The sequence below is a fragment of the Primulina tabacum genome, chromosome 17 (genome assembly GCF_025594145.1).
Source record: "Primulina tabacum isolate GXHZ01 chromosome 17, ASM2559414v2, whole genome shotgun sequence".
Lineage (NCBI taxonomy): Eukaryota > Viridiplantae > Streptophyta > Magnoliopsida > Lamiales > Gesneriaceae > Primulina > Primulina tabacum.
In genome coordinates this window covers 12,452,068-12,524,156 of record NC_134566.1, presented here as the reverse complement: position 1 = coordinate 12,524,156, position 72,089 = coordinate 12,452,068, and the positions used below count along the sequence as shown (strand labels likewise).

Here is a 72,089-nt window from a genome sequence, read left to right as displayed (position 1 = left end):
TGGAAACTTATCAAGTTTAAAATCTCTCTTGACAAATCATCCCCCTTGGCTTGCTTGACAGCAATTCCACTTTCGGAAGATCATAAACCAAATAGAAGTGATGAGAGGAAAAGAATTGAAAATGCTGGAGGTATCGTGATGTGGGCAGGTATTATCTTTCTGATAAATCACCGCTAAAGCTTATTCAATTTCTTTCCATATCCATAGAGGTGTCAAAATGGGGCTAGGTCGGTCAGATTGGGCCGTACCGCCATGTAAAATAGGTGGGTTGGGTCGGCAATTTCCTAACCCACCAAATGGCGTCCCGCCCCGGCCAACCCAATGATGGGTTGTGGCGGGTTGCGAGTTGGCCCGTCTCAACCCACCAAATTATACACAAGTCCGTCGGATTGGCCCGCTCCACTACCTAAAATAAGTGGGTTGGGTTGGTGTTTTCCCATCTTACCTAAAAGGTGGGCCGGCCCACCTCTTTCCGCCTAATGGTGGGTTGCGGTGGGTTGTCTCATCCCGCTTGCTCGTTTTGATATCTGTACATAAATAGCAAGAATCTGCCTCCAATATTTCGTATCATTCCCGAGACACAAGAGGTGGTGTGCTTGATCAAGAATATATCATCATTAACCCTTCTATACAATTCCAATAGACAAATGAGAATCCTTCAATGATAACACAGGGAGTTCCTTTCTCTTGATGAACAAATGGGCACAAATGCAGCATATTTTGTGGACTGATTGATCTTAGTCCCTTATGTTTAGTTATGTTTCCTTTTTCTTTCCACTGTTTGAGAGACTGGTTGCCACGGGTGAAAAATTTACAGGTGCTTGGAAAGATAGATTATTTTGGAGCAAGAATATGAACCCCATGAACAAAGATGTGGCCTGTTGCATTTTAAAATCGATCCTTAAAAAGGATTTCAAAAGTAGCTATCACCTTCAACTTTTGCTATTGTTTCAGGCACTTGGAGGGTTGGAGGTGTATTGGCCATGTCTCGTGCGTTCGGAAATCGCATGCTCAAGCAATTTGTAGTGGCTGAACCTGAAGTTCAGGTACTTCCTCGGATCATAATCATGGAATTTTTTGGTTTCCATATACTGATGAACTCAGTTGGTCTCGCATGATTGAGTAGCCTGATCTCGGTGTAGTAAGAAGGCAGATGGTTTACCTTTGAAAACATGTTTTTAGGATATCAGCTCGAGTCTGATGTTACTTGATACTTAAGGGAAATACACTTTGTAATGTACTAAGTTCAATGGGCATATGTTGTCATGTGAACTTTCAGGAACAAGAAGTTGATCAAGATCTTGAATTGCTCGTTCTTGCTAGTGACGGTCTTTGGGACGTTGTACCTAATGAGGTAATTGTATTTAATGAATGAAAGTGTTAATAATTTATCATATATTCGAATTTTCAAGTATTTGTTTTCACTTTTGGAGAACATTTTTTATGTTCAAAATTAAAACCACATCTCATTTCCATCTATTTATTTTTAATTCTATTCTAACAACTCCTGATAGTAATAATTATTTTAAATCTAACTTCTGTTCAATCACACAAAATACTCGTGCTACATTCTAAATAAATACATTATACTTTACCGACCTATATTCTTGTATTACATGTATATATTTTAGTAAGCCAACAGCAAATATGATATATGCGTCATTTAGTAAAAGTGATATATATATATATATATATATCACTTTTACTAAATGACGCATATATCATATATATATATATATATATATATATATATCACTTTTACTAAATGACGCATATATCATATATATATATATATATATATCACTTTTACTAAATGACGCATATATCATATTTGCTGTTGGCTTACTAAAATATACATTCCAAAATGCCGGCAACGAGACCAAATTTAGTCACAGTTTATTGGCTTTACATCATTGTGAACCCTTGTTTTCAGGATGCTGTGTTGATAGCACAAACAGAAGACGACCCCGAAGCAGGAGCTCGGAAGTTGACGGAAACTGCTTTCGCTCGTGGTAGTGCTGACAACATCACCTGCATCGTCGTGAAGTTTTGCCATGATAAACCCAGGCCAGAGGAAATTCTTCAACATCTTGAAGCCGAACTGAAGGAAACAAAGCAAGATTGCGAACCAAAACCCGAGGTATCCCAGTTAGATTCTGAACCAGAGTCAGAGGAGACCCAACAGAGTTGATGAGTTTGTCGATGAATTTGCAATTCTATTTCATACTCGCTTGTCGAGCCAAGGGTTATGGTTTGTTTATTCATTGGTTTGTTTCTTGCAATTTGTCTTGTAATTTAGAAATTCTGGTGATTGTGTAGAAGTTCGTTGACTCATAAATGTGTTCGTGGTTGATTCAAATGTGGTCTAATTTAATTTTAATTTAATAAAGACATGGTTGATATTTTGATTCTCTTGTTGTCAATTGATCCTAATCATACAAATGTATTTGAAATTCTTTAAGATGGATTCGAAGTAAGAGATTTCAAATTCATATTAAAACATACATTTGTGTCTAGATAAATTCACTCGATAATGGATCTCAAATCAAAAAAATTATTTTTTGAGTCATTGTGTAAAATTTTAAATCCATTTCGACATGGTGGCATTTAAAATCTCTGTCAAATATTTCTTTAAATCTAAATCATTTCATCTAAATGCGGCATATAATTATTATAACTCGTGAAAGATAAATTTAAAATTCATTTACTATTTAGTCAAACAATTATAATATATTGGAAATAACTAATCTGAAATTTATCTTTCGATACGCATGTACATTCAGTTAAGCAACTAGTTTGTATAGTGCAATTGAATCAATCGTGTACAAAAGAAGGGTCCTTTCCAAAGTACAAGGGGCTTTGAATGTGATCACAAAATGGTTTCTTGGAATGTTCTTGCTTTTTAACTAAAGTGCCATGTAATGAAGCCAAAGTTTCATTGAACTTATAATTGTAGATTTCCTAGCACCACTCCTCGAGGGTAATGTTGAATAGAATAAACCCCTTTGTGGCTTTTATCTGTGAGACGGGTCAACCATGCTCATATTTACAACAATAATTAAAATTTTTGGCATAAAAAGTAATTATTTTTAATAGATGACTCAAATAAGATATCTGTCTCACAAAATTAACTCGTGAGACCGTCTCACAATTTTTTTTTGTGATTAAGTAAATGCATACATGCTTAATGTTCTCTTTTTAGTAAAATACATTCATTCATCATATTATCTTGTGTATGTAACACACGAGAAACCAGTTCTTAAAAAAAACCTAGAATACAATTTACACAACTTTACAATCATTAGTATTACTCCGATCTTAAAAATCTCAATATGATTGTTTATTGGTTTTTTTTGTTTACATGATAGAATTGGAATCTATGTCACATTTTATATTCAAATAATATAGATGTTAAAATTTTATAAATAAAAAAAGTTGATCAAGGTTAAAAAGTATCCGGAGTTAAGAAAATACACGAGTTAAAAGGTAACCATGGTTACTCCAAATGTGTTAATTTAACCATGGTTAACTCCAACTCAAGTGAGGTAACTGAGGTAGGAACCAAAAAGTTTGTGTCCACCATGAAATGGAACCATCTCACAGCCATGGTTAAGCTATATGTGCAAATTTAACCATGGTTAACTCCAAGTCTAGTTAGATGGGAACTGAACCCAATAGTTTGTGTCACTAGGAAATGCAACCACCTCATAGCCCTATTGTTTCGATCACTTTCTCCATTATTCACTAGGGTTTTGTCCCAGTTAAGTTTGGCGGGGGAGTGGGAAAGATCAAGCAATCACTGTTCCAGCTTATTCAAATTCCGAATTTCGCGAGTAATTTTTACATTCCCTTTAATTTTTCATGTGAGCAGTTTTAAGTTGAAATTAAATTTTTATTTCTGGAATCTAGGGTTTTTGGGCAGTGTACTGAATTGAATTAGGCAGTTTGACAATCTTTGTATGATTATATTAGATCCACTGGAAATGCTCCTTTCCGTTGATTTAAGGGTTAATTTGGGATCTGTGAGTGTTAAGCTGTTTTCGTTTAATGCTGTTGAAATTAGTTTATGTTTTGTTAAGGTTTTTTGCCGGAGGATTTGAGCTACTTCATTGCCACTGTTGTTTCTCCTTAAATTTCATGTTAGATGTTAAATCTGACAAGAATACGCTAGAACAAAAAATAAGGCTAATCCTCAGCACTAGCTATCTCCAAGTGCAGGAAACACCTAAATGTCACGGTTCATGGACTCATGGTTGCGTCATGGTTGTTGGTTAATCATCATTGAGAAGTCGTGTCTTACTAGTGTCTCATGAAAATGAATAATTTTAAAATTGAATATAAGCAGTAATGTATTGGAAAGAAACTCACAGATCACTAATCATTGGAAAAGATCATATAATTGAAAGATGTACCGTTATAGTTTAGTTAGATTTAATTAGATTCTCCGAATTATGTTTGGATCTTAATTTGATGTGTTTCCATATAAATGTACATATGTAGTTTATATACATTTAATCAATAATAACATAATAAGCAAATATCAATTACTCAACGTTAATGTTGTTGTGTCATCAACTTTACGGCACTTGGTGGTAGAGGTGTGCCAGAAATTCCAGAAATCATGTGTATTGATTGGTATCCGACCCGAAAACACACTCAATCAGATATCCACTAAGACCTTTCCATGTGATATTACTGGATTAGATACGGAATTACAGATATCAAATTAAATATCCGATCAGATCCATACTTGTCAATAGCTCGTAGCGTCCCGTAGCGCAAATGTTGCCCGTGGCTGTAGCGCAAAGGTTGCCCGTGGTTATAGCGAATAGCGTAGCAAAGGTTATTTGAAAATAAAGCGCCACAAGTATATAAATATATAATATATAGCATATGCTAACATCAATTCAATTGTTCATGCTTAAATAATAAATATATAAGTTTAAAGCATCATAGTTGTCAATTGCGCATAGCGCCCCGTAGCGCAAAGGTTGCCCATGGCTATAGCGCGTAGCGAATAGCATAGCGAGGGTTATTTGAAAGTAAAGCGCCACGAGTATATAAATATATAATATAAAGCATATAGTAACATCACTTTTAAAACCTTAATTTCCAGCATAATATTCCATCAACTTTAATAGTAAAATACTAATTTCTGAAATTATTTTAAGTTTTTTCATTGAAATATCATAGAAGACACAAAAATAAAGCAAGAAATGCAGGAAAATATAATTTCCAGCAAAAACCTAACTAAGTATGCCGAAAAAACCAAAATTAAAAAGCAAAAAAAAGGACATAAAATAAGTATGTAGTTTCGCTTTGCAATAGCGCTGCTATTTCAGCTATTGCGATTGTCGCTATAGTGCGAATAGCGAGGATAGCGAGCGCTATTGCAAAGTCCATGGCGTGTAGCGGTCCGCAGCGATGTGGTGTCGCTTCGCCACGCTATTCGCTATAGCGAGGGCTACGGCTATTGACAACTATGTAAAGCATATAAAACCTCAATTCTAAAACTAGAAAAACATAATCTAAAATTCATCTTCTTCATCAAGACCGAGACCATCTCCTTCATTTGAAATTGCATAGCGCTCGACATCATTCTCTTATTCACTTCTTTCATCAAAGTCGAATTCATCCTTTTCATCTACAAGATTAAATGTAGTAGATGTTCCTATTGGCCTTTTCGGTCTAGACTTAGATGTGGCCGTCTTCGAGCTTCATGTAGGTGTAGATATGGCCTTCGAGCTTCCTGTAGGTTTAGATGTGTAGATGTTCCTATTTACCGACAACGACGTAAGGTAAGTTCCGGTGGCCGATAGCCCAATGTTCGGCGAGCCACGAGCAACAAAAGAGGAGAAACAGTGGAGAATGGTAGGGTTTATGTAAGGGTTGATTGAGAGAAGAAATGAAGAAGATTTAATTAGAAGAGGATAAGAAGCGTTGATTTCATATATTGTTGGGCCTAAAAATTGTGCAAAATGGCCCTTAAAAAATTCTGCGTTATTTAAAAAAAATGTCCTACAGCTTTTCTTTCCTATAGCGACGCTATTAACGCTATCGCCTCAAATGCTGTCGCGTTGATAGTGACGATAGTGCTCGCTATCTCTAAGTGTAGTGCGCGAAGCCCCGTGCCTGTAGCCACGGGGCTTCGCTTCGCCTCGATACGGGCAATAGCTCGCTATTGACAACTATGATCAGATCCAAAAGAATTAGTGACGTTTAGACGAGCATATTGGGCGAAATTATATTATATTCTCGTGTATTCGCAGAGTATTTCTATCCATTAATAATGTTGAAACTAATGGTATGAGAATTATGAGCACCCAATGGCTAAAGACTGGAAATTAAGTTTTTGAATTTTATATTTTAGCATATTTCCCTTGAATTTTGAATTTGTAAACTAAAAATTAATCAGATTGAATAACTTGAGGCGATGATCTGAAAGTGGATATTCATGTATGATTATGCAGATGTCTCCTTTTGGCGTATTAGAAAAGTTTCCATCCATCTAAGTTGAATCAGATAGCAAAAATATAGGTTCCATATATCATGATATATGATATATGGATACTCTAAAAATGACCATGTATTCCATCAGACACTCCCTGAATATGGTAGATGTGGGTACAGTTACTGTAAGCATCCGATGAGGAACTTTAAAAATTTGTTGGATACAGCATCCGATAAGGTCAATGGAGTATCCTGATCATGTCTGATTGGATAAGAATTATCTTAGATTTTAAAAGTAGTAGGGATCATTTTTGGCAATATTTTAAAAAATTAAGAATTTTTCATTATTAATTTTTTCAAAAAAAATCAAAATAATATTATCTGGAGTTATTGATAAAAACAAAGTGCACTTTTTATAATACGTGTGCATTATTATTTGTGATCATTAGATTGATTTTAAAATAAACTTGAAATTTAATGTGTTGCACAAAAAAATGTTTAATTTAATTGTTGACGTGTTCATGATATTTTTTGTTACTAATATACGTATGCATCATTTGTGCACGTTTATTGTTTATTTGTTTTTATCTTTATATAAATTAACCGTATCATTTTGGTTCATATTATAAATTTGAAAATTATCTAATCCAACGTCGATACTTGTTCATCATAGGTAATGATAGAGTGTCGCTGCTTCTTCTTCGTAAATTTACTGTCCGTGTTTATCCGCCTTTAGTTCTTGAGATTTATTTCAAATGTTGAGAAGATAGGGTGCTCAATAATGGGGGGCTGGTTTAAATTTTAATGTAATTGTTGTGGGCTTATCAATCTGTTGGCTGCACCGTTGCTGTTAGACATGGTGCATGCCGAGTTTTTTGCATCTTTATTTTAGTTGTGATTTCAATTATTGATTTCACATGTGGTTCCAAGCTTTTGAGGATATTACTTTGGAATTTGAAGTCATGAGCGTGTTAGTTGCCGATATGCTGTAATGACGGGGTTGCTAGGTTTATCATGATCCTTCACCCCTAGTAAATCTTGATAGTTGTCAAAAAATGACTCACATGATGTTGTTTACGAACTCAGACTGTTCTGTGAATGTTGCTTTTTAATCAGAATGGTTCTGTTCTGGGATTGTTGTATTTGTAATTTTTGTAAAACATATATTTTATCCTCTGTCAGGCTTCAGGTACTTGGAAATTATTATTTTGGAAGACCTTTGTTGCCAAACAATCCCTGTTATTCAATAGTTCTTGTTGCGACTTAAGAGTACATGCATTGATTATAAAATGAAAAACTAGAGGCATATCACTTTGAAGGATGGAGTGCAATAAAGATGAAGCCCTCCGGGCCAAATCAATTGCTAACGGCAAGTTAGAGAAAAAGGATTTTGGAGATGCGAGAAAATTTGCCTTGAAAGCTCAAACTCTGTATGCAGGGTTGGATGGCATATCCCAGTTGTTGGCGACACTGGATGTGTATGTGTCTGCAGAGAATAAGATAAGTGGGGAAGTAGATTGGTACGGAGTACTTGGTGTAAGCCCCTCGGCTGATGATGTAGCAATAAGAAAACAGTACCGGAAGTTTGCCCTCATGCTGCACCCTGATAAAAATAAATCTGTCGGTGCCGAAGGTGCATTTAAACTGGTTTCTGAAGCATGGACTTTGTTATCTGATAAGGCAAAGAGGTTGGCTTATAATCAAAGGAGGGTCTCCAAGGGGTTTCTCCAGAAGGTTCCTGTGCATAATGGTGGTCCATCAGCGGCACCCAGGGCGAATGGGTATTACAATTTTGCAAGCAGGACATCCGTTCCAGTGACCCAAAATAATTATGTGAAGGTGCCCCCTAAACCTGCTCCTACTCCTATTACTCCTACTCCTACTCCTACTCCTATTACTCCTACTACTCCTACTCCTACTCCATCCCATCAAAGAACTGATACTTTCTGGACGATATGTGATTTGTGCAAGATCCATTATGAGTATGTGAAGATATATCTAAACAATACTCTTCTTTGTCGCAATTGTAAAAAGGCCTTTAAGGCTACAGAGACTGCTTCGCCATACAATTGTTCCGATCCAACCAATCAGTTTCCTCGGCGGCAGCACCCTACTCATGGTAATCATGTTCCCAATCGAAATGCTCACGATCCTGGAAAAAATTGTGGAGCTGCTCAAAAGTCGATAACAGGCCAGTCAGGTCCAAATTCCAATAGGTATGTTAACCAACATCAGGATTCACTCTCTGGAACAGCTACTGTAGGTAGCAGAGATCCTTCCATTGCTGTAAAAGCTGCCAATGTTGTTCAACTGGCACGAGATAAGTTGAAGAGAGCACACACTGAATCACATGCCTCCTCTGGGTGGGAGGCGTATATAAAAAAGAGAAAATTAGATGAAGATGTCAGGAGATCTGGAACTAACAATAATTCAGCCCAGGGACATGGTGGATTTGGAACTTCCAGTGCGAGTGCTGGATCAAGCGTTTATGATTTTTCTGGAACATACCATAAGCCAAACATTACTAGAGAGTTGACAGCCATGGAAACCCGTAACATGCTTATGGTCAAGGCCCGACGGGAGACTCAAAAGAAGCTAAATGAATGGCAGCTGGAGATGATGTCCAAGCCTGTGACTAAAGAGAAAGACAAGATGAAAGCAAGCAAGAAAGAGATAATTCAAGGTGAGTCGTCTGCTGCCAGGATAGCTAAGGAAGCAGAAAAATATCAGGTTGACTGTGCTTCTGGTAATGCCATGAGAAATGATCCTGCAGTGGCATCCATAAATGTTCCAGATCCCGATTTTCATGATTTTGACCTGGATAGAACTGAAAGTTCTTTTGGAGATAATGAAGTTTGGGCTGCATATGACAATGATGATGGCATGCCACGTTTCTATGCTCTAATCAACAAGGTCATCTCTAGGAAGCCATTTAAGTTGAGGATCAGCTGGCTTAACTCAAAAACCAACAGTGAATTTAGTACTCTAGACTGGATAGGCTCAGGTTTCTATAAAACATGCGGAGAATTTAGGGTGGGCAAATATGAAACTTGTAAATTCATCAATGCTTTTTCTCACAAGGTTAGTTGTTCGAAAAGGCTGCGTGGAGGCATTTTATTACTCCCCAGGAAGGGTGATGTTTGGGCACTCTACAAAAACTGGTCGTCTGATTGGAGTGAGCAGACACCTGATGAAGTTATACACAAGTACGATATGGTGACGGTATTAGCTGACTATAGCGAGGATATGGGTGTCACTGTTGCTCCTCTTGTAAAGGTGGCCGGGTTCAAAACAGTATTTTTTTCAAATTTGGACCCTGAATTGATCAAGAGAATACCCAAGGAAGAAATGTTCCGATTTTCTCATCAGGTCCCAAATCATTTACTTTCTGGCCAAGAAGCTCAAAACGCCCCCAAAGATTGCCTGGAGCTGGATCCTGCAGCTACTCCGCTGGAACTTCTTCAGGTGATAACTGGGACCAATGAGGCATCTGAATAAGAAAATTCGGAAGTCGGAGAGCTCGACGTCTCTTTCCCCCAACTCCAAGAATGAAGACATCGCTTTCACTTCACAGCCATAGGAAATGATAAAGAGAGGTGCATAACATTGCTTCTGATTCTGTTGTCTTTAATATTGGAACGCTCCCCATTGAAGACCAGACAGATATTTTCAAGTTCAGTAGAATTTAATATAATGCAAACAGCACAGCTTATCTTTACATCCTTTTGGCTTAGTAAATACCGTTTTCCTTCTGTATAAACTTGTTTTGCTGCATCTTGGAGCCAACTCATTCTTTACCCTCGAAGGGGTGGTATTTTGCCAGCATCCAACACAATGATTGAATTTTTATGGTCCATATTTATTTTTCTAATATTTTTTAACGTATGTACATGAAGATTATATCATAGTTTTCAAATTTATAAAATAAATTGTAATTTAAAAAAAAACAAAAAAACCAAATTGTAATTTGTAAATTTTTTGACAATTTTAAAGAAAAAATGCTTTTTTTTGTCTGTCAAGAGATTCTTTATGTATAGTAGTAGATATTAATAATTGAATTTCTAATATTAATATAAATATAAGGTAATAATTTATTATTAGGTTGCTATTTTTTAAAAACAAAAACAAACTTGTATCAAATTATTCAATACAATCTCCCAAAAAAATTACAAGTACCTCATATACCATTAAAATCACGAGTACAAATAATATTTTTAAAATATTGATAATTCAATTTCTTTTAGTATCAAAGCATCGTCCAAGCAAGATTAGATTATCTATAAAAGTCTCGACAATGCAAGACAAGAAACAAGCATAATTCAGCCCCAGTTTTCATGAAAAACCAAATCAAAGCACAAGTTTCTCTCAGGTTTCCAAAGTGGAACACAAGATCCATGTACATTCTTATTGCTTTCACTTTTCATGCAAAAATGGAAGAAAATGTTTGATGCCCTAACCAACAAGAACATCCTTGTAAGGGGTTGTAGTCACGCCAGACTGCCCCTCCTCCACGGCAGCTGGTCTTTGCTGCCTCCACTGTTCTTCTCTAACTGGTGGCACCTGCCTCTCTCTCGGTTGCCCCTCATCCCTAGCTATTGGCCTATGTTGCCTCTGCTGTTCTTCTCCGATGAGTGGCACTTGCCCCTCTCTTATGCGAACCAAACGGTCTTGTGCACCACCCCGCAGCTTCTCTAGTCTTGGTTCACTACCATGTTGCATCTCAAAAACTTTTAGGACGTTTGCCACGCCCCCGAGAAAAAGCAATATGCTTCCGGATACACACAACCAAATCCATGATTCACCCTGCACCCATTTGTCTCATTTTAGAAGTCAATTAATCATTCAGTCCATACATTGAGCAGCCTCAACAACTAGTGTCTTAAAAGTGTAGAACATTTGATCAAGAAACTCGTGTACATTAATCAGCCTTCATTCTTTTCAGTAACCATTAATATAACTGAGACTCGTACAGAACACACAACAGTTTCTAGGTGGCTTTCACCGCCTCAGGAGCATGAAACAGGGTTTAATAGTTTATCTAAAATTACTTTCGACTCGGAAGTTCTAATCGCATTGCGTCACAACTCGACACAACATTCAAATTTAAAGTTCAAGCTACACAAATAGACATGGTTTCCACACAAAACTTGATGTAAAAATGCAATTTTTCACAAAGGTGGACATACGCGACGGGAGCAGGTCAGCATATATGAACAGAATATCACAAGCATATTCAATCGTTTTAACCAAGTGAATAAAATACCAGAAGATCCAAGCCACGGCGATCGTAACCAATCTGCTCTCGGCTGTTGATAATACCGCCGACTAGGAACAACAAGCTCGCCATCATGAATGGTATATGAACACTCTCCTGCAAGATCTGAACAGTCCCGTCCGCTCTCTCATAGATTTGACAGGAGTTGTGGATGGATCCAAGCAACCATAGAACTGGACCAGCAATAAGCATGTTTAAAGCATGTAGTTCCAACTTATTATAGTCGTATCGTTTTCCTGCCTGTCAAAAAATGCACAGGGAAAATTGCCACTATTATTAAATAAAACAGAGTCTTTTGTAGTTTGAAAGAAGTGTTTTTGGAACATAAGAAACTGATCTTGACACCAAAACTTCATGTACTCAAGGCCCCTCAACCTTGTATCAATATAGCATAGATGAGGGACAGTCAACATTATAAACTCCAAAAGTATCAAATGGAAATACCTTTGATTCACTCGACAATTTGGTAAAGAAGAAAAAAACAAATATTCATCAGTACATAAGATGCATAAATGGCCTTAATTCACAATATTTTACAATATTAGTATGAAAATGACTAAAATTACAAACCAAAGATACACGTGAAATTTGACTATACATATGACTAAAATCGCAAAGATACATCGTACCGATCAATCAAGAATGGTTTTCCCTGAATAATATATTATTTAAATCCTCGTATTTTCTATTTATTATCCAGTCATTCGTCATCCAATCCACGAGTTAATTACGAAATGGAAGATTGAATCAAAACCAGGAAATCAGATAACTGAAATTTTGCGTGAATCGGATGAATAAGCTGGAGGGTTTAACTCCAAATTCAACCGATCGAAATTAAAAGATACCCAGCAGGTAACACGTAATAAGCACGATACCTGAATGAATAGAAAAAGAGTGGCCAAGAAAAAAAGAATAGTGCCGATAGCAAAAACCAACGGTCCGGCGAATTCCACGAGCCCCAGCTGCAAATCGAGCTCCATCAACGGCAACCTGTAATCGATTCCGGCGAGATGCGCAACAAGATCATGCACGTTAACCAATAAAATTATCAACAAACCTATCATGGCCAAAACCAGCCCGTATCGAGCCTGGCTTGTCCACAGGCTCGCGAATCCACACACAAGCACGATCGTCGCGAAAACGTACAGGCCGGCGTTTATATATTCCGATCTGTTACGAGCCCATCTCGGGCCGTACATTCGGATTTCCCGGGCCGACGCAAGCTTCACCATTTTCAGCTCAGAAAACAATGGAAAAGGACTTACAATGGTGTGCGATTTCTAGATTCGACTGAGGATTTCGGCAGCACTTTTGAAGCAGCCATGTGTGGGGGTACGGGTGATGAGGTGTGAGACAGAGTTAATGGGGTTGGGCACGTGGCTACGTGCATGTCCTCCATGCAATCTCACTAGGGTAGAAAATGGGGGTAAATTATTTTCACTTTAGACTATTTTATTTAATATTAAAAAAGTCATTTAATCTAGCCCGTCACGTGTGTATGCACTGTCCGAACAAATGTTTCGTCATCCATCTAGATCATGCACAACGCATAAGACCTTCTAGCAAGTTATTGTTAATTGTTTCATGTTTGATTGTATAAAAAAAATTTAGTTATATATATATATATATATATATATATATATATGATATGCTTTTTCCAATTATTTTTTAGAGTTGAGTGACGTTCAAATTTCAATTTTAAAATAATATTAGATACTTTTAAATTATGTTATGTGTTGAGTTTTTTATAGTTAGGTCACTAATATGCAGGGGGTGGAAGGAGACTTGTGGACACTTGGGCTGTAGTTCGGGTGGTCCAATTTTTTTTTTAGTATATAACAGTTTTTGTCCAGCCCAAGTACAGTCCGGGTGGCCCAATTGTTTTTTTTTAGTATGTAATAGTTTTTGTCCAGCCCAAGTCCAAATTCTATAAGCCCATGTTCCAAAGTCCAATTGTGTTTGATATTGTGAAAAGAAAAAAAAATTGAAGACGCTTAAGAAGCTGAGAAGCGAACCCTCCTCCCAAGTCTCAACCCATCGTGTCGCTCATCTCCTCTCCTAGCGCAAGGTTTGTTTGGGCTTCAGTTGTGCATTTGATTTTTGGTGTTTATTTGTTCTTCTGGTTGTTGAATGAATCTAGGCAACTATGTTTCATGCTTCTGAATCTTTGTTGCTCTTTATTCTTTTTCACAATATCGGTTTTGATTTATGCGTGGGTGAGTGTGAACCCACCATAGTTTTAAAAAAACAATATATTGCAATGTAAAAGAAGTAAAACTTTCGATGGAAAGGGGGCACGATTTATCTCGAGCGCTGAGAGGCAAGTTAAATTTGGGTAAGAAATGTTTTTTTTTTTAAAAAAAATTAATTTGTGAGACAATGGCGTAGCAGAGACAATGGCGGAGGAAAAAGATATTCGAGATCGGAGAGTTCACCATGTTGCATTTCTGTAATGGTTTTGATTGGTAAATGCTTTGAAAATGAGAGTGTGGGAGATTTAAAGGGGGAGAAAAGTTGTTTATCGAGTATTGTCATGTTATTAACATTAAATTTATCTATGTACTCTATATTATTTGGTTCTAATCTAAATTTAATAATTTTGTTTATATTAGGTTATTTTAATGCCAAATCAAGAGAGAAAGAGGGAAAAAAATATTTTATCATTCTTTCAGCCAACAATTGATAATCCTTCATCATATGAGAGGATCGAGACTCATGCATCCATTCATATGGAGGAGCCCGGAACTCCTTCTAAATCTAAAAGAGTTGTGTTTGATGAAACTTCCCTTAAACGAGATCCTGGATTGCGTATTTCTATGTTGCAACATCCTGTTAATCATCGTGATGAAATTAGACAAACTTATATCAAAATAGGGCCATATCAACCTAAATTGTCGGAATACCCACGGTCTGAATCAGGAAAGCAGTGTCGTCAATTTCAATATACATGGTTTAAAAAGTTTCCATGGTTAGAGTACTCTCATTCGAAGGATGCAATATTTTGTTTTCCGTTCTATCTTTTTGAATTAGGTGAAGCACAAAAATCTACATTTACAATTGAAGGGTTTATAAGTTGAAAACGCGTTAATGATGGAGCAAAGTGTGCTTTTTTGTCTCACATGGGAAGTTCTAACTCGACACACAATAAATCTTCAAAATCTGTTGTTGATTTGATGAATGTCACTAGGCATATAGATGTAGTTATGAATCGAGAAACTTCTGAACATATTCAAAAAAATCGGTTAAGGCTTGCAGCAACAATTGAGTGTGTCCATTGGCTTAGTTTGCAATGATGTAGATTGAGAGGTCATGATGAATCTTCATATTCCCAAAATCGTGGTAATTTTATTGAGATGTTAAAACTATTGGGAAAATGGAATGCTAGTATTGAAGATGTTATCTTAGACAAGGCTCCGAGAAATGCAAGATATACATCACCAGAAGTTCAAAAAGAAATCTTGCATATTATTGGTAATAGAGTCAGAAATAAAATTCGTGATGAAACTGGAGATTCTAAGTTTTTTATTTTGGTGGATGAAGCGAAAGATGTATCTAACAAAGAACAGATGGCTATAATTTTGAGATTTGTTGATGCACATGGTTTTCTGCGGGAGCATTTTTTTTCAAATTGTTCATGTTCATGACACCACATCTGCAACACTCAAAAAAAAAATATGTGATGTCCTCATTAGATATAATCTAGAAATTCATAATATGCGAGGCCAAGGGTATGATGGTGCTAGTAACATGAGTGGTGATTTTAATGGATTGCAAGCTTTATTTCTTAAAGATTTCCCCTATGCATATTATGTACATTGTTTTGCCCATCAACTCCAATTAGAATTAGTTGCAGCAGCTGAAAAAGAGATCTCTATATGGCTTTTCTTTTCAAATCTGACGACTATTGTCAATCTTGTTACATCTTCTTCCAAGCGCAATGCTGAGTTACAATCTTATCAAGTTAATGAAATTGCACGTTCTGTTGTTGCCGGTGAACGCGGGACTGGGCGAGGAGCTAATAAGATTGGTACTTTGCATCGAGCGGGTACTACTCGTTGGAGATCCCATTTTGATTCTATTTGCAGCTTGATAGATATGTATGATACAACTATTAATGTGCTCGAAAACATTATCATTGATGGCACCTCTACTTCAATGCGCGGGGAAGCTGGTGGTTCATTAATAGTGATGTAATCTTTTGATTTCATTTTTATTTTTGCATTTGATGCATAAAATTATGGGGATCACAAATTTGCTTTCCCGTGCCTTGCAACAAAAATCTCTTGATATCATAAGTGCAATAGGTTTGGTCTCTACGATTAAAGAACTTTTCCTGAGATTGAGAAATGATGGTTTTGATATTCTTCTTTCATATGTAAAATCATTTTGCACAAGATTGGATGTCGATATACCGGAGATGAGTTCTCATTATAAGCATTCTGCTCGTTCATGCAAGAAAAAGGATATCATCACAGTTGAACATCACTTTCGTTATGATATATTTAATGTTGCAATAGATTTTCAGTTGGAAGAGTTAAACTCTAGATTCAGTGATGAGACAGTTGAACTTCTAATTCTCATCTCTGCTTTGGATCCAAAAGATAATTTTAAATGGTTCAACATTGACAAGATTTGTACTTTCGCTGAGAAGTATTATCCCGAGGACTTCACTGAACAGGAAATGCATCATTTGAGGTGTCAGCTGCAACATTTTGAGCTCGATGTAGTTTGTCATGAAGATTTTCAGAAAATGTACACTATCTCAGAATTGTGCCGAGGGTTATTTGAAACAAAAAAGTTGCAACATTAAGATTTGATTGACAAGTTGATCCGTCTAGTTTAACTTTGCCTGTTTCCATGGCAACTACGGAGCGTGCATTTTCGGCTGTGAAGCATGTTAAAACAGTTTTTCGTAGTAAAATGGGAGATTGTTTTCTGACAAATTCAATGATTATCTACATTGTGAGAGAGTTTGCTTCAAATATAGACTCAGATTCTATAATTGATGAATATTATACTTCGTAGAATCGTAGATCACAGCTTCAATAGTAAGATTATGTCTATACATATTATCTTTGTATATTTTAGTTTAAAAATATTTAATTTAATCATCTAAAATTAAATGAATGATTTTAGAGATATTCATTTTATTTGATCTTCATTAATTTTTCTTGCAGGATGATTGAGATATAATATTACATTGTCAATGTTTTGTCGGTTTCTGAATCTTACGAGTTCAATAACCAAAATATTGAAGATCTTGTTAATGAGGAACTGTTTGGGACTACGATGAACATGTATCATAGTTATTATTTTAATTGTTATGGATTATTTTGTTTTTTGTTAAAAAAATTTAGCTCGAGTATATTTCAAATCCTGACTCCGCCACTGCTAATATGTGTTAGATTGTATATATTTAAGCCACTAGTTCTGTTCATATTTGGACCACTTGTAAACTTCATACTCTATATGTTCATCTTTAGACGTAAAGATAGCGTATTTGTTGTCCAACATCAGTTCGATAAAATATATATATACTAACTTAAGACAATCATTCCTCTTTAAACTGACTTTTTAGTTTAATTTGACACCAAACATAAATTAAAATTCAGATTCGTACATAAGTCAAAATAATAATTTTTCAATTCTAATTAATAAATTTGTTTTTCATTGAATAAAAAAAAATAACATAAAAATATAGATGATTAAATTAATCATTTGTAATTTAATCGTAACCATCATATTTTATTCACTTTCCAAATGAAAAAAATTATCACATTATCTATATAAAATACATATATATTTAACACAATAGCATTATTGTTCCTAGTTTGTGATTACATTTAATTACAAATAAATAACAATCAAATTATTATAATCTACACAATCGCCTACACTGATAAATAATGTCTGTTTTGGAATAAAAAAAAAGAGAGTTGTTAATTAAGGATGTAATTTATGCAAGGAAAACTTTTGAATTGTCTCTATTTTACTAAAATTTAAAATTTCCTAACTGGAAATCGAAAAAAATACTTTAATTGTGTACCGTTCATTCTATAATAACTAATTTCGATTGTACCTCATCAGTTAATTAACTATCATACCAATATGGTATTCATGTGCTTCGAGCGCGAATTCGAATATTATAACAAATAAATCGACTCGAATTCAAATCTAAACCACCCGAATTTCCCATTACTATCATAGTAGAATAATTAAACGCGGTACTTTAGACTTGGGAAATACTTAATATTTGTTTAAGCTTGAATATTAATATTGCATAAATAATCTTCAAACATTATTTATTTATTCGATATTATAATATAATGCTTCAACATGTCTGAAGCGTAAACTGTACTCGTCAGTACTAAGACGACGCGTTGCGTGGTTTGAAGTGGAATTTCTTTTGTTAGTATAATTTATTGAACAATTAATATATATAATTTAGTTGGATCCCATATCTTATTTTATTTTATTTATTCATAAAATATACTAATTTAGTAAATTAGTATATTTTATTGAACAATTAATATATATAATTTCGTTGGATCCCATATCTTATTTTATTTATTCATAAAATATACTAATTTTATTTTATTTATTCATAAAATATACTAAATTAGTATATTTTACTTAATAATTAATATATATAATTTAGTTGGATCCCGTATCTTATTTTATTTATTCATAAAATATACTAATTAGTATATTTTATTGAATAATTAATATATATAATTTAGTTGGATCACATATCTTATTTTATTTTATTTATTCATAAATATACTTTTCCACTACAGTTCATTTGTCATCGGTCTTTCAACCAGTATATATCTAGTTATCTTTAAGTTTATAATTTAATTCACATTATTAATAATTAATATTATCGACGTCTATTTTTTTTCTTTCCAAAAGGCAGCTTTGTTCTTTTCTGAAATAGTAATCCTCTATTTTCCAACAAATATTTTTTTTTTAAAAAAAGCGTGGAAAGGTGAAACTTTATTATTTTTTTAAAAAAAAACTGCATAAAATTGTTATTTAATTTATTTTATATTTAAAAGAATAATTTATTCTTGATTGTTTATAGATTTTACATTGTACGAAGTGTGACTTAATTTAGATCGCGTTGGCATGTAGTGATGCGTTGAATGGTCACCACTACCGAGTAAATTGGTTCAAACCCAATTCTTATTGACCAAAAACTGGGAAAAGAAATGGTTTCATTTAATTAATAACTCAGTCAAATTTCATTGTCGTTCTTCTTCTCCTCGTGTCATCTCCTGTGTTTTCCCGTTCAAACCGAGCAAAGTTCTCATATATAATGACACCATTTTCTATTTTTTTCCCTTACCAGAATTCGAATTTGTTAGTCTGCACTTTGATTTTTTGTTCAAGAAATGGAGAAGTTTCCATCAGATTCGGTCTTGAAGAATCTCGAAAAAGAGCTGACACATGGGGGAGAGCTGGCTGGGCAGCTACAACTGCATATGAATGCGCAGTCTTCTTCACAGGAAACTCTCTTTTATCTGCTGAATGAAATATTAAATACCTACGATCGTGCCTTGTCCGTGATCGAACATGGTGGCCGTATCGCTGGCGGTGCTAGTGGCAGGGCACCGCCAGTATGCGGTGGTGTGATGGCGGCAACAATGTCTGATTCTCCCGGTACGCCACTCACCGCGAGCCCTCACAGCAGTCATTCAAATCAAGAAGATCAGGCTTGTAGGATAAGGTATAAAAAGTACTTTCTTGTATATTTCAATTCCTTCACATTTTATATACCAAAATTATACACCGTATCATATGGTCTAAAGTTGTATTTCTACCTCATATAAATCAAATTTTGGTTCCAAGTTTAGTAAACTTTTTAGATGCCCACCATAGGGTTTACCAGTAAAATGACGTATATATCAGTGTATTTTTAATTTTATATATTTATCTATTTGTGATTTTGATTTTCATGTTATGACTTGTGACGATAAATTTACTATGAGTCGCGTGATTGTTAAATAGTGATTTGAATGTTTTCTTGCCTACTTAACAAAGAGCGAGGATTAGAGTGAATTTTGTACTAAACGATGTGTGGATATCTGGTATAAATTTTCAGCGGATCAAAGGGAGTGCCAAAGTGGACACAAAAAATGGTATTATGTGGAGAGACAGCAAAAGAGAGACAGCTTGATGATGGCCACAGATGGAGAAAATACGGCCAAAAAGACATCCAACGATCCAAAAATCCTAGGTATGTATAACGTATGTGTCTGTATGTATATGTACATGTATATTTCCACTTGATATATATAACATGTTTGGACCTCAATCAAACCCATAAAATATACATGCAAAGTAGTACATATATGCAAGTGTCACAAGTTGATAAAACTAAAAAGTTCTTAGAATGCCGAGTCAACTAGTCACATTGGGTAAACCTCAATGAAAACACACAAGTTAGTTGTACATATCATATATATATATATATATATATATATAATGTTATTTTAAAGAATTAGGTTTGCTTGAGCACATCCAAGGACCTCTTTGTTGTCGTTTTGTTTTCTTTTGAGCTTTTGCCACCATATTTGTCCTTCCTCGACAGCTAAATTCTCCTTATTTATTTCAAAAGGTTACATTATTAACAGAATGTCAACTGTTTGTTTATTGATTTCACGTTCACCGATCGTCAAAATGTCAAGTAACATCGGCATATGGTTTATCTGGCACCAGGATTTCAAATTTTAAACGATTCACATCATTAAGTGCTGCTATAAGATTTTCACAAATATATATGATATCTATAAAAAGTGAATTAAAATTCGTGGTTGATTATTTTGAGACAAATGAAATAAATAATTATATATTTTGAAATATATATATACTCATAATCCCTTTTTTATATTTATATATTCTCAATTTGCAGGGGATATTATAGGTGCACTCAAGGGAAAGGTTGTTTGGCTAGAAAGCAAATACAAAGATCAGATGAAGATCCGACAACATTCGAAGTCACTTACAAAGGACTCCACACGTGCCGTAGTGATCCACCAATCCCATTCCCAATAATCCATCATCAAAATGAACCGAAAACACCTTCGATATCCCACGAAAATCGAATTAACGAATCCCAACAAGAACCATTTCTCAACATCCAAACAAGCCTTAAGATCATAGACAGTAGCTATGATAAACAATGCAATATTCCTTCAACATCAAACTTCAATCCCGAAAATGATCCCATTTTCCCTGATGACCATCTTTTGTGGGAGGATTATTTAAAGGATTTCATGTATCCCACGGCTCCCGAATTAAATTATTTCAATGATTATGAAGTGTTAATTAATAATTCACGAGATGTCGAGTCCGAGCCGAAGCCGCCTACTCAAGATGCGGATTCTTCGTTTGATAGCTCATCAGGACAACTCGGATCCAGTTTTGGCTTAGGAAATTGAAGTTACTTCCCTTCATTTTCATTATATGTTTGATTCTCATTTTTGGACTATGTTGTGATAAATTGTAGAAATATTGAAATAAGCTTCTTATTGATGTAAATATTAGTTAATATATGACATTGTTATTATTATTATTATTATTATTATTATTTTTGCCATTTTTTTTTTGCCATTTTTAATGTTATGGAGAAGTGTTTGATATCCCCATCTTTCCGACTTGACCCAGATGAGCTTTGGACCGACCCGATCAACATCAAGCCCATTAGCCGAAATGATGGGCTCATATGGAATACAATCAAGGCTAAACTAGAGGCCCAATAAATAACTCAGAGTTCGTTTCATTATCATGTGCTCTAGAACGATCCTACACGGTAGAACCCGAGCAGCTGAGCACATTATGGTCGATCAGCCGACCGAAGAATGCACCGACCCAAATTCAAACAAGTATGACAGTAAATAAAGTCTTAAAATTTTGAATAAATATTCTATAATAATAAAATAATCCCGAAAGAATATGGATATACCATTAAAAATACAAATTATTAAAGATGAGATAATATTAGATTAAATCTCCAGTTTAAGTTAACTTACAATACCAGAGTTCATACATGAACTATGACCCTTCCTACCTTTATAAATATCAGGATTCCTCGTTGTTACATTCATTCATTACTTGCTCACATAGCACTATATACTCGCACTTAAGTTTGCTATTCGGACTGACTTAAGTGTCGACGCGGGAACCATATTCGGCATCCCTTAATGTTTGTTTGTCTGTAAATGAATTCATCTCGGGAGATTATCGATCAGATTGACTTTCTGCTCGGATAATAGTGAATCAAGGGAAGCTCGGGCAGAACATTTACAACAAAGATTGCCATATTCTAGCTCATCACGAAGCCAAGGCAAGTAAAATTTTTGATATCGTCAATATTTGATTAGTATTATTTTCTATAATTTTTGTAGTATTATTATTTTTATATATTTTTTTGCAAAGAATCATCCGAATCCTATCATAAGTAGCTAGGTAAGAAATTATACATGGATTGTCTCCAAGGTAGGAGGCAATAAAGTGTATCAGCTGAGTATAGACTTTTATTGTTTGAGTTAGTTAGCATGAAATTTAGGAAAGTTGCCTTTTGTACACTGCACTTTTATGTTGAATAATTAACATTATTTCATATTTAAATACTAAAAACAACTGAAATCTTGTCTCTATATAACTAGACTAATATTCCAGCAGGCAGCCTTTCATAAATGTAAATATTTAAATTGTTTTGGTGTAGTTGATTTTTCTACTTTACTGCAAGTACATGTAAAAACATTACTGACATGATATCGAAAATTATTGATGTCTCGTCGATCGATTTTGACAAAGAGTTTGAAGGTGAATCAAAATAGGTTAACTTGTTTGAGTTATGGGATAGAGAATGTTGGGTTGACCCATCACTTATTTTTTCAAAAAATTGATTTCTATTAGCTTTTAACAAATTATATTTATATATAATGAGATATGTGTGTGTGAATAATATAAAAAACGTTTTGTTGTAGGAATGTTAAAAAAAATTAAGACAATATATTATTTGAAAAGAAAAATATATAATAAAAATTATATTTCGTTATAGGTATAGGAAAAAGATTTAAAAGGTAAGTCATTTTGTAAAAAAATTAAATTAGTAGCGGGCTAAGGTGGCTTAGGCCAATTGGGTCGAACTAATCTGTTTTGATATATCTAATCACATATTCAATTTTATCAAAACAACTATAAATTATAAGTTAAAAGACTATAATTAAAGTTTGACAAATTAAGATTAAAACAAAAAAATTGGAAAAATTAGTTGAAAAAATATCCTCTACATATGTCGTTTATGCATCCTATAAATGAGTAGGTATCTTTCGAGACGGTTTCACGAATCTTTATCGGTGAGACTGGTCAACCTTACCGATATTTACAATAAAAATTAATACTCTTAGCATAAAAAATAATATTTTTTCATGGATGACCAAAATAAGACATATGTCTCAAAAATTCCAACCGTGAGATCGTCTCTCACACAAGTTTTTGTCTATATAAATTTATCCATTTTGGTTGATTGTCTTTTTTACTCTCAAAAACGGTAATTGCCTCAAAACAATATAAATAAATAAATTAAAATTAAAGATTTACCCCAACAAAAAGGCTAACTTGCAACTGCCAAAATATTCCGCGGAAATTAAAATATTCTGACTATAATCATACGTACTAGTATTTAAAAAAAAAAAATAGAAAAAATAAGCTTTTCAATAAATTCATTGTAAATAGAAGATGTTGAATATAATTCAAATACAAATCATTACATCTTCTGACTAATTAAGGATTTAATTAACCTAGAACTGCATGAATACATGTCACTAATCACTAACCAGCAATTATGGTTTTAACTAATACATTTCCACATTGCTTTATTGAAAAAAACAAAACAAAAAACCCTTCCACCAATAAATATTCCGAGCTAAAATTTTACCACTCGACTATATTTCTAAATATCGTATTAATGAAGCATTTTCAGCTGAAAAATTAGCTCGGGCTCGAAAACTCGAAATTAGCAGAAAGTCTGTTGAATTTGATGAGCCAATTCTTCTGCACTAAGTTGGCACTCAATTCCAATCTATACATCAATAAGGTACAAATTATACGATCGTTAGTCGTAATCCCGCATGATCAATTAGGATAAAAAGAAATTTAACATTTAACCGAGTAAAAAATAATTAAATTCTCGATAGCGAAAATAACTATTTTGGTCTACTAATCTATCATAGTTTGAGTTTTAGTGTACTAAGTATTCAAATTTTGGTTTTGATGAATTAGCTTTTAATTTTTGACTGTTTTGGCTCGATTGATGACATGACAACGGATGCATCAACAATTCATAGTGTCAAGTCAGCATTTTTCGTTGCCACATAAATAAATTTTGTTGACACGTTAGCGCTTTGACGAAATAGGACAAATGCTTAAAAAAGAAAGTTACAATACCAAAACTCAAAATGGAACGAGTAGACAAAACTTTTTCTCATTCTCTATAACACACACACACACACACATATATATATAGCAAAAGACAGTAAATATTTTTTTTAAAAAAAGAATTACTTTAGAAGGCGACAAAGACTTGTGGAAGTGTAGATTATGTTCATTTAATTTTTGTGTCAGAATTTTGTTTACCGTTTCGAAATTGTCATGTCTATTTCTCAATTAATCTTGAGTCGTCCAGAAAAAATAAGATGCAATGTATATATTTGATTTAAAACCAAATATATAAGAATATATTTAATCAACTTCAGCTTTAAATAATTTTAGGTACCTTAATGGTGAAAGAATTAAGCATTGTTTCATCGACTGTGCTGATGCTCACTTTGAGGATTTCCAGCGCAAGTTCGTCCAGGGCCGATATGATCTTCACCACCTGGCCTGGAATACGAAGCGACATTGTACTGAGTAGCAGGTTCGGGCCCGAGAACTTCACCTCAACTTCAGCTACAGCTGATTTTGAACTTGCCACAAGTTCATTAACACTGTCGTTGATCGATGAAGTCGACGAATTGCATGGTGATCGGTCCACGGGGCTTGGAAGTGACGGTGAGTTGAGATAATATGTTTGATTACTGTGCAGCAAAGGCTTGTACGGGCTGCTTGATTGAGGGGTCCTCGGGCTTATAGGGAGGCCTAACCTCGGGCTCAATGGTGGTTTTCGTGGGCTTAAGGGTGAGGGTCCTCGGGCTCAACACTTCATTGTAGGCTTTTCTTTGCTTCTTGGCTTCAAGGGAACGAAGAACTTGTTGCAACTCGTTGATGTAATTCACTACTCCTCCAATTATTGAGGCTTGGTCACCCTAAAACAAAAATAATTCTTGTCAAAAATCGTAACTGAGTAACAACGCGATTTAAATAAATATTTTAAGCCATGTAACATACATCACAAAAAACTATTACCAGAAAAAAGATGTTTTTTTCGTAAAGCCGACATATAGGGACGACGAATTGAGACACTTGTGCAATATCTATTTTAATGTATCGATAGGACCGAGTTAAGACAGTAAACTTTAACGAGACTTGTGATAGTTGTCCTTATCAAAAAATATATGTCTCCGCTGGCTTATCCCTTCTTATAATTTCCGGAGTTTGGGGGAGGACAAATTATAACTAACTTTAAGTTTAAATAACTGGGAAACATGCATTATTTCAATTAGCAATAGTTCTTCAATTTGCTAGAAAAACATAGTTTTAGTCCAAGTATCCAAAAGGGAGAAATGTATTATATAATTCACGGTACATTAACAAAGATGTAACACTAAATATAACTTTATGATAAAACCGATGATTTGTAACTTATCTAACACTAAAATATTAAGTTTGGGGACAAATCCCACAATTGTGTAATACCCTTCCAACTCGCAAAAAAAGGGTAAAATAACATATATACGTACCCCTTTGACATAAAAGCAAGGCATCAAAGACCGAAGCACGGAGAGATTCCCATTCATTTGCTTCCTACGGTTCCTCTCCACAGTAATGTGTGATATTCTCTGCTGCCCTTCTCCAGAATTAGAAGATGCTGTCGCAGAATTCAACTTTTGTCTCTTTGGCTTCGGAGACGCAGCCACAGCTTCGGCCTCGGCTTCGGATTCCCAAAAACCACTTAAAGAAGGAGAATAACCTGCAGAAACTGTTTGAAACTCGAAGCTTTCTTTACTGTCTTCTCCACCATTGTTTAAGGCTGAAAATTCGGTTTGATGATCAGAACCACTGTCCAAAGCCTCGAGAATACTGAAAATATCGTCGGGGGAAGCGGCGTTGTAGACATTATTAGCTTCACAGAACGCAGATTCCCCGAAGAAATCGGATATATTACCCTCACGGTCCATCTTTTTGAAGCTTGAGTTTCAAGAAGACAAATTAAAGAAAGTTTGAAAACCAAGAACAGGTCGACGGGTTTAGTGGTTAGTATTGAAAAAAATGATGGGGTTTAATCTGCAGGTGGAGATATATATCAAGAAAATTAAACAAAACCCATGAAAGATTGTTTGGAGTAGTTGAAAAAAGTAATTTAAGGTGATCTGAAAAGGACCAAACTATCGACATCAATGGTGTTTCAGAAATAAGACAGTAATGGCCAATGGGTAGCTTTGTTTTATATGGATATGTTTTGTATGCAAACCGTTAAATTTTGGGGAAGTAGCGTTCGACACACAAGTGTGTGTGTATATATAGAAAGTAGAGTGAAGGTTAAATTATGTATTGCATGTTTGCTTTGTTTGTGTTTTTTCATATTATCAAGTTTCAGTATTAGTTTATTATATTTGTTTATTTTTCGCACAGTTAGTCATATGATGTTGATACGACACCGATGTGCAGGGCCGATCCTAACAATATTTGGGACCTGAGTCTAACTTTTAAAAACAAGCCTCCGGATCATAATGTGTGTTAATATTTTTTTTTGTTCCATATCAATTTTTCAAATTAAATCAATACGTCAAAGACAATATAAAAAACTAAATAAATAAAAATATCAAACATGTCCAAAATGATCACTAAAAAACAACCTGCCTAACAGTTTTAGAGCTAAAAATACTAATCAAGTCTGTATAATCAAGTTGTTCTGTAATTTCTTTCTCAATCGATAACATAGTCAATCCATTCAATCTTTCTTGTGATATGGTTGATCGGAGAAAAGTTTTGATGAGCTTTAATACAGAGACAGACAAATAGCTCGTACGAAGAAAGAGAACTTGTCATACGTGGGGCGAAACAAAATACATGAGCAAACAGAGACAACAGAGTCTGATAAAGACTCGTGACCAAAATTTCGAGAAAAAATGCTTTGAATTAAAACAGAAAATACACTACACATTGAAAGCCGGATAAGTATTACAACCACCAAAATTTCACTCAAAAGCGTAGATTATAGATACCACATAAAGCCCTGAAGAAAGTAAAAAACTACAATAAAAAATTAGAAGCTCGAACAAAGCAAATACGAGAAAATAGACTTACAGCTCCTCACAAGTCTTTCAATCAAACCTAGAGATGACGCAACGACTGGAGTCGATTAGGGCTTGTCTGCAGATGAATATTGGAGAAGATTGAGGAATAAATCGATAACATGCTAAGCAAGTTTCATTTAATAAATACTTGTTTTTGGGCTATCTAGTAACTAGTATTATATATAATAATTTTTAAAAAAAATTTGGGCCCAAAAAAAGAGATGGGCCTGAGTCATTGGACTCATTTGCCTCTTAATAAGCACGGCCCTGCCGATGTGGTGCAAAGCCGCAAACATATGCAATGCTTTATCGGCATTTTAGCAGAAAAAAATCTAAAATTGCAAAATATTGAAAGACAATAAACAAGACTATAATTTAGTACATCAAAAGACAAAAATAACAAAAAAAAAAAAAACAATTTCAAAATTGTAATTTTTTTATGTATACGTCGGTGAAATTATACGTTCGGTGAAATTTATTTCATTTATTTCATATATATTCGTTGTATATGTCATGTTAAAACTTAAACTGAAGTCTTTAAAAAATAGGTCAACTAATTAATTGAAGAGTGAATTTGCTTTATATCCTCAGAACCAAATTTAATTTTGCTTTCATTTCTTATATATATATATATATATATATATATATATATATAAGTGTTTGTACTCCCTGATCCACAAAAAATATTTCTACAGTCCTTGGGCCCACAATTTTTTCACGTATGAAAATCGCTACATAAAATTAAAAAAAATTATAATAATATATAATATTTGAGTATCAGTTGTTTTAAAATCTGCTAAAAAATATAAGATTTTGAGTATAAAATTGTAATAACTTTGTTAATATCAACATTTGCTAAACATGTTTGATAACCAAAAATCATATATTAGTATCAGATCTGAAACAACAATTGGTACTCAAATATTATATATTAGTATTATATTTTCAATGTTTTGTACCGATCTTCATCAGAAAATATAAGTTTGCCAATAATATTAATAGTTTTTATACACGTTTGAGTACTCAAAAATCATATATCAATATCAGATCTGAAACAACTGATACACAAATTGTTAGAGTAGAAGCTTGAAGATAGTTTCTACCATTGAAGAGCTAAGGTGTTTACACCTTAGTTGGAGCCATACATCAATCCTTATGATTGATAGGTAAAATTCTAAACACACTATGAATGTCATTTTTGTGTTTTATTGTATTTGCTAAAACATTATAAGGGGTGGCCGAAAATTTTGATGAAAAATTTGATTTTTTAAACTTCCGTTGCGTTTACGGTCACCGTAACCGATCCCCTAACAAGTGGCATCCGAGCTAAGGTTACGGTTTTTGTGTAATATTTACGTAATATTATGTTGAGATCGATTTCTAACCGCTTGAGAAATATTTTTGCAAGGTATACATGAAGGCCGAAATTTTTGAAACACAAAAAAAAAAATTTCGGGCAGCTTGTTGCTGCCCGTGAATCTCGGGTTGCCCGAGAATTTCGGGCAGCAAATGGGGCAGCCCGAACTTTCAGTTTTTAAATAAAAAAAAAATTTTTTGGGTGTTGCCGGAATCCGGCGACGGGGATGACGACTAGGGTTTCCAATAATGTTTTGGACAATCTTAGTGTCATGGGCCTTGAGTTGTTGGGACATTGGATGGCTAACATATTTTGTGAAATTTAAATGGGCCAAAGTATTTTAGGTGAAAAATGAGTTTTGGGCCCTTAAGTTTAAATTTACAATTGTTGCATATATTTTCTCATAAAATAAATAATTGAAGTAGGACTTTAATTATTTATAGTAAATTGTGATTTACAATAAATTCGATTATAAATAAATTAATTTGAAAGTAGACAAAAGTGTTTGTATACTTTGTTAATTTAATTTATAATTGTGGCGGTTAGTGATTGGATCAAGATATATAATATTGGATCAATTAATTATTGTGATAATTAATTGATGGTGTATGATATGTGATATTATGCATGAAGGATGATCAAAAGCCCAAGCCCAATTTGCTAGGTGTATGCTATGATATTTTGTGTTGAATGATTGTAATAATTATCAATTTATAAAGTGGGCTTGGTTTATGGCCCGTTCCCACCCCATGAGATGTATCCCTATGTGCCATGGATATTTATTTGTAAATATTAGAATAGTGGATGATCAAGATTGGAAGATGAAGATCGAAGACATGTAAATATTGGAAGCTAATGTAATAGTTGCATTTACATCCCGTGCATTTACCCTAGGATTGGATCTAGGCCCGTGTTTAGCTCACACGGGCCATTAGTTTTGGGGCGATTGATCATCCTTGTTTGTTTACTGTTTATAATATATGCATGATATGTTATAAATATTGAGTATGTGCGTTATTATTATGATAATAACAAAGTTGCATGAATCCGGCAAACATACGATCAAACATGGCGAGCTTTTAAAATAAAATTAATGATGAGACTTTTCAAAATTAAAAACCCTCATTTTGAATAAGATTCAAAATTAATATCAAGTCCGAAAAGGGGAATTATAAATTTGTTTATAATTTCCTTGTCTTCCATCGACAATGGGTGCATGATGAACGCTACCCGTACTCGAGGCTCGGCTCATATTATTGGGGGCCCTGGGTGCCGAAAAGCTGTGACATCCATTGACATGGTGATGTGAACTACGTGGAACTTCCATGATTTCGGCTCATATTATTGAGGGAACTCATGGCGACCGTCCATTAAGGTTCAATATCGATGGGTTAGGCTTGACACGTAAAGATGAACGACGTCATATTATTGGGTCCTAATCAAACATGAGACAAAAGTATACGTAGAGGGTTGCATGGCAATGCAATTGGAAACTACCTTTTAGGAATTGTGATTGGCTGATATTATTCGGGATCACAATTCGCTAATTAGGACCTTACGTACCTTCTGAGGAAAGTGTTTCCCTTTTTCACTAGAGGGTAGTGAAAATGTCAAAACAGTGGGAGCGATAATTTATAAAGTAAAAGTCCAAACTTTATATCTTATATTTTAAAATAGTCATTAACATTTATCTGTTTTACTTTTCAGTACAAATCTTTGACAATGTCATCAATTCGCAACCCGCTTTCCGCTATTCTCGAAAAACATGTCTTAACCGGACCTAACTATCTCACTTGGCTAAGAAATCTGAAAATAGTCCTAAACTCGGAAAAGATCGCATATACACTAACTGAGTCGCCCCCTGTTGAGGCTCCGACAAGCTGCACTCCCGAGGAATTGCAGACCTACAAGGAATGGTGTGACCATGACTTGAAGGCAAGGTGTTATATGCAGGCTTCGATGAACGATGAGCTGCAGAGGCGATTCGAGGATGCAAAGAATGCTGCTGACATTCATTTGCACCTCAAGGAGCTCTTTGGTGAGCAGACTCGGCCTCTAAGGCATGCCACAGTCAAGGAGCTCATCACTTTACGCATGCGAGATGGGGCTTCGGTCCATGAGCATGGCCTAAAGTTGATTGGGCTCGTGGACAAGCTCGTTAGCATGGATCTGATCTTGCCTTCGGAGTTGACCACGGATGTGCTGCTGCTGTCGTTGCCTAGCTCGTTTGATCCTTTTATCGTGAACTTTAATATGAACAAGCTTGAGCCAAGCCTTGAAGAGTTGGTGAACATGCTTGTGACTTTTGAGTCCACTATCAAAAAGGAGAAGCTGGCTCTTTATGTGGGTTCTTCATCTGGCGCAAAGAACGATCCACATGGGAAGGGAAAGAAGCGTTCTTTCCAACGTCCCAAGAAGAGCGTGCCCTTGAAGAGGCAAACTCCGGGTCCCGTTGTGGCAGCCGCGCCAGCCAAGGCTGAGAAGACATTTGACATCTGTCATCACTGCAAGAAGCCTGGACATTGGAGGCGTAACTGCAGGGAATATCTTGCCCAGAAGGGTTCTGGCAAAGGTATGTTCTACATTGAAGTAAATATCTCCATTAACTCTACTTCTTGGGTATTGGATACCGGCTGTGGCTCACATCTCTGTAATGATTTGCAGGTGATGAGAAGAAGTAGGAAGCTCAGGGAAGGTGAGACCTTCTTGAGGATGGGCAATGGAGCAAGGGTTGCTGCCAAGGCTGTGGGATATGTTTATTTACATTTGAACAATGATTTTAATTTTGTTTTGAGAGATGTTTTGTTCGTGCCAGACTTGATTAAAAACATTATTTCCATTCCTATGCTTGATATTGATGGATTTTCTTGTTTATTTAGCAAAGGTGTTTGCAATATTTACAAGAATGAATGTTTAGTTGGTACCGGAGAACTTGAAAACAATCTCTACACCTTAAAATTGAAAGATATTCCACTTAACAATGTCCAAGCAATAACAACAACAAATAAGCGCAAACAAGATACTCTTAATTCGGCACAATTATGGCATGCTCGATTAGAACATATTTCCTTAAGAAGGATGAACAAGCTAGTGGGAGTTGGCATGTTTGATATGTCCGATATTAATGCTCTCACGACTTGTGAATCCTGTCTAAAAGGAAAGATGACCAAAATTTTCTTTAAGGGCCATGCGGAGCGAGCCAAAGGGTTATTGGATTTGATCCATACCGATGTGTGCGGTCCGCTTAGCATCACCACTAAGCATGGACATGCCTACTTCATCACTTTTACCGATGACTTTTCGAGGTATGGGTATGTGTATTTGATGAAATACAAGTCTGAAACCTTTGAAAGGTTCAAAGAATTCAGAAGTGAAGTAGAAAAGCAATTGAGACGAAGTATCAAGGCACTTCGATCGGATCGAGGTGGTGAGTACTTGAGTGCCGAGTTCCAAGAATATCTTAGGGAGAATGGGATTCTCTCGCAGTGGACTCCGCCCGCTACACCGCAGTTGAATGGTGTTTCGGAGCGTCGTAACCGGACTTTGATGGACATGGTTCGGTCTATGATGGGGTTCACGGAGTTGCCGCCATCCTTTTAAGGATATGCGCTTGAAACAGCGGCACTGTTGTTGAACAATGTCCATACAAAGGCAGTTGACAAGACTTCATATGAGATATGGATGGGTAAGCCTCCCAAGTATTCTTATCTTAGAATATGGGGGTGTCCTGCTTATGTGAAGCATGCAGTGGGAGATAAATTGGATAGTCGATCCATTTTATGCTACTTTGTGGGATATCCAAGGAATTCCGTTGGATATTATTTCTATCATCCCCAAGAAACAAAGGTGTTTGTTTCTAGGAATGCAACCTTTTTGGAAAAGGAATTTCTATTGGATAGAAAAAGCGAGATGATAGAACTCGAAGAGGTTCGAGAGACACCCACAGTTGTAGAACCCACACCCAATGAGCTAAGTGAGGAGATACAAGCTCCTAGAAGATCCGAGAGAGTCTCGAAACCACCTATGAGGTATGGTCTGCTTCTTGAAGAGGGCCATGATGAGCCTAACCTTGGATGTGATCCAAGGACCTTCAAGGAAGCATTATCTGATGCCGATTCATCCAAATGGCTTGAAGCAATGGAATCTGAGATGAGTTCCATGCATTCGAACCAAGTGTGGAATCTTGTGGATCCACCTGAGGGAACTGTTCCCATAGGGTGTAAATGGATTTACAAGAGGAAACTTGGGGCGGATGGGAAGGTATTGACCTTCAAGGCGCGATTGGTAGCAAAAGGGTATACTCAAAGGCAAGGTGTTGACTATGAGGAAACCTTTTCTCCAGTTGCAATGTTCAAGTCCATTAGGATTTTGCTAGCCATAGCTGCATGGTATGACTATGAGATATGGCAGATGGATGTCAAGACTGCCTTCCTTAATGGGGATATTAAGGAAGAGATTTACATGTCTCAACCTGAAGTGTTTACATCTATCGGAAGTGAGCATATGGTATGCAAACTTCAAAGATCTATTTATGGTCTTAAGCAGGCATCTAGGAGTTGGAACCTCAGATTCGATAGTACAATCAAAGAGTTTGGTTTTACTAAGAATCCTGAGGAACCCTGTGTGTATAAGAAGGTCAGTGGGAGTGCTGTGACACTCCTTGTTCTTTATGTTGATGACATTCTACTCATTGGGAATGATGTAGGAATGTTGCAATCAACTAAGATATGGTTAGCAAGTAAGTTCTCGATGCAGGACTTGGGTGAACATCATTTGTATTGGGAATACAGATCTATAGAGATAGATCAAGAAGATTGCTTGGTCTCACCCATTCCACATACATTGATACCATCGTGAAGCGGTTCTCGATGGATGAGTCCAAGAGAGGACATCTACCAATGTGTCATGGCGTGTCCCTATCCAAGTCTATGTCTCCCAAGACTGATGCAGAGATAGCGGCGATGACACGAATTCCGTATGCTTCGGCTATTGGTAGTATCATGTATGGGATGATATCTACACGTCCTGACGTGGCATTTGCACTAAGTGTAGTGAGTAGATATCAATCCAACCCTGGTCTTCCACACTGGAAAGCTGTGAAAGACATCCTCAAGTATTTGAGAAGGACCAATAAGTTGTTCTTGGTCTATGGGATGGAGAACTGAAATTGGAAGGCTATACCGACTCTAGCTTTCAAAGCAATATCGATGACTCGAAGTCAACCTCCGGATTCATATTCATGCTCAATGGTGGTGCTGTCTCTTGGAAGAGTTTCAAGCAAGACAGTACTACGGATTCCACCATTGAGGCAGAATACATTGCTGCATCGGCTGCAGCAAAGGAGGCTGTTTGGATTAGGAATTTCGTCCAAGAGTTGGGCGTCATTCCTAATGGAGTTGCTCCTATCCCGGTGATGTGTGACAACACGGGAGCCATAGCTCAGGCGAAGGAGCCAAGGTCTCATCAGAAGTCCAAACATGTATTGAGAAAGTACCACATCCTCCGAGAGATTGTGGAACGAGGAGAAGTGTCGATCGACAAAGTCGGCTCCGCAGATAATGTTGCTGATCCACTAACTAAGCCTTTACCAGGACCATCATTCGAGAAGCATCGCGAATCAATGGGTTTGAAGTATATGGGTAGTTGGCTCTAGTGCAAGTGGGAGATTGTTAGAGTAGGTGCACGTCGAGCCAAGTGTTGGCCGAGTGTTCACGATGAAACTCTATGTATAAACGATCTTTATTTTAATAATATTTGAATTTATTATATTGGCGCATCTTTATCTGTATACCCATGCTAGTTGCATAGATAAAGTCCTTGAATATACAAATAGTAGAAAGAATATGAGATGCTCATATAATGAGTATCATGAAACTCATATTTGGAATACTGTATATTCTAAACGGTTCCTAGTCGATTCAGCCGCCAATAAGAAGGATATAGGCCGCTCGAGTTAGAGACTAGTATCTGCGATGTGAGTACCATGTTTCATTGGTAGGGGACATTGTGATGTCCGAGCATGCAGATAGGTGCTACTGGTAGAGTGCACTGAACAACCCTCCATAAAGGACTTTCCAAGTGGTTCTCACTTATCGAGTGGAAACGTCCTAGTTTATGGTTGTACATCATTAGTCCTTATGACCCGGGACAACATTGAGACTCTATGTGCTAGCGTTTCACTTTGACTTGTTTACCGAATCTTATGGGGTCATCAGGTGGCAAGGTTGAGTGTTACGGCGAAACATATAGGAGTCGATGCATTGTAGTCGGGGATTCACCGCTTACCTACGGGTATGGATATCCTATGTGTTTTCATGTGCGTGTAGTTTGAAATCTCTGATCAGAGTATGGTTGTAATTATGAAAGGGGTTTCATAGATTACACCATCGATGCAACTACGACATGACACATAGTATCGATTCATTGACAACTCTCGATAAACCAATAGTTGTCGAATCGGTCGGGATATATGAGTTGAAGGGACCGTACTGTACGCTGACCATAATTGAATGGTTCTTGCAGCCACTATCATTTGATACCTAGGGAATCATGTAAGCGATGCTGCTAGGCGTTTAACATGATTGGTTGGGTAATATCAGACTTGAGTTCTGACGTTCTTATTATCAAGGGGTTGATAAATAAGAATGGAGCAATTGTGGTATGCTCATATAAGGACATGTTTAGTCCTAATCACATGGAGATGTGAACCCACGGCTAGTCGTATCAATGAACCATTGAGGGCCACACAAGTACTAGCTTTGTAAATCCCGATGAGAAGTAAAATAGTTCAATGTTCAACCTTATAAATGTGTTTATAAGCGTAAAGAAAAAATAGAAGTATGACTTCTATGAGAGAAATGTAACTTTTAATTTACGAATGTGTTCCTAAAATTAAAAGTTGGCCAAGTAAATAATGTATTTGTAAATTGTGATTTTCATAAACATTATTATGGACTAAATTAAATTAATTCAAGTGTTGAATTAATTTAACACTAGTGGACCTAGTAGAGTCCAAATAATTAAATTAATTCAAGTGTTGAATTAATTAAATTACATTGGGCCTTGTAGAGCCCAATTAGAAATAATTATTAAACTAGTGGGCTTGGGTAAAATCAAGTAAACTTTAAATGAGCTTCAAATATGTTTGGGACATTTAAATAAAAGTCCATGGGCCTTGTAATTGTTACAAGCCCAAATGAGAATGCATGCTTGGGAGGTGAAAGATTGTGGATTACTTTTGATTAAAAAATTGCATGGCATGCAAAAGTTGGTCACTACTTTTTCACACACCAAGACAACTCATTCACTCCTTCACTCTCCCCTCACTTGGCCGAAAAATTGACACTCATTTTTCTCTTCATCTTGTTTGAGGAATTCTTGCACTTCTCTTTGAAAACTCCTCATATTTTTCTAGTGCAAAATATGAGGGGGTTTACCTAGTTAGTGGTGGGCCTTATTTTGAAGGAAAGGGAGGAGGAGCTTGTAGACTTGCCTACCTTGAAGAGCTTTGTTGTTTACAACAAAGTTGGAGCCATTCATCAATCTCAAGAGGTTGATAGGTAAAACTTTCTAACACCCTATGAATGTTTTATGGTGTTTGAATGTAAATGTTGCACACAAACTTGGTGGCCGAAAATTTGAGCTTAAAATTAAAAATTTTTGACTTCCGTTGCGCTTCCGGCCACCGTAACCGGTCCGCTAACACAAATATCATATATTAATACTATATTTTTAATATTTTTATTGATTTTCGTTTGAGAAAAAACACGAGTCCAAAGATACAAAAATATTTTTTAAATCGAAAAATACAAACACATATATTTTTTTTACAAAAATTGAAAATAAACTTACACTTGAATATGATTCAAAGCAAATTAACTCTTGCTTGAAATGACAAAAGCAAATTATTTGTCAACATGGATTGAAACCAAGGGCGAAACATAAGAGGGGCTAGCTTAGGCTCTAGCCCTGGCTAGCTCCTCTATTATTGTCCTAAACTAGCATGGAATTAGGAGAATGAATACATAGAACAATCGAACTAGGCAAAATATATATATTTTATTTTTTTTCTGTCCCGGACCCACAATTTCCTACTCATTTATACAATTTTTTTGATGACTTTCAAACTTTGTTTCTCCTAAAATTTCAAAAGTATTTTCGCCCAATTTTGTACATTGAGCAAATAAGACATTTTTTTTCCTTAAATTTGAAATTTCTTTAGAATTGTACGTATGTGTTAATCTTTTAATATGCACATCTGACTTCTATTTTAAATCACAAAAGTTTAAATAATAGTTTCAAAACCTACATAAATATTGTTCATAATGATCTTGCTAAGAAATTATTTGTGCTTTCCTGATAGAACATTGATGTTTATGCCGTTTCAATATATGATAAATTCATGTTCAAAAAATATTTATTTTACTTTCCATCAATATTTTTTTAGAAACTATGAAATCAACTTGGGCATATATTAGTAATTAAATGATACAATTAGCATGTATTTTAATGTTAATTAGCAGTGATATGTTAATCTTAAAATTATTTCATTTTTAAATGTATCATGCATTAAAATACTAATATTCTAAGTCCGAATAATAAATTAGGTAAGAGGATACATGTAAAAATACTAACATAAAGTACATGATATTTATTAAGTAGAGTACATGCATATAATAAAGAAATGTTCTGAAGGATTTGTCCATGCATGAGATGTTACATGTTTTTGTATAAAGAACATATAACGAGACCCTCATTTTCTCACATTTATTATTTATTTCATAAATATAGAGGTAACATACATATATTTCACGAAATTAAAACATATAATTTAACAAATGTTTAGGGGAAAATTATATTTTGTATTTTTAAAAGCATTAAAAAATAAAAAAAAATTCAAGCTCGAGTGATTCGAATAGCATCTGATTTTGCGACGACTCGACTTTCTAGGAACAAGAGCCACTACACTTGAACTCGACTAAAATTTAGCTACTCATGAGTTGGCTTGACTTTAACTGAAGGATAATACGCAGATCTTCGCCAGCAACTGAACTACGCAGACAACTGACTGATCAGTTCTACTACAACAGTTGTGAGCTTATTAACTACATTCAATCAGCTGATCCCTCAACTGAACACGTCATTAGTTAAGACATTCAACAGACAAAAGCTGACTGCAACAAGTAGAGGGATCGCCGCATTTCAGAAAAACTTGCAGTGTACGACTGTCAGAAGAATGTTGACGTGACATGCAACGGATAGAAAGTTTCAAATTGTATTTAATGTTACCGTTGGAGGGAAGTCTATAAATAGCAAAGAAGAACAACTGAAGAACAACTCTTGAACTTTTGAATCCTTGAACTTATAACAATTATCGATTTAGTTACACTGCTGAAATTCTTGCAAACATCGAAGCTCATCGAAGCTCACACTTATTGTATACATTCATAGCTTTCAGGCTATACTTCAAGCTTTCAACACAAACTCTATCACTCGATCTTGAGGAGATCAGTTGTGTTAGATTACTTTAAGTTCTATTGAGTACTGTGAACAAGTTTGTAATTAAGAGTTTCAGTTTGACATTGTTAAGTCCAAAACTAAAGTGGGTCTGTACAAACATTTGTATCGATCAAAGTCTTTTAGTGTATATCATATCCTTGATATAGAATGGGTGACGTAGCAGTAGTTTGAAATCTCCGAACATCCATAAAATCTTGTGTCTTCGTATTTCAGTTTATATTCTATCTATCAATCAGTTTGTTTCCGCACACTATTTGTTAACTGATTGATATTGACTTACAAGACTCTCGAGTATCAGTTTATCACTAAACTGACTCATTAGTCGAAAAAGTTTTGAAAATCGTAAGTGTTTATTGAACCCCCTTCTAAACACTTTTTCACCTTTAACCGATCTTATCAGAAGATCTATGAAAATTTAGTCGTATCCTGGAATAAAATGAACCAAGGAAATTTATATACACGAAGTAAGGAATTATCGAATTGAAACTACATGGTGTAGAGTTTTTTATTTAAGATTTCATTTTTTTTTTTTTGTATATTCGAATGATGTAATATTGAAGCAATAAAACTGTAAAAACTGGATAATTTTGTAACTGTAAATGAAAACGAGAAAATACTGTGTATATTTTAATTATTTGTAGGAAAAGTATTCATTTGTGCATCACATCATTAAATTTCAAATAATTTCAAAATCTAATAATGTGACATATATTATATGTATCGGAGAAATTAAAACTTCGAATCTTGATTGAAGGCAAACGACACGGGGGTCATGTGTCATACGTACCGACTCATCTATTTTTTCTAGAATCCTCATTTTATAAGAATTTTTCCATTTCCTTGATAGTCTTGGCTCCACTTATTTTTTGTCACATCTCCATAATAAATATAATTATTTTCTTAAAAATAATTATCCGTATATACATACATATATTTGTTTATTTATTTTCCTATGATTTTCTTAAAAATATTAGTTCTGTATCTTTCAATTTTCGACAAATTTTATTCTTTTTTTACGGAATATATCAGCACCATGTAAACGTAATGTCAACACCACATTACACAGTCGCGTCCGAAATACAAATATATACATGTGATAAAAAATGCAACTTCTCTTCTTTTTTCTGAAAAATAGTAGTCAATGATATGTGATGCTAGATCCATATATTAGTCAATCAAATTCATGATGAATATTATTTCCCATGATTAGATAAATTTTCAAAACTTGATTGGAATTCAAAACTTTGAATGTTCACTAGAACAAGATTTAAACAACAAACATCCCATTATCTATATTTATCAATTCTATTGTGAACATCATATAAAACAATATCAGAGCATCAATGGCGTCAGATATTGCTAACATAATGACAAAATCGTTAAAATGTCAAGTTTTGTGTCAGTACTCCGTCGAAAAATAACTAAAATCGCTTCAAAAACAAATAACTAGATTATTGCACCGATATCAAATCTTGACTATCTAAATTACCAGAATCCGAAATAGGTTATGTGTATATATATATAAGCGTATGTACATGTTATTTGCGTATATACCTATATGCATAATTTAAGGGGGAGAATAAATGAGGATGAAACCATATTTAAGTCGGGTAAGGGAGGGCGATCGGAGATGCTGATAGGGCACTGAACAGTGTCTGCAAGTTGTTTGCTAAGGGAGATTCATGAATTGCACAGATATTCAATGCGCACACACGCCATCTGCGTGCCTAACCCTTTATTAATTTTATCACTACCGTATGACCTCTTACCTAAGTATATATATATATATATATATATATGATATGCTGTAAACTCATCGTGTATATTTTTGTGAATATCGATGAGGTGACACTCACTTATTGAATGTATAATTTTCTATATTTCATCACATCAAATAGGTGAGTGTCACCTCATCGATGATCATTAAGTCTACACGGCGGTATTTATGTGTGTGTATATATACATATAATGTACAACCAAACATTTACTCTCGCGTGAACTGCATGTACAATCACATAAAGCAGTGTGTTCGTTGTGTTTAGCATGGACTAGCGCTAAGAGAGGACATGCTACAAATTCACGTACATATATAGAAAGCGGAACTGAAAACAACAAACATTGTGAATATAGATGTGAGCAAGGATTGTTTGTTTGTACGTGTGTGCGTGACATATACATACGCACACATACGTATGGTAACTTTTAGTCTAATAACTCGATTTTTTTATTTCTATTTTTTTTTATGTTAAAATGCTGAAATGACGTCGAATATATCTGTAATATATTTTATTGTTAGTGCTCATAAAAAAAGATTAAAATCATAAAAGAAGTCGCATTGTTGCTTTAAGATCTAAATTTAATCAATCGTTTATGATCTCCGTTTGAAAATGCTTCCACCAACTCCCATTACTTCAAGTGTCAGACAGCTTGATTGCCATTGAATAAAATTTTAAAATTCATATATTGTGAATTGACAAATCCAGATTTTGAAAATATGACATAAATATTTAATTTTTTTTTTGTGATTTGAGATGGGCGATAATCCAATTGACTAATTTGAACTTCGCTATATTATATTATATTATATTATACTATAATATACTATATATATATATAACTTAATGAGGAAAACGTCACGATAGTTGTATGGCCAGGATAAGATCTTAGGTTCAAAACTTGGAGAGACACGTACTTCACAGCTAGGTGTGAGGAGTTCTGTGAGTAAAATTCTATTAGATATAATTAGGATTGTGATTGCAGGATCCAAAAAGAATCTTTTAAGTCCTAAAAGATGTAAGCCCATGGACTTTACAATAAGAAGTATTTTAAACCATTTCTCTGTTGCAGATTTAAATAAATCATTTTTGTTGATAATTAAACGTAATCTAAGTTATCGGACCTCACAATATTTCTGTATATTTATCTATTTGATATTGTTATTTTTGGAACTCTTACCGTTTTAGTCATTTACTATCGTAGTGCTGATCTAGTTCTGATGAATCAATGACATGTCATCAATGACACACACACACATGTATATATATTGTGTATATATATGTGTGTGTATATATATATATATAGATATAGAGAGAGAGAGAGTGGGAAGAAATGTATCAGGGTTGGCGGAATATTGATAGAGAAAAGTACTGCATGAATGGATTTGATGATATATAATTAATTACCTGTCTTTATATTTACAGTCGATCAATCATCTTCACATTTATCTTCTTCTAACAACCCATCATTTACCTCTACTTTTCTCGTATTATTATGTTATCATTATCGTCAGCATTTATCTCACATACATACAATATATATATATATATATGTTTTGCAATTATTAGATATATATATATTATATAAACTTTCAACATTAATTCGGTATAAATTATAGATTTTATTTCTGAAATTATTTAACAATCATACAGAAAGTTGGTATATCAAATTTTTTCCAAATTCATTATGTATGTTTCTAAACGATGTTAAAAATGGATAGAAGTTGCAATAGATATCGATCCTTATTACGGGGAGAATAAGATTAACAAGGTATGTTTCATGTTTGACTTGATGAATAATTTGTCAAAAAAAAAAAAAATAGGATTAATATTTTCCTAATAATATATATCATATGATTTACCAAATATTAAAAATATTATTATTTTTTGACGTGGGAAAAGCATTTAATCCAAACCTCCCCCACAAATTCAGTATTCAAATATGACGCGATAATTAATTAGTGCTGTGATGTGCACATTACAGTATTAAATAACTCACCTAGGTGGGACAAAACTGTAAACTTCAAATTCTGCTGTAATTACAGCTGCCCTTTTTCTTACTTCATTCGTTAAACAGATGTCAGAATTTTTTATTTTTAAATAAAAACGAAACCACAAAAAAATATGATAATACTTAATTACTCAAAACATATTCATTACTGATGCTCAGAGGAAATTCAAGATCCGATTTCAACAAGTATCACTAGTCTAGATGCAGGTTTCAAAATCGACTCGAGCCTGAATCACGAATAAGACCGTTAGAAGGGGACCATGAGAGTGTTCTGGCGTAGCCCCTCCGACGCTCAAGTAGAGACTGATGATACAAGTGGAGAGCAGCTAAGGGTGCTGTTGAAAAACAATATCGTGAATTCCTGAGTTAGACACCCAAACCTGATATTTATAGGAGAATACCTGGGTCCGTGTAAAGCCTTCCACCTTGGTTGGAGATAGGCCAGGGTCCCAAATGTGGTTCGGGCCTAATATCCATGGGGTATCAATTACCAACCACACTTCAATGTTAGATTTTTACTCGGTATTCAGGTTTTGTTCGAAAAACTTGTCGTGTCACGTATTGATGTCACTAGAATCTTTTAAACAACAACAAAAGCTACAAAAGTTTTAATTAGTACTTTCCTCTTGTAGGGTTCATTCATACCTATCTTAAAATTTTCACATAAATTTATGTATTTTCTTACGAGTAGGTCTCTTATTAGACAGTCTCACGAATCTTTATCAGTAATTAAGATGGGTCAACCCTATCGATATTCACAATAAAAAGTAATAATCTTAACATAAAAAATAATATTTTTTCATGAATGAGTCAAATAAGAGAACTGTCTCACAAAATACGAATTGTGAGACCGTATTACATAAATTTTTATCTTTTCTTACTTTATATTTTGTTGCACACGTAATCTTTTATTATTCTTATATATACACAGTTAAAAAACCAAAGTACGAGGATGAAAACTTTTTATTTCTTATTGTGATTACGGGCCCCACCTCCTTCAGATTTGGCTTGTCCTATTTTTCTGTGGTTTCCGTATCTCACCCGTTAAGCAGCTTTCTATTTACTCCTCAGATTCCGACACCTACAAGCATATGTTATAATATACAATGGTAAATTGTATTTTACAACCATGAAATCAGACCTAGCTATCAAGAAACACACCGAATAATTATATTTTAATTTTTTTAATTATGAGAAACCCAAAAAAAAAAACGTTTTCAAAATCGGATTGGACCGATAGATTCGACTAAGAACCAATCACAGGTCTGATCATGACAACCAACGTCGTAACCAGAAAATTTTAATATGATGAACGAAATTTACTTCGAAGTATACTTGTGAACTGAGAAAAGTACATGTACTAATACTATTTTCTTTTGCAATCATGAAATACGTTAATATGATTAAATCAATAATTTACACATCGGATTAATTCACCCTGTTGAAGATTGATAAGTTAAAACATATTTTAGAGCACATACACCAAAAACACGTCGAACTTCGTTTTTTTAAACCGATTAATTACCTCGGTAAAATCAAGTATATAATAAGGCGATCTCAAAACAATTACTTTTTTTAAAAAAAAATAGGCCAAATCGAATTTTACATAATGCATGGCCCCTTGAAAATAACGTTAGACAAAACATACAACTGTGAATTTTGGCTATTATAGCACATACTCGACAAAATTTTCGTGGATATGCTTGAAATGAGTCTAAAGGTTGACGGGGGGTTCGAAATTATTGCAAGAATGTTCATAAAAATATGGTAAATACTTGGTAAAATTATAGATATGTGATATTTTTAAGTCGTCCGTGCGTGTTTGAAAACTTTGGTGTTATTGTACCGACGGTGTAGGGATCAACGAACGGGGATGGTCACCGGACACGGCGGCGGTTGCACACCTCTTATATATATGTGTGTGTATGTATGTAAATGGTAAAAACATATATTACTCATTTAATTTTTAATGAAATTAGATTTGTCACATAATATTTTATAGTACATTGAGTAGTCATGCATGGATAAATGTTTCAAGAATGTGTAGTTCCTTTAGGGGGTCCCCTAGAAATAGCCTATATCCTTAGCCTACTCCGATCCACGCATGTTTAAGATTTGCCTCCCTTCACACTCCGAGTAATTGGACCATTTGAAATCTTGTGATTTATTAAATGAATAAAGACAATTAGCAACACTTTCTATCCGTACGTTTAAATAATTTGTTTTTTACATCTTTTTTGCGATTTTGATTATCTATGAATCTTAATAATGTATATCTCAATTTTTGACAATTAAGTTCATTTTCATTTGAGTACTAATGTGACAATACACACGTCAGACTATGTCGGTGAAAGACTAAAATTACCAAAAAACAAATATGACAGGCTGAGACTGAAATTTTATAATATAAAGAATCAAAATCACCAAAAAGAAACAAATATAAACGACTAAAAATATAGTTTTCGTTACATATACAGAAACATAATCTCTGATAATGACTAGAAAATGGTCCTATCAAATCTGAAAGGATATTTTGACCTAAAACATAAATTTTATACAGTATTGTTCTTTTTTTAAAAAAAAAATTGAAATTATATAATTTTGTTTTGAGTGGTACAAGGAGAAGGTCCACCTGCCAAAGCATCTTCATGAATTGGGCCTCCAACCTACGACCAAAGCTAAACAGATTAAAAAACAAAAGACAATTGCTGATATCAAATTTTCTTTACAACTCAAGAATCCAATGCAAGACATGTGGGCTCCAACCCACTTACTTGTACATTTGACTCTTCTGATCCTGTCTTGTTTTTTTCCTTCTTCCAATTAAATTACATATTTATTTCAAATAAAAATTATATTGAAAATTAGTTTTACCAAATAGATTTTGTGATACAATATCTTTTAAAGTATACAGTTTTATGTTTTGGTAATTGTTTGCACAATATTTGAGATTTGATGGCGTGCCAGATGCAAAAATGCACCTATTTGTGTAAAAACAATGACAATCTAACTTCTAAAAATCACGACGATTATGGACACTAAATTTGACCGTTCGTTATAGTCTCTTAAATTAATACAATACCAAAACGAAAGAAAAGACAATAGAAATTGATGAAATAAACTCTCAACATGATTGTGTATCAACAAATCAATATGAAATCACAAAAACACGAAAAATATAATAAAATAATGAATATGTACGAATATGCTAAAATATGACTCGAAAAGCATAAAAAAGCTTGACTAAATTTATGAGAATTCTGCAGAGTTGTCTGGAGTTGTGCGAGAGATTGTTCTGTCTTCTTGCTGTAGCCAATGCCCCTTTTTTCCATCAACTGTGCGGTTCTTCTCCATTCCTCCATAATCCACGTTCTTCCACTTTTCACGCCACGATCTCTATCTCTCATCCCATGATCTTCTCCCTTTTCAGCGCCTTGTGATCAGATTGAATCGATAAAAATTAATCTGCTACACTTGATGGACCTGTATAATTTAATCGAGCTTGTAATTAAATTTAATTTGGGCTTGTCTAATTTTAATTTTTAGCCCAAACAGCAATTTTCTCAATTTTCTTAGCCTTTGCATGAAGGACTATATATATATATATATATATATATAGCAATTAATCAACTTTACACTATTTTCAAAGAACTTCATTGCAATTTTTTTTCTTAAAAAAAAGAACTCATATATAGAAAAATCGGAAATAAATCCAAACATAGCCTAAGATTACTCAATTTTGCCTCGTTTTCTATAAATTTACCGAGATTTGGAAATTTTAATGATGGTTGTTTTAAACATTTGAACAATAGTTTCACAAAACCCCACGTGCGAAGTTGCTGAATGGGCTGACCCATGTAATTTAGTCTAATATAGGGCCCGCCCACACTAGTTCAAATTCCAGCTTACCATACATGGGCCCAAACTCAATGAGAGGCAACGGACAATTTTTCGACAAAAGATCGATGATTTATAGCTCATCTCTTGACAAGATGTCAAGTTTGATACAAGATTTTAGTTTCGATAATCAATTATAACAAATCCTTCGACAAAGTTTTGATCATCTCATTTTAATTTAAAGTAGTACTTTTAAATTTTTTTATATAATTTAAAATATCTATATACAAATGGCTTTAAGGACATCATATTTTCGTAAATAATTTTAGGTATAAACTTATATGAGACGATCTCACGGGTCGTATTTTATGAGATAGATCTTTTATTTGAGTCATCCATGAAAAAATATTACTTTTTATGCTAAGAGTATTACTTTTTATTGTGAATATCTGTAGGGTTGACTCATATCACAGATAAGATTTGTGAGACCGTCTCACAAGAGACCCACTCATAATTTTATTAATAGTGAATTTACATAATTTCCCCTTTTAACTTTCCATCCTCTAGTGTATGAAATCATCGGCTGACCTTTTTCAAGAAAATATGTAAATTTCACAATCAAAATAAAATCAACAAGATTTCTAGGGCTTGGCGTGTAGACCTCATATTCATGCAAAACAACACAACTGGTCTGTATTAACGATCTAACTGTATTTCATGCATGTCCTAACAAGTTTGAATGAATTTCCTTCTTCTTCTCCACACCACTCTTTTACCAAATCCATTTACATAAAATCCCTCAAATCCATCAAAATCAAACCACCAAAGGGAAAAAATTTCACTATCATATAAACTTCGGAAAAAGAAAAGTGAAGCGAAATCGTGTTTTGGCTTATTCTCTCTCTGCGACTAGCTCGATCGCCGCCGAGACGTTGCAGAGGAGAATATATAAATAAAAGCGTGAGTCTATCTCCAGTACATTGATTAGGCAAGAAAAGAAGATGAAGGTGACATCCATCAGCAGATCTTTCCTGGCGGCGATCGTAATCGTGTTGTTGGCTGACGTTCTGCCTTCCGGCTGTGCTGCCCACTCCCAATCTTTTGCACTCGCACCTTCCCCAGCCAGCGATGGTATGCATGTTTAATCTCTCTCGCTCTTTATTTTTATTTATTTATTATTATTTATTTATTTATTTACCACATCATCAAAGATTGAATGATATTCTCGAATGATTTCCTCTTCAACCATTTTGAACATAAAAAGGATATTTTAGAAGTTGCGTGAGACATATATAAGGGATTACAATTGATGATATAAAGGTAATTGGCACAATATATATAGTATAAATTAAACATATAAAAAATTATAGTATATATAATATATTACAACTATATATAAGTGTGTGGGGAACATTACAAATTTTGGTCTTTCATGTCTGTATCTTTGCGATTTTGGTTCTCTATGTTATTGAGTTTCAGTTTACTCTTTTATCTTTGTTTTTTTTAATTTTTTTTCAACTTTAATCATTTTTTATGTCGCGTTGATTTGCTACTGACGTATCTAGTGAAACGCGAGTTCTTTCATTTAAAAAAGATTAAAATTGCAAAACAAACGAACAAAATGCAGCCCAAGAAAATGAAAATTTAGGATTCAAACTTAAATTTGTTATAAATGATCAAAATTGTAAAATATAAAATGATAACAGGAAAAAACAGTGTGTGTGTGTGTGTGTGTTTATATGTATGTATGTATGCTTTGATAATTCCATTAATTATTTTTAGTTTTCAATTTTTTGTTTGTTTTTACAGGGACGACTGTAGATCAGGGTATCGCATACGTTCTAATGCTGGTGGCTTTGGTGCTAACATACATTATTCATTAGATTTTTGAATTTCTAATCCAAACAAACTTAATTGATTCTTTAAGATATGAAATTGATAATCAAGAAAATATAGAAACCAAAGCAATTTATATTAATTTCTCATTTCGGTTGTTGTTTGTTGAAGATTTCTTTTTGATATAATAATAGAAGTGTTATTTTGTGATATAAATTTAAGAATAAATTCAAATTACTCGGCCTTTCTCACATACTTAAGTTTATTTTTTAATTTGATTGTAAATATATAATGACAAAAACTTGTGTGAGATGGTCTTATTGATCGTATTTTGTGAGACAGATATCTTATTTGGGTCATATATGAAAAATTATTACTTTTTATTGTGAATATCGGTAGGGTTGACCCGTCTCACATATAAAGATTCGTTAGACTGACAAGAGACCTACTCATATATAATTATGTCAATATTATTATAAATTTCATGTGTTAATTGTCGGGTTGATTTTTCAAAATTGCCACGAATTATAAACTTAGTGATGATTAAAATGATAAGTGTTTTGATTTTTTTTTATATCAAAAAATTTCAAAATTTGAATTTTAATTACCTAAAAACTCTGCCTTTGCACATAGACCATATTAAACGGATTGGACATAATTTTAAGCTCAATATTTTCTTCTTCTTTTTTTCTTTTTTTTTTTTATCGGACAAACTCGAAAACGAAAATATAATTCGAATCGAATTTATTTAATTATGAACCTTTAAAATGAATCGAAGGTGGAGGAGATCAGGGCAAACGGATTATCCTCTCTACTGTTACTGATCCTACAATTCCTTCAGTTCGTATTGAAAGCGCTCCATTGAATAAAATTTTCACGCACTCGTAAAACCCTAGAACATTCTGTTTTGATTTCCCTCCCCGTCCACTTCAGCTAGATACTTTCCCTCCAGCACTAGAAGCATTTACCTTTTCCTTCTTCAAATGAAATGGAAGATGGAGGTTGACGAGATCGAAGCCGTGCTTGAAAAAATCTGGGATTTGCACGATAGGTTCAGTGATGCGATCCACGCTGTTTCTCGAGCTCAATTCCTCAATTCCGTAAAAAATCCGCGGAAAATCGACGAATTTTGTCTCAATCGAAGGAAAACGTCCACCGGCGACTCTGACGAGAAAATGGGACCTGGGTTCGTGTTCGTGAAGGAATCACGGGGAGATGAAGGTGATTTCGCTGTTCATGAGGCGAAGAGCCTGTATGCTATTCGTACCGCCCTTGAAAATCTCGAAGACCAGCTCGAGTTTTTCCATGTGAGTGCCGGCATTTTTGTTTTAGTATGCTTATCCATTTATTTGTTTTTGTATTGTTGATTCTTTTGCTTTGGTACGTATCTTGATTAGAAGGAGGTATTGAGGCTTGGGGCTTGGGTTTGTTCCGTGATTTGTTTTGGCTGAGATTGTGAGATTGATTATGACATGTTGAATTCGTCTTCGCCCTCGAGCTCTGGCAACGCTGTATTGTGGTTTGTCCTTTTACATGATTTCTTTACTTAATGAAAGATCTTGGCAGTATTTTTTGTGGGTGTTGTGCATCAATGAATTGTTGAAGTTCTGTAATTTAAGTTCGTTGGTTGAAATTTTCTATCTTGTAACTATAAAATCTAGTAGCATTCCACATTTCGGGTCTAAGATCAAAATCCAGCTTGACGTTCTTGAAATTCATTATCTACAACTGTTGGATTCGTTTATCACGTGGAAGAGTAAAGGGAAAATAACATAGTTGAGCTGACTGTTTCGATGTTATGTGTGCACTTTATGAAAACGAGCTACGGAATGCAATCTTCAACTCATTTGCTAGTGGGATTTCCTTGTAAAAGTCAATTCTTGGTTTTATTTTTTAATTTTCCGTGGAGAAGAAGACCTGCAAGAGTAAGACTTTTATTAACTCTGAAGCTGCCATGCATAACCATGGTGTTGGATCTAAGCCCTGGCGAAATTTGTCAACAAGTTTACTAATATTAGGATATAGTTTCTGTAAAACGATTGTAATACAATTACTTTGATGTTACGATTCACAGATGGTACAGACACAGCAACGAGCTGAGAGAGATGCTGCAGTTGCTAGACTAGAGCAAAGTCGCATTGTTCTTGCGCTGAGATTAGCGGAACACCAGGGCAAGAAGTACAAAGTGATAAAAGAAGCTCAAGAATTGGTCGGTGATGTCAGGAATGCTGGCCAATTTGTTACACCCGAACATCTCTACGTCTCTACACAGTACCCTTCAGGCGAGAGCTTTATACAACAAAAAGGGACGAAACGAAATCCTCTTGTCAATTTCTTTATCTCTGCATTTACCATTGTTTCCAAGTCCATCAAATTAGATAACACGGCTGGTATTCTTGGGAATGCTGCTTTGCTAGCAGTCAGCATGCTCGCTTTTGTGCAAATGAATCAACATCGTTCTGCTTTCGATACAGAGACAAGGAAAGTATGTCACGCACGGGGGGCTTCAAGTGATCGTTTAACAGAATTAGACGTTTACTTGGCTAGGGGTTGAGTTGGAGAGATCTTACTAGGCCTTTTTTTTTTTTTCCTGTGCTCGAGCTGCGATTGAGTTTCAAGAAATGACCGAAAGGCTGATTTGTGTTGGTTTATCAATATTTGGTTTTTGTGCAGGCTCGTAACACAGAGCGATAATGTGTAGCGTAGTTTCTGGTTATCCATTTTTCTAATGTGTTCAAATTTGATCAACGAGCTATCTCGATTCTGGAGGTATGTATGTATATAAATGAGATTGTTTGTAATGCAGTCCCTGTTTTATATCCCGAATCCCAATTTCTGTTCAATATTAACAAAACTTTTTTTTTTTTCCTTTTAAATATCAGTTTCTCTGATTCAAGATAGCCTATTTTGGTCTCTTTCTTGAAACTCGTAGGTCCGGCAGGTAAATTTTAGCTCGATCGATTCACTACCTCAGTCTGTTTGACACAGAAAATATTTCGTTAGGAACTTATTCGAATCGGGTCGGTTAATTTTTAAGATAATAATAAAATCAATTTCATTTTATAAATTATAATTATATGTGATTTTGCATGCTTCGATGGAATTATGTAGAACAAGCCAAAGGGAACCCTAAATCCGATAATTTGAAATGTGGTACCATAAATCAAATCCGATTATCCGAATCAAGATTCTAAAATTTCTAAGGTTTAAATAAACTATTGGCACAAGTTGTACCATTTTGAATGTGAAAAACAGTGTGTGCAAGCATGGATCCATTAGGGGAAGACAAGCCCATTAGTACGATAAATAAAAGGTGACGATTCATGAACATTTTCATGTTCATTTTTATTTCTGATTTCGACCTTTAGACGAGTAATATTAATTGGACTGATATCAATTTAGCAACAAGGAACACCTTGCTTATACGAATCATGATTTATGGTTTTTGGCACTGAAAAATCATGAACTAAATGGTATGGAATACGTATCCCGACTGTTCTATTAGCTAATTTTTGCATGTATAAAAACCCGACACCAACCCTAATTCCCATGCAACGCATCTCCCACACCTTTTCCTTTAATTCCCTATAAATATAGGGATTCATCCTACCAAATTATCTTGAAACCGTGGCTCCAATGGGCATACAAGGCCGGACGTGGTGCCTTGTTTGGGCTATTTCAGAAGCCATCCTATTCACATCGGGTCACGTTCAAGCCCATAGACCGGTCGGAAACATGAATGTGATCGACAGTTGCTGGAGGACGGATCCCAATCGGTGTAAAAATTAATGGTCAAAAGTCAAATATATCTGCAGCAGTGATCCCCACGAATCGACTACCTATTCCACGTTACATAAAATCACCCAACAATCCAAATTTATATAATGATATGATTAGTGACCTCAAGTACTGTGGTTAACAATTAATTTCAATATGATCATTCTCAAGTATCAGTTGATTGTAGTTTAATCTCTCCAACTAAGCTTTATTTACACTATTAGTAATGCTACCATAACGTGGTTTTAGAAATATGGTCGATTTGATTAGTTGCCTTATGATGCTACTATTTTAATGATCAACCTTTCAATAATTGTACCGACTTGCAAGTAATCTTTTTTGAGCGTGAATAAGAGTTAATTAACCTAATATATTCAAGTATTCTGTCGTTAAGATATTCAAATATTCTGTCATTAGCTAAGAGTACGAAATATTCATTTCATTCTTTTTTCTTCTTCGCTTCTGCAATTTCTAAAAGGCTTGAGGCCACAACTCTTTCTTGCCGTAATCTCTTTTGAGCGTGAATAAATTCCATAACTCCTAGTTCGACATTGGATGTAGGCTCTTTTAGCCGAACCACTATATATCGCGTGTTCTTGATTGCATTCCGTAATTTTCTTAGTTTCTTTATATGCAATTGCGAATCCATTTGTTCCTACAAGTGACCTCGTGAAAAGTTCTCACGTACTGACTGCTGCTGAATGATCTAGTTGGCTGGTGAGTCATAAAAGAAGGACTCCAGATATTAACGGGTAAGATTGAGATATGGTAAAGAGAAAAGAAGAGATTGATTTATGCAAAGTGATAAAAGACAATACCAAGAGTATCGCTCGTGGATCTTCCTTCTAACCCAGACACTCAAGTAGGTGTAGCTCCTCGAATCCACTCATCCTTTAGTATGAAACTCCGTGCTGACTCAACGCTCATGCTAATATACATCGGATAATAGTCCGAGATATAATTTTAAGTTTGAAAAAAAGACATTGTATTGTCTTTTTAAACCTTTAGTTGTTCTTCATTTATTATTGTACATAATCTTACGTCAGCATATACTTTTTATTTAATTATTTTCTTGTATCTCAGCTCCTCACTTTGACACGATTATGATCAACAATTCAAGTAAGAATGATTCACATCACACATAAGTCATAACCACCTTATATTAATAAGTTCTACTGTTTGCCTCGAAATTGAGATTGTATATATTATTGATAAAATACTGTTAAGATATTACCGAAGGGCCAAATCTAATATTAATATTAATCGTAAGTCTCTGTCGGCCAAGTTATTCAAATGTGCACCTTAATTACTCACGTTGCATTTTTTCCCCTTAAATAAACACGAACACAATTTTGCAAGTTATAAATTAATAGTTGGAAGTTAAATTTCCTTTTCATCATTTTTTCAAACGAACTTTTCGCATAGATTTGTTCAGTACGATTTACCTTGGATAGCAGATATAGATTTCATCTCATAACAAAATAAAAACGAAAAATAAATAAATAAGTAGTTTTAAAGATATATAAAACCAAATGAAGTTATTTACTGTTAATATTAGGACTTGGATATAACTCAACCCAAAAGCTAGCTCAAGAAGGGAGGATTGTCCAAGTCTATATATGCAACTCTCAGAGATTTTATCCAACCAATGTGGTACAACTAACACGCTCCGTCACATCCAAAAATGAACATTTAAAGTCTAAAGTTTACAAATGATCCAACTATAGGTAGAATGGGTGGCCCAACTATGGGCAATCCAATACATAAGGATGAAATCCTGTTAATTGTCCCACATCGGTTAGATAAATAACCTTGGAGTTGAATATATGGGCTTGGACAATCCTCCCCTCTTGAGCTAGCTTTTGGGGTTGAGTTAGGTCCAAGTTCCATTCTTAACATGGTATCAGAGCCAGGTTCCACCGTTATGTGTTGGACTGCCTATATTAGACCACCCGTTCTGCCCATAATTGGGTCATTTGTAAATTTCACGCTCCAGATGTTCATTCCTGGGCGTGAGAGGGGTGTGTCGGTACCTTGGAGTTGTATATATGGGCTTGGACAATCCTCCCCTCTTGAGCTAGCTTTTGGGGTTGAGTTAGATCCAAGTTCCATTCTTAACAAATCCGAGCTCTGTTACCATGTTAAGATTGAGGCTTGGAACAAAACTCAACCCCAAAAGTCAGTTCAAGATGAGATGATTATCCAAGTCTATAATATGAACAAAATTTATTTGTACATAAATGGACTGATAGAAATTCATTAAAACTGAAAGTACCATACTGGGTATAGTTAATAACGTGGCCGAACTAATCAAGATTTAGAACTCATCGATTAAATATTTAATCAAGTTTATTTTTAATGATTTTTTACGTGTGCCGACATTAAGTATTCCGTGTATATGTCATGAAAATTAATTACTTCAAATTTAATTCGAGCTTTTGCATTGATTTGTATTTGTAAAACATAAGTTTTTCTAAATATTAATAGTTACAAACTTTATTAGGGGTAAAAGGTAGGTTTTCCCCATTTTTTGTCCACTAGAAAATTCTATTTAAAATTTTATTCATCTTATTCTAAAATCCTAATTACGAACTTGGTTCGAGTTAAGGGTCAACCTATATTGGTTTTTCGAGGTTTGCATTAGCCCGAGCCGGACCGAGCCATCAAGAGAACCGGAGGAGGAAAAAAAAAACAATGACTAGAAACCCTAAACCAAATAATAATGTCCTTGTTCCCCGGATATATTTTATTAAATTATAAATTAAATGGAACAGTAAATATTACATGACCCATGTCGTGTATAATTTAAAAAAATTAAATCAGAAAAATTCCACGTGTCGATTTTCTATCTAATGGAGAATCTTATAAATTGGATTAATTTAAATCCGGCAAAAAGATCGTGCCCACGAGTGGAAGCGGACCCTGAAAATCAGGTTCATTAATTTTTTAAACCTAACCCTATATTTCTTTATATATTTATTTTTCGTCATTATTTGTGTACATGTCGGGCCAACACATAAATACAAATTTATTTCCATATTTTGATTTCACTTTATATTTATTTTTCTACTAAATTCGACCACTGATAGAGTGTGTTTGGATCAAGTTATTATTCTACTTCATATTTACGATCTTGTATTTTAGGGACGTTTGTTAGTATTTTTGTGATGGCTTTCAGATTAGTCAAAATATGTGTCATTTGAAATATATCGTCAAATCAAATTCATTTTTTTTATTAATTCATCCATCTGAATACAACATAAAATCGTTAATGAACAGAAATCAAGAAATTCGATTTAAAATTACGAATAATTAGTTTTGAATCAAGAGTATGTCTCTTGTGAGACGATCTCATGAATATTTATCTGTGAGACGGGTCAATACTCTTAGCATAAAAAATAATATTTTTTCATGGATGACCCAAATAAGAGATCTGTCTCACAAAATACGACCACTGAGACTGTGTCATACAAGTTTTTGCATTGAATCAAATATACAGTATCAAAAGATAAATAAATAATTTTTTCTTATGAAAAACGACTATTTTCTCCACGTTCCAAAGAGTGAACATTAGCAAGTACGTTGGCCTACTTGTTAGTATTTGTCTTAAGTGAAGACATGAGAATTAATGACAAGTTGACGCCCACTAATAAAGTTGTGAGTGGAGGTTTACGTGGCGGTGGAGGCGGTGGTTGAGCTGCCACTGCGCCGCCGGAGGGAAGCGGCGATCAGGTGGGGATGTTAACTCAATAATTTTGTAATAATATTGTAAGAACATGATTTGTTGGGAAGCACATTTCATGGGGTGTGTGCTGTTGAAAAACCAACACGAATGAAATTTTGTAGTGGCTTTGGTCCATATTGCTCTTTATTTTAATTTTTTTAGCTTTATTTCCTACACTTTATGCTGTAAAATAGAATTTTTTTTATGAGAGAATAATTGTAATTGGATTTTAATATTATATACACCACCTGAAAGAAACCTTACGAATAAAAATACATAAATGTTATGTAACATGAATTTTTTTCCATTTTTCTCGTGTTATTGTTTAATTTACGGTCTTAGTTTACTAATTTTTAGTTTTTTCGAAAAAACGATAATGTGTCACCAAAAATTGCTAACATGACGACAATAATTACTGTTGCGTCTGATGTTACGTCAGCACTCCATTAAAAAACGACTTCAAATTGAAAAAATATATATATATATATATTTGAAAATTTGTAGACTAAAACCTGAATGGATCGATAACATAATTAAAATAAAAACACGCAAGTTACATGAACAAAAATATAATTTTTTATGTTAATTGAAGAAGATTTGGGCATTAAATTTTGATTGGCAAGCCATTTAATAAAGTTTAAAAATACGTTTTGCAATTGTGAAAATGTCTAAATTTGAAACTTGGAAGTAAAATGAAACTAGAATAAAGAACTTTCAACCATACGACTGAATGAATAAAATATTCGCATTACTTGACTCGAATTGAGAATATATAGAACTTAAAACAGACAACAATTTCAAAATTTCCAATATTTGAGGCTTTTGGACCAAAATTTAAGGTCTACTAACTACACACACGAAACCTATTAACCTTCACATGCCAAATAAATGAGGCAAGCCACCAAATACAAAAACACATATAAAAAAATCGATTATATTATATTATACTTATTTCAAGACATATAAATGGTAAATAAACTTTCTATTTAAAATTAATTTGACAAAATGTTGTGTGAAACGGTCTCACATGTCGTATTTTGTGAGACTGATATCTTATTTGGATCATCCATGAAAAAGCAATACTTTTTATGCTAAAAGTATTACTTTTTATTATGAATATCGATAGGGTTGACCCGTCTCACAGATAAAGATTCGTGAGACCTTCTCACAAGAGACCTACTCAATTAATTTTTAACATCTCATCTTCGGAATTCCACATATCTTTTGCAAGAAATTATTTTTTAAAAAAAAAAAAAATTGTTAATGTTACAATCTGTTAATTCGACATCAAGAACCATAACAACCATAAAAATATGTGGATCAGGAAAACTAATAATCTATCTATGAAATTTTTGTTGAACATCTTAATGAAAAGGAAAATACTAATTTTTGTCTAATAACTTTTCAAAGTTTTAGTTTTGGTACAATAACTTTAATTTTTTCGGCTTTCAATCATATTTAACTGAAGTGCTAATATGAAATCGAGAAATACCGAAATAACTGCATTTCATGTTAAACAGTACTAATCAAGTTAATTTTATAACATTAACATCAAATACAACTTTTGGACATTATATTTCTCTAAAATTATTAAAAAAGGCTAACTCTATTCAATAATTTTCGGTTGTTCAATTATTTTATATATATATATATATACAAACGGGTCAACCCTACATATATTCACAATAAAAAGTAATATTTTTAGCATAAAAAGTATTAATTTTTCATGAATGACCCAATTAAGAGATACATCTCATTAAATACGACCCGTAAGATCGTCTCTCACAAGTTTTTACTAAAATGTATATATTTCATGTGTATCTATATTTTGTTTTATAAATTGTCTTAATCCCGTATCGCATACTCAAATTTTTCTCTTTTGGATAAATTTTTCGAGAAACTCAGATGTTTTTTAAGGAGAATTAGAAAGCAATTTTTGTTTTAAAATGTGGCCTAAATTAGATATCATTCATATCATAACTAATTAAAACTATTAATTAGTACAATAATTTTTTTTTTTTTGGTTTTACTTGAATGCTAATATTACGTCGAGTCTTCGAGTATCAAAAAATTATTATTATTTTTTTTTAAAAAAAAAAACGAAGATTCACCAGCGACGTCAGTTCCAAGTGATGTAGACATGTGGCGTTAGGTGGTGAAACCGGTTCATTCGATGCTGGCTGTAAGGGCACTGCCCTGAATCAGCAGATAGATGACATGTGGCAATCCCAATTTCAACTCATGGTTTGGATTCAAACAACAAAAAAAAACTACTGACACATGGCAAAATGTGAACGGTTGCGGGCAATGCCCACAAAGGCAGCATCGAATATTCCGGTGAAACCGATGGAGCCATGGGTGTTGGCTCGCCATGGTAAAAATGTCGGGGGTGGTCGACAAAAACCTAAGACTGGCCTCCTCCAGACAAATATCCATTTTACCGTTGTCCATTTTTTTTTCCCAAAATCTTTTACCAAAATTTTATTTGAAATTTCACAAGTTTAAGGACTTTACTCAAAATTAATACACAAAAATTCATGTGAGACAATCTCATGAGTCAATTTTGTGAAACATATTTTCTATTTGGGTTACTCATGAAAAAATATTACTTTTATACTAAAAATATTACTTATTATTATAAATATGAAAATAGTTGACTCGTCACTCATAAAAAACCTACTAAAATTAATAACACTGTTGAAAAACTAATATTAACTTATCTCTTTAGTTTCTACTGAATTTTTGTAAAAAATATTGGACAAGAAAAAAATCAATCGGGTCATCTATATCCTATTTCCTAGATCATGAAATTTTTATTTTTGGACGCTTGATTTTGGGGTGACAAGATACATTATATCTGTAGTTGTAAAAAAATATTTGCAGTTATATATGTGAAAATTTGTAATTTTGGTCTAATATATTTGTCTTTTCACGATTTTGAATATTAAATTTCAGTCTTAATCTACAATTTTTTATTGTAATTTTGGTCATTTTTCTAATATAAAGTCGATGCATGACACTAAGTTGGTGCCGATGTGGCCATCATGTGTGTAATTACATATCAATATCCAGATGAAAAATTAACGAATTATCAAAAATTGACATTCGCAGTCGATGTGGCCATCATGTGTGTAATTACATATCAATATCCAGATGAAAAATTAACGAATTATCAAAAATTGACAAACACACCTGCGAATGTCAATTCTGACTATATAAATAATAAAATTGCAAATAGACAAATATAATTAACGAAAATCACACTATTTCCAACATATATAATGTATATGTATGCATGTAGGTGTGTGATGTGATTCCTAGTACCAGTAGTTTAGGAAACGAGCTCCATTTTGGAAATCAAATAAACAATTTACCTTATTATTATTGATGTCAAATTAACTTAATTCCAAATTATTAGTAATTCATATAATTTTTTGTTTATAGAATATATTAATGTTCCCGAGTCAAAATATATGTATAAGAATAAGTTCTCACGAAAAAGCAAGGTTCTAAAAAGCGTGATGCGTCCCAAAGCGCGGATGTCGAGCTCCAAGCTTTTCAAGCTCAAGCGAGATTATCATAGGCTTAAGCGTGAAAAAACGTTTTTTTATTTTTAGTGTAATTGTAATTATCTCAAACCAATAAATAGATAAAATAATACATAAATATGATAAATTTAAGTCTGATGCATTAATTCTCATATTTATAAAAGCATAAAAATCTAAAAATTGCAATATTTATTTGTTTTTGTAACTAGAACATATTAAAAATGCTAAATATTTGTCAAATCATTATTAGATATGCTTAATCATAATTAAAATTTAAAAATAAACATCGGAATTATAAACTTAATTTATTATTTTAAAATAAAAAAACATATCTTCGAAATATAAAAACAAATAGATGTGATTAATTGTGATTAAGTACACTTAATTAAACGTCTTAATTATGTTTAATTCGGTCAAACTACAGTTTAACTGTTTTTTGCGCTTTTCTCCGAAGCGGGACGTTTTTGTCGAGCTTCAAGCTTAAACACGCTTAAACGGAGCTTTTTAGAACACCTGCGAAAAAGAAGCCAAGAGCAGAGAAAAAGGGTTGAAATATAAAAGACGAGACCAGCATCTCTTGCTTTCATTGAACGTTTTCGTTACACGTTTCTTGTCGAAAACAATAATAAGCGTGTTTCTTAGATAATAATTGGTCATCGTGCCTATATATGTTTTAATTTTAATTAATTTTGTCCACGTGAAAATGCGAGCTTTGGCATTAATACCAAAGCCGCCACAACAACAATACTAATTATAATAAATGTGGCCCTTCTTTTCATAATACATCTCTTCGTATTTATTTTTTAAAATAATTTTAGAAACATTGGGATTAATTAATTCGTAACATGAAATAATTACTCGAACGTTAATCATTTCAAATTTCAAAATATGTCGCATGGGTTTCTGTTTATTTTCGTTTCCCATAAAAAAAAAGGTTTGTGAACATTCCTAGTTATTTGCTACTATTTTGTATTCTATATATAGAATAATAGCTCAATTTTTTTATTTTTTTTAAAAAATACTGATATATATATTGGTAAGCAACGATATTAAGCTTCAATATTTGGTAAAACTGTAATTTTGATTATTTATGTTGTTTAATTTCAATCTTAGTCTTATATATTTCTATCTTACTAATTTTTCATTGAACATACTGATATAACAATACTGCACACATCAACGTTGTGTTAAAACTCAAATCGAAAAAAATAAAATTACAAAAATAACGAAAAAAATAATAAAATTAAACAATATTGAAAACCAAAGCAATGGTTAATTTACAAAAGTAAATTATTCAATATTGCAGTTTCTCTCAATATTTTGTCCATTTAGATTTCACCAATGACCGCCTTCGACAATTGCATGACAACGAGGTGAAAGAATCGAGCATAGATCTTGTAACGAAAATCAAAATAAAAAATATAATTTTTTATTTATAAAATAAACATTTTATTTATGTATTTCAGTTAGCCGCCTATCATTATTTCTCTTGAATATTAATCTGGCTGGCCGATAAATAATTTGACAAGTGAACGTACGGAAGTATGATTGCATAAACATCCATCTTTTTTAAGGAAAACAAAAGGTTAAATTATTCGCTTACTTTGATCAAATCATAGGGTTAAATTTACTTCGTCTTATAGTTTAGCCTAAAATTTCAAAATAATAACTCGAAAAATCATATGATCCGAATTTTTCGAATCGTTTTGTTCGATATCCGTAATAACTATTGGATAATTCAATGTTGCGAGGGCTATCAATGAAAAATTATTGTTCATTAATATCGCGACATAAAATTTTTTAATTTTACAACATTCTAAGCATCAAATCTTGATCATCAATTTATATATGGATCAAATGGGACATTATAGTTAATGCTGGTCATATAGGCCTAACAAGAATTGTATGATACATACATACACATATATTGAGTTTAACAATTGTTGTGATCAATGCACGTTAGGAAAGCGATCGAAACATAAAACTTGAGCTATTTGAGTTGTTGCATTGTTACGATAAGTTATAACTTCTGGTAAAAAAACAAACGCTTGATCTCATGCACACAGCTAGAAACCAAACCAAACAGTATCAGGCTTGAGCTTGGTTTGTTTAAAATTATTTGAGGCTCGAGCTCGATTCGAGCTTCTATTATCAGGCTCGAGCTCGGTTTGTATTGAAATTACTGAGCTCGAGAAAAGCTCGAGCTCGGCTCGTTAAAAGCTCGTTTAGCATGTTAATCAAGCCAGGCTCGAGCTTGATTCATTAATAGCTCGTTTAGCATGTTTAACAAGCCTAGCTTGAGTTCGTCTCGTTTTCGAGCTCGATAAGCATAGAATTGAGCTCGAGTTCGAGTTTGAATCGAGCTTGTTAAAAATTAAATATATCTATAAATTAATTTTAAATCAGACATAAAAATGTAAATTCATTCATAAATAACCAAAACGACACAAATAAGAGTTAAAAAAACATAAATCAGTATATTATTGAACATTCCAAAATCATGTTTGCGAGCCACCTAAACGAGCCGAGCTCGAGCTCGAGCTCGAGCTCGCGAGCTTATTATCGAACATGTTTGCGAGCTCACGAGTCGAATATCCTTAGGCTTGAGCTTGTTTTGATTAAATTTTCGAGCTCAAAATCGAGCTTGGCACTACAAGAAAAGTGGGTTTCCGCAGCGTGCAATATGCGCCGCGGAAAGGTATCCGCAGCGTGCATTGCACACTGCGACGCACGCTGTAAAGTTGAAAGCCGTCTTAAGTTTGACACTATTGGCGGCGTGCGATTTACGCTGCGGTTTAATCTAATAACGGCGTGCAGAGTATGCTATTGATAGTTAAACTATTGGCAGCGTGCATATGTACGCTGTTAATACAATTTTCTCCAGCGTGCACAAGTACGTCGTTAATAGTCATAAAAAAAATATTAGCGACGGTTTCGACAAAACTATCGCAAACGGGCGACGGGGCCAAACCGTTGTTAATTTAGCGACGGTCTTAAAATTTAGCGACGGTGTTATAATTTCGCGACAGTTCCAAAACCGTCGCTAAAGTTTGCGTAAATTTAAAAAAAATTACTTTTATAATTTAATACATTTTTATAAAAATACAATACAACTATAATAATAATACTCATGATCTTAATTAACAATTAAAAAATACTCATGATCTTAATTAACAACTAAAAAATTATCCAAAATTGAAACAAAAACAGATATTTAAATCGAAACTAAAATCATGTAAGTAGAGAAAAATGTTAAGTGTTGTGAAAAAAAATGGAGCGGAGATCGGGAATAAATAGAGAATTTACGATTTTTTAGCGACGGTTAACCGTCGCTAAATGTGGCCTTAAATCGACGACAGTTTCTTGTAAACCGTCGCTAAATGTGGCCTTAAAATCGTCGCAACTTTAACTTTAGCGACGGTTTTACTAAAGCCGTTGCTACGTTAAAATTCGAACTCATTTTCCGCTAGCGTGCTTATAATATGCATGCCGTGAATAATACTATTGACGACGTACGATTAATGTGCACCGTTAATATCTGAACACGATTTTTTTTAAAAAAAAATTATTTACTTTTTGCAGCACTCATAAACTTGCACGCCGTTAATAATACTATTAACGGCGGCGTGCCTTTATTGTGCGCTGTCGTTTATATAATTTATTAACAGCACACATAAATGCAAGCTGCAGATATTACTATCCGCAGCGTGCTTTTAATGCACGCCGTTAATAGTATCAAGTTACTATCCGCAGCGTGCTTTTAATGCACGCCGTTAATAGTATCAAGTGCAACACTATTAACGGTGCACATATGGGTGCACGCCGTGAAAAGTAGTATTCGCAGCGTGCGTTTAATGCATGCTGTTGATGACGTGCTGCGAAAAATCATTTTTCTTGTAGTGTGGGCTTGGTTTGATATGATGAACAAACTCAAACGAGCTTTTTATCGAGCCGAGCTTCGAATAGCTCGCAAACGGTTTGGTTCATTTACATCCCTACACACAGCACACACATATACATATCAAGAATGAATATATAATTTATAATAGACTACGAATCAAACGATGAACGGGAAAGTGGTCCATGAAGATTGGTAATCATGACTAGTTGGTAGCTTTTTTATATATATATATGCACATAGTTTCTCGAGTTTCGTTGTATATAGAGACATGACGAGCATAAGTTGCTGAATTTTCCTTAGAACCAAGAACATCTAGGGTTTGACGACAATTAAGTAATTGATGATTAAAGGGGAAAGATTTGAGGGACAATTAAAATATTATTTAAGAACAATACAATCTTGGACTTGATGTTCATTGGCTTCTATCTACTTCAACTTTCAAACTAGCTGTGCAAAAATCCACACATGTATTAACAAATTAATACGAGGGCTAACACTTAATTTTATATTGGCTAGTTGTTTACGTACAATTTATTTATTTATTTTTTATATTTAAATATAAAATATTGTCATAAATTGAACTTAGACCAAAGTTTATTAATAATAATTTGTCGAGCTCGATGTGTTTATGTGTGATGATTTGATTCTTATTTATTTGGGAGATTATTTATAAATGTGATTGCCTTTGGAATTTGTGGAGCAAAAAATGGTCATTGCGAGCAATGCGCTGCCAAAGATGGGCGCTGACCTCATGCACTATGCATACATTTTTTTAAAATATATATATAATAATTTTAAAAATTTGTTAAATGGTAGAGATTTAGAGAAAATAAATCATTTGGTAATCGGAACTGTCATGTCGAGGTCTGGATCTGTGCAAGCACGACTGTATAATGGGTCCTTATAACAACTAATTTGCATCTGTTATCGCTTTACGAAAATAATCAACTCAAATTGTTCAAATTGTTAGAGGAATACATCGTAAGCTTTTGTGATTATAATAACTTTCCTAATCCGATGTGGGATGAGGTATTACATAAATATATTGATCCAAAACTACCACCCATCTTAATGTATACTACTGCTTGACTGCTATTATTGTGTGAGGAGGTGATGAAATAATTTCGATAACAAATTATATATATGTTTCATATATATAGTTAATATGTGTAACTATATTTTATATATTTAATGATCATATTTACGGTATATATCGAAAATATGTATAAAAGCATTTTCGAAATATTGATGTCTAATTTTTTTTAATGAAAATATACTTGATTTTTAAGCTCCGTGTGTTACAGGCGTGCATTATGTGCAGCTCCATAACTAGTAATACATACGATTATGGATGCATGTGAGTTGTATTTTCCTTGCATATATTTGTCTGTTGAGAACAAGTTACACAGACGCACGTATATTCTATAATTTTGATATGTTGTATATTTGTTGTATATACTTATGTGAACACCGATGATATATCACTAATCTATTAAATATGAAATTTTTCTACATTTCATCACATCCAAAAGGTAAGTGACTTTATCGATGCTCACATAAGTTTGTACGGTAGGTATACAACATATCAAAACCATGTTTCATAAAATATAGAGTAGGTATCTTGAAAGACGATCTCACGAATCTTTATCTGTGAGACGGGTTAACCCTACCGATATTCATAATAAAAAGTAATACTTTTAGAATAAAAAGTAATATTTTTTCATAGATCGGATGACCCAAATAAAAGATCTGTCTCACAAAATACGACCCATGAGACCATCTTATACAAGTTTTTGCCTAAAATAAATTAAGATAATAACGAATACAGATGAGAAAAATTAACATATAACGATTTCCATAATATCGATTAATTGATTCTAGGAATATAGTGATAAATAGATAATAAATAATTTGAAGAGTCTATTTTAGAAAACACGTTGATTCATGTATAATATAGATATGGATATAAATGTAAAATGTAACTCTTATTATTTTGTTTGATTTTTAAAATAAAGTTTTAATTGTTTAATACAATATTTAATTTTTATTTTTATTTTTGAAAAAAGGGGAATAAATTCAAAGATGATGCGCAAGTTCAAGTGGACGCTCTCACCGTAAAAAGCTAGCTTTTTTTTGCTTTGATTTTTACATGCAAGCATGCTAGGAGAGACAACATATGCTCTTTTTCACTTTTTACACAAATATGTAAGCTTTCGACTGTAGTTATCAAAAGCTTCAAACTCAAGATATTATGGGAGACCCACCCACCCCACTAGTAAAAAAAATTGAAGTGATCCGTGAAATCGTCTCGCACAATACTTAATTTTTAATTTTTATAAATGAAGTCAAATAAAAGCTCAAAAAATTATATTTGAAAAAACGTAAAAAATAGTTTCATTCTCGAGATATGGTGCCCCCGAAATTTTAGGGCTTGGTTCCTTTGCTTCAGATTTTATACTACAAGTCCGGGCATGGTGACATTATATGTAAACTCGATAATTTTGATCAAATCAATAATGAAATGTAAGTTGTTCATAAATACATTTCGTCGATAATTTCTGCTGATAAAAGTATCAATAGAAAATAAAAAAATTGTGAAACATGTTGAGAATTTCTTTTCCTAGTTACCATTGACCATTGGCAAAAACTTATAAGAGATGGTCTCACGGGTCATATTTTGTGAGACAGATCTCTTATTTGTGTCATCCATGAAAAAGTATCACTTTTTATACTAAAATTATTATTTTTTATTGTGAATATCAGTAGGTTGACCAATCTCACAGATAATTATTCGTGAGATTATCTCACAAGAGATCTACCCTTACTCTTTGTCGGAGAAAAATGAAAATAAAATCCCAAAAGGAAATAAATTAAAAATTGATGGAAATATTAAAAAGGGATAAAAATCAAATATAATTACGTAAATAAATAAATTCACAGCGTAGTGTGGAGTCCGTTACCATGTGCCAGCCTGTGGCCACCACACCCATATCGCCACACGCCTACACATAAAAAACGGAACCGCGAGATTTGCCATTGAAGGCTCGCGCGTGGGAGAGACACGTGGTAAATCGCGTGGGAAAACCTTGTCGAGTGTGGGAATTAGCAGAAAACAAGGTAAAACTCAGAGATCGTACGAAACAAAATTATAAATAACGGCGATTTCTAGGTTGCTCGACACGTTTATTTCTAAATATTAAAAAAATTTATTTTTTACAAATAAAATTAATTAATCGTTTTTTTCAAAATTCAACAGTTTTACCACAAATCTATCACAATCTCATATATTCAATAAAAAAAGATCAAATGATTTTTTTTTAAAATTAGCTATTAAAATTATTTACTGCTTTTGTAATATATTAGATGGTGTACATAATTCATTATGTATTTTGCATATTATTTGATAATAAAATAAATACAGAAATTGCATTTAAACCCGAAATCTCGTCCTAAGTTTGATACTAGGTGGAATATGATCTATAAAATAAAGATTCGACTTTCATTGAAGAAGCTTATTTTAGAGTTTAGACCCATATAAAGTTCCGTAATTCAATAATAATAAAAAATTTATTTCACCCTGTTTAGCCCAAATCAATTAAACAAGCAATTTAATTAGCCAAAATCCATGAAGCTCAAGCCACAACCCAATAGATGAAGGCCAAGGAAAGTTGCAGTTGGCCCAATAAAGGAACGTTGCTGCCAGTTACGGCCATTACCCAAGGTGGAAGATCGTGGGATGATCGTGGAAAGGAGCAACTGATGGGCAGAGTGTGTCAAAAGAGAAGGGAAGGAAATCAGAAAAAGCTCCGACAAAAACAACACAAACATCCAACAAAGCTACAACAAAAGCTTCTTCAATTCTCTCAATATTTTATCTGCATTTTTTCCAATTTCTAGCATCCTAGTTTCTTTAGATTTTGGCATATTCCTCCAACTTTCTTGTAAAAAATGTCGTTTATGTTCATAACAACGTAATTAAATTTGATGTTGTTCATGGATTTTCTCTTCAATTTCATTATATTCCTCAGTTTATATTTTTCGCTTTGAAGCCACACCGAGGGAATTAGAACTAACGGTCGAATCGGGACTCGCAACGCTTGACAAAGAAGTCAGATCATTTCACAACTTTGGCACAAACACGTGCCTGGCACGCCCCGCAATTTTCGTGAGAAACAAGTTGGCACGTCTAGTGGGACCAAATGCCTCCAAAGTGTACTGAGAAGAATGAAGGAATTCCTCCATCACAAGGGAAAGATCATCGTTCACAGGAGGAAGAGACCGATGTTGATGGAAGATCAGTGGAACGACTGGTACACAAGTTCGAAGAAGAGGATGTGAAGGAAGGAATTTCATTTTCCGGTGGTGAGGGACTTCCAGCAACTACTATGTTGTCCATGGAGAAAAATATTCGTGAGGATCTCAACGAAATGACCAAAGTCTTTATTGCTGTTATGATGGAAGTTATGGCAGAAATAAGGGAATGGAGGAAGTCTTTGAAGGAAGAGAATAAGTCACCAAAAGATGATAAACCTAAGGAAACTGGAACTAAATTGTCTGAATACCAACGCCAGGGATCGGGGAATTCTCAAGCAGGTGAAAATCATCGCTTGGAGGAATCACTGACTCTCGGGTTATGTTGGGAAAGGAAGGTATACTCCTCCACACAGGAGGGAATATGAGTTGGATCCTAAACGGCAAAGTTACAGTAACGGTAAACAAGTAGCAGGGAATATGTTCGCTGTCACTTCTCCTAGCAAGCATTCAGAGATGTATGGTGATGGGGGAATGCATGGGTGTTCAGTTCCAGGTTCGGGGAATAACACTCGGGGGGCAAATTATTCCCTGCACCCATTGCGAAAAACTCCAGTCTTGGACTCCGAGACTGTACATGATGTTATTCAAGAGTTGTATGGCCCGGGAGTGAGGCCATTCAACCGACCAGAGTTTCATAAGCCATACCCCGATATTGTTGATCGTGAAAATCCTTACCCACGAGGATATCACATTTCAGACTTTACTTTATACTCGGGGAAAGACCGTCAATCTAACGTGGAACATGTGGCGAGGTTTACAATACAGTGTGGGGAACTAGCAAATTTGGATAGTTTTTCCAACTACAAGTTAGTACTGCTTTTATTTGGTATGCCACACTGCCTCGGAAAATGATGTTTGAGGTAACGGAGAACAAGACAGAAACTTTTCATGGAAAAGGCCGCTGTCACAGTGGAGATAATATGTATTATAGTGGGAGGAATATGAGGTACAGTAGGGATCCATGGCCAAAAGGCTGGAGAACCAGCACCTCGGAAAGGTTTCATTTCATGGGTCAATGAATGGCGAGGGAAGGAGTGACCGACAGTCATTCCAGAAGCTAATACAGAGGCCACCACCTCTAGACACCGATAATAGATATGAAAGAAAATCTCGTTTGTTATTCCTCCCAGAGCAATCCCCAATGGTGTATGGAAACGGGTGGAGCATCCAAAGTTCTCAAAACCGCTTTCTCGGACCCAAAAACGACGTTTGTTGAGAGAAAAAGCTGTTGAGCGCAGATCTAAGGTGGAGGAATTATTCAAAGAAAAGAAAATATTTGAGGAGGAATATGGAGGTAGCAAGGAAGAAGAGTTACAAATGGAGGATTTAATCTTAGCTCCGGCTCAGATGAAAGATCGACAGCCGAAGACAGATGTTTTATAAAGATGGAATAGATGAGAAGTATTGTACAAAGTAGGCTGGATAGCCACTTTGGCTAATTTTGAGATATTGACTCGTAGAAAGTTTCTGTAATATGCGAGTAATGGCTTAAAAGTCATTCCCCGCTGAACTTGTTTGCAAATAGTGATGGACCATCTGTGAATAAATAAAAAGAAAATTTGCTCATGGAATCCTTTGCAGCTGATAGTGATTTTAATAGAATAATGTGTTGTCTTGATAGCCGAATTGATGACGTATAGAGCACGTTTATTACATATTTCGATACTTTGATGGTGTTTGGAAATTATGGTTGATAATGAGCAATTGTGATAACATGTTGTGATAATATTGAAGAAAACAAGCTATTTAGCCGTTGTTCTTAATTTATTTTACCGAAATCCGGGCAGAGTTTTCCCTGTAAACGTGAGATCCCAGAAATACAGATACATGAAAACAAATCCCAAGCAGCATGTATAAGGTAAACAACATGTTTCCAACAACAAAATTTGGCTTTCAAGCTACTTTTCCAACTCTACACATCATAAAAGACACTTGCCAAACAATGGTAAACAAGTGAAAAAAGATATTCATCAAAGCTTGGCAATTTTCTTTTGGATTGGCCGGCGGCACTACCATGAGGATTTTTCATCTCCATTGATCTTTAAGAAATCAAAAAAATGGGATCTCATCCTCAGTGAATTTGGTGGAGCATCACAATTCCTTGTGCTGGTGCATTTTTTGTAAGTACATGGAAGATTATATAAGTTGCACAAGCTATAGACCAAGCTCTGAATATGCACAACAAGGAAGTTGCTCTGTTGAGGTGCAAGCAGTGAGCTCGAGTGACATAATTAATGATGGTCCGGAGAAATTGTTGGAAGCTTCTGAAATAGTGGAAAAGTCCCAAGAGGAAGAATGTGCAAATTACAAAATGTCGATTTCAAGAAACATGTCGGAAAATATTGAAGACGTTGACGGTGGTGCTCTCTGAGATATTTTAGAAGGCAAGATGTCTCAAAATTGGAGGAATATGTGAGGAAGCACTACAAGGAGTTCAGACACATCTATGGGAATTCCTTGCCACAAGTGTTGCAAGGTGTTGCTCATCAAAAAACTCATTCAAACATAGACACAAACACCTTGAGAGCAGCATGAAATGTGGCAAATTCTACTGTATTTTTGTGATAGAGGATTGAGAAAAATGGTGAAATATACCTATCTTGAGAAGGTGTGGCTTGATGTAAAGAAGTTTGATGATGACAATTTCAGAAACTTGGATGCCATCACAAAGACGATGTATTCGGTAGTGATATGGGACATGGGATCTCCATGAGTGGTTGAGTAGTTGTCTCAAAGTGAAGGAAGATTGGTTGTGAAAGGCAGTGAAAATGAGAAGATTTTGGGGGAAGAAGGCAAGGAATAAGTTTATAAGGTGGAAAACCACACTGCTACATTTTCTTTTTTCTCCTCATCTGTCTCCCCATCATACATGTCGTGTTAGCATTTGAGCCCAACTTATAAATGAGCCAATACATTAGAATTATTACACACATAGCCAAATTGGCCCGTGGGCCAAATTGGCTACGGGGGGCAATTGTTTAGCCCAAATCAATTAAACAAGGACCTAACTTGGCTGGGAGCAATTTAATTAGCCAAAATCCATGAAGCCCAAGCCACAACCCAATAGATGAAGCCCAAGAAAAGTTGCAGTTGGCCCAGTAAAGGAACGTTGCTACCAGTTACGGCCATTACCCAAGGTGGAAGATCGTGGGATGATCGTGGAAAGGAGCAACTGATGGGCAGAGTGTGTCAAAAGAGAAGGGAAGGGAATCAGAAAAAGCTCCGACAAAAACAACACAAACATCCAACAAAGCTACAACAAAAGCTTCTTCAATTCTCTCAATATTTTATCTGCATATTTTTCAATTTCTAGCATCCTAGTTTCTTTAGATTTTGGCATATTCCTCCAACTTTCTTGTAAAAAATGTCGTTTATGTTCATAACAACGTAATTAAATTTGATGTTGTTCATGGATTTTCTCTTCAATTTCATTATATTTCTCAGTTTATATTTTTCGCTTTGAAGCCACACCGATGGAATTAGAACTAACGGTCGAATCGGGACTCGCAACGCTTGACAAAGAAGTCAGATCATTTCACAACTTTGGCACAAACAGGTGACTGGCACGCCCCGCAATTTTCGTGAGAAACACACCCATTTAGTATAATATAAAAATAAGATATTACACTTATTTTAGGAAGAATAAATCTCTTGTGATACGTAAAAAATAATACACTTAGCATAAAAAATAATAATTTTTCATGGATGACTCAAATAAGAATCTGTATCATAAAATACGATTCGTGAGACCGTCTCATAAAAATTTTTGCTTTTTAGGAATATGAGACATGCATATTGAACCCCTAAAGAATGTTACTAAGTTATAAATTTTAGTTAATTTTCAAATAAATTAATGGATATCATTAAATTAAAAATAAGTAATTTTCAGTCATTTATTTTTTTTAGTTTTAAATGGTCAAATAGTTGAATAAATTATTTATATTATTGTGTAGTAAAATGACTTTTTTTAAAAAAATTGACCGACATATTTTAACTGTAAGCCGGGCATCCTGGGCCTCACGTGACCGGCAGAAAAGGGAAATTATACGCTGTGAATAAGCACCGGTTCGTGATCACTCATTGGACCAACTCACCGGTGGGCCCATGGCGCCACGTGTCGGGATACAACGGACGCCAAATACGGAGAGCCGTGCCCGCGGCCAGACGTCGCCTGAATCGTTGCTCTCGGCGGTCGGTGTCCACCAACTAAGAGTCTAAAACTTCCCCACTTGTGACTGAGATATTTAAGTATCCCCCGAATTATTAATCATTTGATAAAAGAATAATCGTTTGGCTTTAAAAAATAAATGATAAAATGATAATGGCAAATGTTTTTTTAAAAATAATAATAACCAAAGGGCTGGGGGATCCTATAAGATAGCGATTTCAGTGAGTAGAGTTTCCTTGCAAAAAGCCTAAAAAAAACGACTGCCCCTCCAAATACTCGGAAAAAATCCTCTCTTTCTCCAACTAATATCGTCCATTTTTTGCACCATTTTTCAAAATCAAATATTACTGGGATTCTTGGATTGCTACAAAAGACTCCAGTTTTGAGTACTTATATGCTTACCTTTTTCCGTTTGATACAGATACACATTTACCTTCTTTATATCTCACCCAAATTTCCTTTTTAAATCCCACATTTATGCATACAATCTTTGAACAAATCTTCGTTTTAGCCATTGATTCACGTGAATAGTTGTTTTAACCATTTCTCTTGGAACCCATTTTCTTGTTTTTGTATGTTTAACTCAAGTTTTTGAAGATTTGCAGCCATGGATCAAAGCATGTTGTGGCCTGTGAAGTACACTGAGCATAAAATGACCACCAAAAAATTTATTAAACCTTCTAAACAGAGCCCCAGAAAACCGCAGGAACAGAGAAATCTGAATCCACCGAGTACGGTGAGAGTTTCTGTTACCGATCCTGATGCGACTGATTCCTCCAGTGATGAGGGGGACGAGCTTTTCACGAGGCGGCGCGTGAAGAAATACATAAGCGAGATCAAGATGGTGACCGGAGTTAATACTAACTGTACGATTGGGAGGAGCAGAAATGAGGAGATTCTACAGGCGAAACCCAAGCCCATGAAGGTTAAGGAGGCTCCCCCGGTTTCGAACGGCGGCGCGCGGAAGTTCCGCGGTGTCCGTCAGCGTCCGTGGGGGAAATGGGCGGCGGAGATAAGGGACCCTTCGAGAAGGGTTCGCCTCTGGTTGGGTACGTACGACACGGCGGAGGAGGCCGCGATGGTGTACGATAACGCGGCGATAAAGCTCAGGGGACCTGATGCTTTAACCAACT

General features: G+C 34.3%; 7 protein-coding genes and 1 pseudogene across 15 annotated transcripts in view; 6 read left to right on the top strand and 2 right to left on the bottom strand.

Moving 5' to 3' along the window:
• The window catches only part of LOC142530395 (putative protein phosphatase 2C 76), an 11,469-nt gene extending 9,058 nt beyond the window's left edge, over positions 1-2,411 (top strand). For all 8 annotated transcript variants that reach the window (XM_075636227.1, XM_075636226.1, XM_075636229.1 and 5 more), the window contains 4 exons: positions 62-148; positions 955-1,046; positions 1,280-1,354; positions 1,934-2,411. In XM_075636227.1, coding sequence (XP_075492342.1) covers positions 62-148; positions 955-1,046; positions 1,280-1,354; positions 1,934-2,191 — 512 coding nt within the window. In that variant the 3' untranslated portion in view covers positions 2,192-2,411. The remainder of the gene's footprint in view (positions 1-61; positions 149-954; positions 1,047-1,279; positions 1,355-1,933) is intronic.
• A 1,264-nt stretch (positions 2,412-3,675) lies between these two features.
• On the top strand, positions 3,676-10,313 carry LOC142530394 (uncharacterized). Of its 2 annotated transcripts, none has more exons than XM_075636219.1 (2): positions 3,676-3,833; positions 7,633-10,313. In XM_075636219.1, the coding sequence occupies exon 2, from the start codon at positions 7,771-7,773 to the stop codon at positions 9,946-9,948; it is 2,178 nt and encodes a 725-aa protein (XP_075492334.1). In that variant the 5' UTR covers positions 3,676-3,833; positions 7,633-7,770; the 3' UTR covers positions 9,949-10,313. The 2 variants fall into 2 exon arrangements, with proteins under 2 accessions (XP_075492334.1, XP_075492335.1); XM_075636220.1 differs by lacking the exon at positions 3,676-3,833 and adding an exon at positions 3,847-4,022.
• Positions 10,314-10,707: 394 nt separating this feature from the next.
• On the bottom strand, positions 10,708-13,038 carry LOC142531961 (uncharacterized). The gene is made up of 3 exons (XM_075638246.1): positions 12,601-13,038; positions 11,714-11,965; positions 10,708-11,253 (listed from the first exon to the last, which is right to left on the bottom strand). The coding sequence occupies exons 1-3, from the start codon at positions 12,955-12,957 to the stop codon at positions 10,903-10,905; spliced, it is 960 nt and encodes a 319-aa protein (XP_075494361.1). The 5' UTR covers positions 12,958-13,038; the 3' UTR covers positions 10,708-10,902.
• A 2,924-nt stretch (positions 13,039-15,962) lies between these two features.
• Positions 15,963-16,535, top strand: LOC142530497 (uncharacterized). Its single transcript, XM_075636330.1, has one exon. The coding sequence runs from the start codon at positions 15,963-15,965 to the stop codon at positions 16,533-16,535; it is 573 nt and encodes a 190-aa protein (XP_075492445.1).
• Positions 16,536-18,980: 2,445 nt separating this feature from the next.
• Positions 18,981-21,268, top strand: LOC142531205 (putative WRKY transcription factor 30). Its single transcript, XM_075637287.1, has 3 exons — positions 18,981-19,454; positions 19,830-19,964; positions 20,640-21,268. Exons 1-3 carry the CDS (start codon positions 19,120-19,122, stop codon positions 21,166-21,168), a joined length of 999 nt encoding a protein of 332 aa, XP_075493402.1. The 5' UTR covers positions 18,981-19,119; the 3' UTR covers positions 21,169-21,268.
• A 2,206-nt stretch (positions 21,269-23,474) lies between these two features.
• On the bottom strand, positions 23,475-26,311 carry LOC142532001 (transcription factor SPEECHLESS-like; annotated as a pseudogene).
• Positions 26,312-47,793: 21,482 nt separating this feature from the next.
• On the top strand, positions 47,794-50,378 carry LOC142531880 (plastid division protein PDV1-like). The gene is made up of 2 exons (XM_075638150.1): positions 47,794-48,831; positions 49,599-50,378. Exons 1-2 carry the CDS (start codon positions 48,508-48,510, stop codon positions 50,076-50,078), a joined length of 804 nt encoding a protein of 267 aa, XP_075494265.1. The 5' UTR covers positions 47,794-48,507; the 3' UTR covers positions 50,079-50,378.
• Positions 50,379-71,194: 20,816 nt separating this feature from the next.
• LOC142531148 (pathogenesis-related genes transcriptional activator PTI6-like) overlaps positions 71,195-72,089 on the top strand; it is a 1,660-nt gene continuing 765 nt past the window's right edge. Inside the window, exon 1 of the mRNA XM_075637207.1 lies at positions 71,195-72,089. This exon is cut by the window's right edge and continues 765 nt beyond it. Coding sequence (XP_075493322.1) covers positions 71,564-72,089 — 526 coding nt within the window. The 5' untranslated portion in view covers positions 71,195-71,563.

Bases quoted from the DNA above. Each gene is read 5' to 3' on its own strand.
- LOC142531961 (XM_075638246.1), bottom strand. From the start codon at position 12,957: ATGGTGAAGCTTGCGTCGGCCCGGGAAATCCGAATGTACGGCCCGAGA. The intron at 11,966-12,600 runs GTATCGTGCTTA...ATTTTTTGACAG, and splicing joins CTCTTTTTCTATTCATTCAG to GCAGGAAAACGATACGACTA. The intron at 11,254-11,713 runs GTATTTTATTCA...AAATGGGTGCAG, and splicing joins GCCGTGGCTTGGATCTTCTG to GGTGAATCATGGATTTGGTT.
- LOC142531205 (XM_075637287.1), top strand. From the start codon at position 19,120: ATGGAGAAGTTTCCATCAGATTCGGTCTTGAAGAATCTCGAAAAAGAG. The intron at 19,455-19,829 runs GTATAAAAAGTA...ATAAATTTTCAG, and splicing joins GATCAGGCTTGTAGGATAAG to CGGATCAAAGGGAGTGCCAA. The intron at 19,965-20,639 runs GTATGTATAACG...CTCAATTTGCAG, and splicing joins CAACGATCCAAAAATCCTAG to GGGATATTATAGGTGCACTC.
- LOC142531880 (XM_075638150.1), top strand. From the start codon at position 48,508: ATGAAATGGAAGATGGAGGTTGACGAGATCGAAGCCGTGCTTGAAAAA. The intron at 48,832-49,598 runs GTGAGTGCCGGC...TACGATTCACAG, and splicing joins ACCAGCTCGAGTTTTTCCAT to ATGGTACAGACACAGCAACG.
- LOC142530497 (XM_075636330.1), top strand. From the start codon at position 15,963: ATGGGGATCACAAATTTGCTTTCCCGTGCCTTGCAACAAAAATCTCTT.
- LOC142530394 (XM_075636219.1), top strand. From the start codon at position 7,771: ATGGAGTGCAATAAAGATGAAGCCCTCCGGGCCAAATCAATTGCTAAC.